We start from the raw sequence: 72089 nt of genomic DNA, 5'->3' as shown, positions 1-72089 counted from the left end.
TTTTAGCATTCATGTGGTTGACCAAGTACACTCCTTCATACCAACACTATTTCTTAATGGCAATAGCCTTCTTCAGCAGGATAATGCGCCCTTCCACAATGCAAAAATTGTTCAAGAATAGTTTGAGGGACGTAACAAAGACTTCAAGGTGTTGATTTGACTGCCAAATTCCATATATCTCAATCCGATCGAGCATGTGTGGGATGTGCTGGAAAAAAAGTTATATCAATGAAGGCCCCACCCCGCAATTTCCAGGACTTAACAATCTGCTGCGAACGTCTTGATGCCAGATACAACAGGACACCTTCAGAGATATTGTGGAGTCCATACCTCGAAGGGTCAGAGCTGTTTTGACCGCATGAGGGAGATCTGCACAATATTAGGCAGGTGGTTTTAATGTTATGGCTAAACGGTGTAGATGTCTCATTCAACTGCAAGTGCTATTATCTTAAAGTGGGAAGGAAACAAGAGCAGCTCAGCTGTGAAGCTATATAGGCCCTGTAGGAGAGGGTCTGCAGAGTTCTGTATAGTGCATAAAACTTATATTTCTATGGTTGAAATATGCACAACCAAGTAGCAGACTGCATCTAGAAGCTACACAGGAATGCTTCCTGCCAAAATGTGCAGTGCCAACTGTTAGGTTAAAGGCTATGTAAACTTTTGAAAGGGATTTATTTTTTATTATTTTTTTAATAAAAAAGGTCAATCAATGTGTGTAAAAATTAGTTTTACTTTTTGAAATACAGCTGCTCTGTATTCTCTGTATTCTCTATATTGTTCACTAAATCATGTTCCCGTCAGGTCCGCGGGACTGATGGGTTCAGTGAAAGCAGGTCCTGCGTGTCTCTTACACGAAGGATCCACCGGGTATCCATCACATCAAAGTTCATAACTTAGAAGTCAAAGATTACAGGTGGATCCTGTGTGTCAGAGACAAGCAGAACCAGCTGACACTGAACCCTTCTAAATCCTGTTCCCGTCAGGTCCGCGGGACTGATGGGTTCAGTGAAAGCGGGACCTGCGTGTCTCTGACACGAAGGATCCACCAGTTATCCATCACATCAAAGTTCATAACTGAGGCCCCATGCACACGAACGTAAAAACGCCCGTAATTACGGGCCGTAATTACAGAACGTTTTTACGGGCCCATGGACTTCTATTGGCCACAGGTACCTCCCTGTATGCTTACGGGAAGGTGCCCGTGCTGTTGAAAAATATAGAACATGTCCTATTTCAGGCCATAATTACGGCACGGGCAGGCCCATGGAAGTATATGGGGCTCCCGTAATTATGGGTGACTACGTGTGTGCACCCGTAATTACGGGAGCGTTGCTAGGCGACGTCAGTAAATAGTCACTGTCCAGGGTGCTGAAAGAGTTAAACGATCGGCAGTAACTCTTTCAGCACCCTGGACAGAAACTACCGATCACAATATAGATCAACCTGTAAAAAAAAAAAAGACGTTCATACTTACCGAGAACTCCCTGCTTCTTCCTCCAGTCCGGCCTCCCGGAATGACGTTGCAGCCCATGTGACCGCTGCAGCCAATCACAGGCCAATCACAGGCTGCAGCGGTCATATGGACTGCCGCGTCATCCAGGGAGGTCGGGCTGGATGTCAAGAGAGGGACGTGTCACCAAGGCAACGGCCGGGTAACTATGAATTTCTTTTACTTTTACCTCGGAAAGGGCTGCCCCTTCTCTCTATCCTGCAATGATAGAGAGAAGGGGCTGCCGATTAGCGCAGTGCAATTTTGCAGCAAAAACGTGCCCGTAAATACGGGTGGAATACTGGTAACACCGGACCCGTATTTACGGGCACGGGTCCGTAAATACTTGTGCAATACGGGTCGAATACGTGTGACCGAGGACCCGTATTTACGCCTGTATTTACGGGAGGACAAAAAATACGTTCGTGTGCATGAGGCCTTAGAAGTTAAAGATTACAGGTGGATCCTGTGTGTCGGAGACACGCAGAACCCGCTGTCACTCAACCCTTCTGGTACTGACGAATTCAAGTCAAGTCTTAGTGAACGATATAGAGAATACAGAGCAGCTCTATCTCAAAAAGTAAAACACATTTTTAGTAAAAACTAATTATAAAATTTCACAAAACACACTGACTGACCCATTTATTTAAATATAAAAATCACTTTCAAAGGTGTACATAGCCTTTAATTAAAAAAAAGGAAATGATGGTGTGCTGAGATTAGAGTGGAAGAACATTTTATTATTTTTTTTCTGTAAAGTGTCCCCCCAGCCTTGGTTTGCCTTCCCTAATACTCCCTATTAAACTTCTAACCAGTTTGTATTTGACCTCCATCGTCACTACTGCTCTTTCTGTTTGTTTACATAACTTGCTTCTGGTCCTGGCAGTTTCCTGTCTTGTAACCCACCATACCCATGATCCCCTGCTGCATCTGAGGAGACAGCTTGCACCACCCCTTCCTCCAAAGCATCTCAGCTATTTGCATACTGCCACGCCCCTCTATGTTCACAGGTCCTTCCCTGCTCTAATTCCAGGCAGCTCCCTCCCTGCACACTGTCCTAAACACTAATAATCATCATTATCCTTTGTGCCTCCATCTATCCCTGATCTAAGTACAGTCACCCATCTCCCTCCCCCACCACTTTCATAGCCTGATAAATGTAAGTCTGCCCACTCCACCTATGTCAGACATCTTGCTACACACAATCCAGTCAGCACATTTTCCTCACCTGCTGCTGGATCTGTTCCAAGAGATCCTGTATTAGGCCCTGTTCACACTGAGTTTTTTGCTGGCAGAAAATTCTGCCTCAAAATTCTGTCTTGAATTTTGAGGCAGATTTTGACCAGCCTGCACGCCGCTTGCCGCATTTTTTGTCCTCGGAAAAAACGCAGCGAAAAACGCTTTCTCTGCCTCCCATTGATGTCAACGGGAGGTCAGAGATGTAAACGCCCGAAGATGGGGCATGTCGCTTCTTTATCCCGTGAACCGGTTTTACTGCTCGCAGGAAAAAACCGCTTCCGCCTCCCATTGAAATCAATAGGAGGCGTTTTCGGACATTTTTTGGCACGGTTTCCACGTCAAAACGTGTAGAAAAACTGGCAAACATGCCTCCCATTTATTTCAATGGAAGGTGGAGGCGCTTTTTCCAGCGAGCGGTCAAACCGGCTCGTGGAAAAAAGAAGCGACATGCCCTATCTTCGGGCGTTTACTCCTCTGACCTCCCATTGACATCAATGGGAGGCAGAGAAAGCGTTTTTTGCTGCGTTTTTGCCCGCGGCGCTTAATGGCCGTGGGCAAAAAACGCTGTGAAAAACGTGGTAAACAGCGTGCAGGCAGATCAAAATCTGCCTCAAAATTCCAGATGGAATTCTGAGGCAGAATTTTCTGCCTGCAAAAAAACCTCAGTGTGAACAGGGTCTTACAGTGAAGCAATGCCACACAGCCCCCCTGTAAGCAATGCCACACAGCTCCCCTATAGGTAATGCCACACAGCCCCCCTGTAAGTAATGCCACACAGCCCCCCTGTAAACAATGCCACACAGCCTCCTTGTCGGTAATGCCACACGGACCCCTGTAAGTAATGCCACACGGCCCCCCTGTAGGTAATGCCACAAAGCCCCCCTGTAGGTAATGCCACACAGCCCACCCTGTAGGTAATGCCACAGCCCCCCCGTAGGTAATGCCACACAGACCCCTTGTAAATAGTCACCCCCCTTCCTGTAGGGGACGGCTCCAGAAGTCCCTCACTTCACTGTCCATATATGGACAGTGAAGTGAGGGACTTCTCCTGGATCGGAATCCCTGGCCACAGTGGTGGGGATTCCCTTCAGAAGTCCCTAACGTCACTGTGTCCATATATGGACAGTCAAGGCAGGGACTTCTCCTGGAGCGGAATCCCTGGCCACAGCGGTGGGGATTCCGCTTCAGAAGTCCCTGACCTCACTGTGTCCATATATGGACAGTGAAGTGAGGGACTTCTCCTGGATCGGAATCCCCGGCCACAGCGGTGGGGATTCTGCTTCAGAAGTCCCAAACGTCACTATGTCCATATATGGACAGTGAAGGCAAGGACTTCTCCTGGAGCGGAATCCCTGGCCACATCGTCGGCTGCTCTTGCCGGGGATTCCGCTTTAATAGCAGTCCCTGACTTCAATGTCCATATATGGACAGTGAAGTGAGGGACTTCTCCTGGAGCGTAATCCTCGGCCACAGCTTCGGCAACGCTGTGGCCAGGGATTAAGGATTCCGCACCTCCTTCTCACATGCACTTCAGTGCGAGAGCTCCAAGAGTGAAGAAGGAGGAGGAGGAGGCGTGGACAACGAGACAGGAGGAGGGGGTGTGTACTATGATTGATGACGCTCCGTGTCTTTGCTCAGCCTGCACTTCCTGCTGTGTAAAGATACGGCGCGTCATCAACTAGGTCTACAGGCGGCGGGACCAGAGGAGGCGGAGCTCTGAAGAGCTCATGAAACTTCCGCCCTGCCCACTACCTGTAAATGTAGTTGATGACGTGCCGTGCCTTTCTCAGCCGGAAGTGCTGGCTGAGAAAAGACACGGTACGTAACTGGAAATAAAAAATTTACCCTGGGTGCGGTCACGTGACCGCAGATCAGAACAGGGTAACGCTGGTACAGGTAAGTAGACACTATATTAGAAATGTTATTAAATATGTCTAATTAAGTTAAAATTGAAATAAAATGTATTCCTGAACAACCCTTTTAAGATAGTTTATGGATTGGCATATCATAACCAATCTTAATTTCAAACATTGCAGAGAAAAGTATAGTCTTGCCAAATATTGCCAAATACAATAATGGTGCGCATCTTTGATAGATACATCCCTTTTAACATTTTAAATGGTTGTCTGGGATTAGAAAAAATATATGTTGTGCAGAGTCTGTCAATGTACTTTTATTTGGGGAACTGCACCATTGGCAGATTATTTTAGATTTCTCCATCTAAGGGCGGATTTACACGAACGTATAATACGTCCGTGCAATGCGCGTGTTTTTCACGTGCATCGCACGAACCTATGCTAGTCTATGGGGCAGTGCAGACTGTCAGTGTTTTTTGCGCATCGTGAGTCCGCTGCGTAAAACTCACGACAGGTCCTATATTTCTGCGTTTTTCGCGCATCACGCACCCATTGAAGTCAATGGGTGCGTGAAAATCACGCGCACCACACGGAAGCACTGCTGTGGGACGCGCGTGATTCGTGCGACAGCAGTCAAAAGTATGTCAACATGCAAACAGAGTGTCATAATGATGGCGGCTGCGCGAAAATCACGCAGCCGCGCATCCTATGTGATGACTCACGGAGCTGTTAAGTGCCTTTTGCGCACGCAAAACGCCATGTTTTTTGCGTGCGCAAAAACGCACATGCTCGTGTAAATCCGCCTTAAGTGTAACTTTTTATCACATACATAAGTGTATACCTTCTTCCTCTGTGGATATGCCACTGACGACTTTGCACTTTATACATTTTAGGGTATGTTCACACGACTTATTTTCGGACGGTTTTTGGGCCTTAACCCCTTAAGGACGCAGCCTAGTTTGGGCCTTAAGGCTCAGAGCCCATTTTTCAAATCTGACATATTTCACTTTATGTGGTAATAACGTCGGAATGCTTAAACCTATCCAAGCGATTCTGAGATTGTTTTCTCGTGACACTTTGGGCTTCATGTTCGTGGTAAAATTTGGTCGATATATTCAGTCTTTATTTGTGAAAAATTGCAAAATTTAGAGAAAATTTACAAAAAATAGCATTTTTCAGAATTTAAATGCATCTGCTTGTAAAACAGACGGTTATACCACCCAAAATAGTTACTAGTTCACATTTCCCATATGTCTACTTTAGATTGGCATCGTTTTTTGAACATTATTTTATTTTTCTTGGACGTTACAAGGTTTAGAACATAAACAGCAATTTCTCATATTCTTAAGAAAATTTCAAAAGCCTTTTTTTGAAGGTGCCAGTTCAGTTCTGAAGTGGATTTGAGGGGCCTATGTATTAGAAACCCCCATAAAACACCCCATTTTAAAAACTAGACCCCTCAAAGTATTCAAAACAGCATATAGAAAGTTTTTTAACCCTTCAGGCATTTCACAGGAATTAAAGCAAAGTGGAAATGAAATTTGCAAATTTCATTTTTTCTGCTGAATTTCAATTTTATTCAATTTTTTTTAGTAACAGAGAAGGTTTTACCAGAGAAACACTACTAAATATGTATTGTCCAGATTCTGCAGTTTTTAGAAATGTCCCACATGTGTCTCTAGTGCGCTCGTGGACTAAAACACAAGCCCTAGAAGCAAAGAAGCACCTAGTGCATTTTGAGGCCTCTTTTTTATTAGAATATATTTTAGGCAGCATGCCAGGTTTGAAGAGGCGTTGAGGTATCAAAACAATGGAAACCCACCAGAAGTGACCCCATTTTGGAAATTACACCCCTCAAGGAATTCATTTATGGTTTTTGTTATCATTTTGACCGCACAGTTTTTTCACAGCACCTATTTGAATTGGGCTGTGAAATGAAAAAAATGATATTTTTTCCAATAAAATGTCATTTTTGATCAAATTTTCTTATTTTCACAGGGAACAACATACCCCATTTTGTTGCCCAATTTGTCCTTAGTGCGGCAATACCCCATTTGTGGTGATAAACTGCCGTTTGGGCCCATGGGAGGGCTCAGAAGGAAAGGAGCGCTATGTGTTTGTTGGAGTCCAGATTTTGCTGGATTGGTTTTCGGGTGCCATGTCGCATTTGCAGAGCCCCAGAGGTATCAAAGCAATGGAAACCCACCAGAAGTGACCCCATTTTGGAAACTACACCCCTCAAGGAATTCATTTATGGTTTTTGTTATCATTTTGACCGCACAGGTTTTTCACAGCACCTATTTGAATTGGGCTGTGAAATGAAAAAAATTATATTTTTTCCAATAAGATGTCATTTTTGATCAAAATTTCTTATTTTCACAAGGAACAACATACCCCATTTTGTTGCCCAATTTGTCCTTAGTGCGGCAATACCCCATTTGTGGTGATAAACTGCCGTTTGGGCCCATGGGAGGGCTCAGACGGAAAGGAGCGCTATGTGTTTGTTGGAGTCCAGATTTTGCTGGATTGGTTTTCGGGGGCCATGTTGCATTTGCAGAGCCCCAGAGGTATCAAAGCAATGGAAACCCACCAGAAGTGACCCCATTTTGGAAACTACACCCCTCAAGGAATTCATTTATGGTTTTTGTTATCATTTTGACCGCACAGTTTTTTCACAGCACCTATTTGAATTGGGCTGTGAAATGAAAAAAATGATATTTTTTCCAATAAGATGTCATTTTTGATCAAAATTTCTTATTTTCACAAGGAACAACATACCCCATTTTGTTGCCCAATTTGTCCTTAGTGCGGCAATACCCCACTTGTGGTGATAAACTGCCCTTTGGGCCCATGGGAGGGCTCAGAAGGAAAGGACCACCATTTGGCCTACTGGAGCTTTTCTGGTGCTAAGTCATGTGTGCAGAAGCCCCTGAGGTACCAGTACAGTTGAAACCCCCGAGAAGTGACCCCATTTTAAAAACTACACCCCTTAAGACATTCATCTAGAGGTGTAGTGAGCATTTTGACCCCACAGGTACTGTGTAAAAGATAATGCGCAGCAGATGGTGCAGTGTGAGATTTGCAATTTTATATATGTATATGCCATTTCAGTGTCCAATATAGTGTGCCCAGCATGCGCCACCGGAGATATACACCCCTTAAATTGTAATGTGGGTTCTCCTGGGTACGACAATACCCTACATGTGGCTGTTATCAGCTGCCTGGGCATACGGCAGGGCTCAGAAGGGAAAGATGAGGGGGGTAAGCTGTGCGGAGTGCATCACGGTAAATTAAAAATCAAGGGATGTATGATACATTTTAAAACAATCTTTTATACAGAGCCCTGGTTTTTCGGGACACGTGTCACATTGGTATATTGTGTTCTTCCTTATCCCCCTCTTATAGCAGACTCTGCACCTCTTTTGACTCTTTCCCTTTCCACCGGTTTGGGGACCTTCTCCTGGAAAGTGTTGCCCTGGTACGATGCGTGTGGCCTCGCTTCCAGAAGTACTGGGTGCCCCCCCTTCCTGGTCCCTAAAGATTAGATCTTGAAATTCCAGGAAAGTTCCCCTCTGGCCTGCACATCGAAGTAGCACATACGCATTGTACAAAGCCATCTGTATGATGTGCCCGGCCAGCTTCTTATACCACACCGCATGGCGCTGTAGGGCTTCAGGACTTGATTTGACAAGTCCATCCCTCCCATGTACCTATTGTAGTCCAGGATGCAGTCTGGTTTGGGGGTGGCCTTTCCTTCATATATCCTAAACCTGTAGGTATACCCTGATGCACTCTCGCACAGCTTATACATCTTCACGCCATACCTTGCCCTCTTACCTGGCAGGTACTGGCGGAATTGAACCCTCCCTTTAAAATGTACCAGGGACTCATCAATAGAAAAACACTTCTCGGGGGTGTATGCTTGGGAAAACCGGGCACTGGAACGGTCTAATAGGGGTCTCCGTTTATACAAACGGTCAAAACTGGGGTCATCTCGGAGTGGGCACGGCTCATTATCAGTATAATGTAAGAAGCGAAGTATTGCCTCATTTATTTATTTTTTTAGGTTCCAGTTCATTTCTGAAGTTGCTTTGAGGGGCCCATATATTAGAAACCCCTATCAAACACCCCATTTTAGAAACTAGACCCCTCAAAGTATTCACAACAGCATTTAGAAAGTTTATGAACCCTTTAGGTGTTTCACAGAAATTTAGAGCAAAGTAGAGGTGAAATTTACTCTTTTTATACCATTTTTTTTATAACACAAAAGGATTTATCAGAGAAACACAAATTAATACTTATTGCCCAGATTCTGCAGTTTAGAGAAATATCCCACATGTGGCCCTAGTGCGGTAATGGACTGAAGCACCGGCCTCCAAAGCAAAGGAGCACCTAGCGGATTTTGAGCCCTCTTTTTTATTAGGCACCATGTCCGGTTTGAAGAGGTCTTGTGGTGCCAAAACATTGGAAACCCCCCAAAAGTGACCCCAATTTGGAAACTAGACCCCTTGAGGAATCCATTGTAGTTTTCTTGGGGTGCATGCGGCTTTTTGATCAGTTTTTATTCCATTTTTAGGTGGCGTGGTGACTAATAAACAGCAATTCTACTATTGTTTTTGTATACTTTTTTTTTTACAGCGTTCACCGTGCGCTATAAATGATATATTAACTTTATTCTGCGGGGCGATACGATCACGGCGATACCAGATGTTTATAGTTTTTTTTTATGTCTTATGGCGTTTGCACAATAAAATACGTTTTGTAAACAATCATTCACTTTTTGTGTTACCTTATTCTAAGAGCCAGAACGTTTTTATTTTTCAATCAATAAAGCCGTGCGAGGACTTATTTTTTGCGTAACGAACTGTATTTTCCATCAGTACCATTTTTAGGTACATGCGACTTTTTGATCTCTTTTTATTCCATTTTTTGGGAGGTGAAGTGACCAAACAATTGTGATTGTGGTACGGTTTATTAATATTTTTTTTTACGGCGTTCACCGTGCGGGATAAATAACAAAATAATTTTGTAGTTCAGGCCGTTACGGACGCGGCGATACCAATTATGTATAGTTTATTTGTTTGTTTATATATTTTTATTAATAATAAAGGACTGATAAGGGAAAAAGTGGGACTTTTACTTTTATTACTTTTAAAACTTTTATTTTCTTATTTTTACACATCTTTTTTTAACTTTTTTTTTACTTTATTACTTTGTCCCACTAGGGGACTTGAGGGCAGGAGGCCCTGATCGCTATTCTAATACACTGCTCTACATGCGTAGTGCAGTGTATTAGAACTGTCAGCTACTCACTGACAGCAAGCATAGTGGGTCCTGACGTTGTCAGGACCCACTAGGCTTCCGTCTATGGCATAGCCGGACGCCATTGTTTGGTGTCCGGTTGCCATAGTCACCATCGCCGGCCGCTATCGCGTAGCAGGCCGGCGATGGCAGCTTAACCCCTAAAAAGCCGCGATCTCTATAGAACGCGGCTTTTAAGGGGTTAATCAGCGGGGACACAGCGATCGGTCCCCGCTGTAGGAGCTGTGACAGCTGCTGAACAAGACAGCAGCGTCACAGCTCCTGTATGTGTCGGGAGGACGGCCGAAACGGCCGTTACTCCCGTGACGTACTATTACGGCATGGAGCGCGAACGATACAGCTGCCATGACGTAATAGTACGTCAAGGAGCGGGAAGGGGTTAAACCGCAAAAAAAACGGGTGAAAAATCGGAAACAGAACGCATCCAAACATCTGTCCATTGATTTCAATGGGAAAAACGGCGTTCTGTATCGACGGGGCGTTTTTTCCGCGCCCGTTTTGAAAAATGGCCACGTAAAAAAACGCCATTTAAGAAAAAGAAGAGCATGTCACTTCTTGATCTGTTTTTGGAGCCGTTTTTCATTGACTTTACAGAAAAACAGCTCCAAAACAGCAGTAAAAAACGCTGCCAAAAACATTGGTTGCTAAAAAAACGGCTGAAAATCAGGAGCTGTTTTCTAGGGATTTTCAAAAGTTTTTAGTAAGAGTGTGAACATACCCTTATACTAGCACAGACAATAGTTCATATTAATGGTAATTATCACGCTATCCATTTGTCCCAAATAGGGTATCTTTCTACATACAGTGAAGGAAATAAGTATTTGATCCCTTGCTGATTTTGTAAGTTTGCCCACTGTCAAAGTCATGAACAGTCTAGAATTTTTAGGCTAGGTTAATTTTACCAGTGAGAGATAGATTATATATTTTAAAAAAAAAGAAAATCACATAGTCAAAATTCTATATATTTATTTGCATTGTGCACAGAGAAATAAGTATTTGATCCCCTACCAACCATTAAGAGTTCAGCCTCCTCCAGACCAGTTACACGCTCCAAATCAACATGGTGCCTGCATTAAAGACAGCTGTCTTAAATGGTCACCTGTATAAAAAACTCCTGTCCACAGACTCAATTAATCAGTCTGACTCTAACCTCTACAACATGGGCAAGACCAAAGAGCTTTCTAAGGATGTCAGGGACAAGATCATAGACCTGCACAAGGCTGGAATGGGCTACAAAACCATAAGTAAGACGCTGGGTGAGAAGGAGACAACTGTTGGTGCAATAGTAAGAAAATGGAAGACATACAAAATGACTGTCAATCGACATCGATCTGGGGCTCCATGCAAAATCTCACCTCGTGGGGTATCCTTGATCCTGAGGAAGGTGAGAGCTCAGCCGAAAACTAGACGGGGGGAACTTGTTAATGATCTCAAGGCAGCTGGGACCACAGTCACCAAGAAAACCATTGGTAACACATTACGCCGTAATGGATTAAAATCCTGCAGTGCCCGCAAGGTCCCCCTGCTCAAGAAGGCACATGTACAGGCCCGTCTGAAGTTTGAAAATGAACATCTGGATGATTCTGAGAGTGATTGGGAGAAGGTGCTGTGGTCAGATGAGACTAAAATTGAGCTCTTTGGCATTAACTCAACTCGCCGTATTTGGAGGAAGAGAAATACTGCCTATGACCCAAAGAACACTGTCCCCACTGTCAAGCATGGAGGTGGAAACATTATGTTTTGGGGGTGTTTCTCTGCTAAGGGCACAGGACTACTTCACCGTATCAATGGGAGAATGGATGGAGCCATGTACCGTCAAATCCTGAGTGACAACCTCCTTCCCTCCACCAGGACATTAAAAATGGCTCATGGCTGGGTCTTCCAGCACGACAATGACCCGAAACATACAGCCAAGGCAACAAAGGAATTGGCTCAAAAAGAAGCACATTAAGGTCATGGAGTGGCCTAGCCATTCTCCAGACCTTAATCCCATCGAAAACTTATGGAGGGAGCTGAAGATCTGAGTTGCCAAGCGACAGCCTCGAAATCTTCGTTTCAATAGTTTTTATTGAGAATTTTTTGAACATAAAAAAAACATATACACATTTCAAGTAATTCAAGTATACAGGAGATACAGAACGATAAGTCGAAGGCTTTGCCATGGAGCAGAGATAAAAACTATATCATTCAGTCCCGATGAAGTGACAGTAAAGAACATAACATAACAAAAATAACTAAACATAACAAAACCATTCATATAGTGCAATAAGATTATATTGTACAGTCAATATCTAAATATATTTGTACTCTTATGTTCATGGCCTCCTTTTGAGATGGGATTTGAATTTATTATGACCTCTCACAGCTTATAAGATATACCTACTTATAGAGATTTATAGAAGGTGCTGTTGCACCACGGGGTCCATAGAAGGTTGAATCTTGCGAACGTAGAGTTCCCTAAGGCCATTACTCTTTCATAGGTATATGTCATGTTAATTAATGCTAAGAGTTCCTCAACTATTGGGGTTTCTACTTTCTTCCAATATCTCGTGATGATTAGTTTTGCCATTACCAGAATCTTACAAATAAAGCATCTCTCCAGGGAAGGGAAGCCCTCTAATTCTAGGAATAATAACGCTACTTGAGGGGACATGACAACTGGTTTTTGCATAACGATCTCCAAAAGTTCAGACACTTGAGCCCAAAACCTGTCTAATTTGTGGCATTGCCATAGCATATGGAATAGGGAACCTGTATTTCCACACCCTCTCCAGCATAGCGGTGAGGACTCAGGATATATCCTATGTAGGCGGTCTGGGGTGTAGTACCATCTCAGGGATGTTTTTAGTGCTGCTTCGATATGTTGAATGCACGGGAGAGGTCTATGTATGAGCTTAAATGAGGCCAACCATGTGGTGTCATTAAATGATCTCCCCAAGTCTCTTTCCCATGACTTAACTAAGTGAGTTTTGGTAAAAGAATAATTATTTTTAATCGTGTTATATATGGGTTTTAAACCTCCTATGCGTCTGGAGAAATGGGCAAATAACTTAAAGTTACATAAAGCGTCGAGATTGTTGGTGGTCTCCATGCAATGTTTTATTTGGAGATATTTAAAAAAGTCAGAGTTGGGTAGAGAGAATTTTGACTTTAGCCGCTCAAAGGTCACCAAATGATGATTGTCAAGCAGTGCGGAAACATCAGTGATGCCACCAGCAATCCATGTCGTCAGCCTAAGGTTTGGAATTAGTAGCATAAAGAATTCTAAAGGAATATAATTTTTGAGTAACGGAATACGGTTAAGAGTGTTATTCTGGATGTAGGACCAGCATTCCAGAGTCGTCTTTGTCAGAGGGGACAATGGGCGCGAAGGTGCTAAATCCCAAAATGTCCAGAAAAGAGTGGTTTTTAAAGGTATAGGTGAAATATATGAAGTTTCAATTTGTAGCCACTGCTTTCCTGTGTCCATGGTCCACCAACTAGAAATTTGCGCTACTTGGGTGGCGATAAAGTAGCTATGGATGTCCGGTATGCCCAAGCCGCCAATTTTCCTATCTCTAACCAATAAATGCATGGCAATTCGAGGGTGCGTTTTTGACCAGACAAATTGGGAGAGATTCCTTTGTGCTATCTGAAAAAATCTTTTAGGGAGAGTAATAGGCAAGGTTCGGAATAGGTATAATAGTTTTGGCAGTAGAAGCATTTTATAGGCCGCAATCCGACCTAGCCATGAAGTTTCGAATTTAAGTAAGCGATCTGTATCTTTCTGAATAGCTTTTAATAGAGGTTCATAGTTAGCTGCGTATAGGTCCTTATATGAAGAAGTCAGAGTTATCCCCAGATACTGGATACCCTTCATTTGCCAATCAAAGGGGTATTTTGTTTTAAGTAAATGCAGTGTGGAGGGGTCTAAGTGAAAGGGAAGTATTTGCGATTTCTGCGCATTTCATTTATAGTACGATATGGTGCCAAAAGTCATAATAATGTCCATGGAAGCTTCTAATGATGATTCTTGGTTAGTTAAAGATAAAATGATTTCATCTGCGTATAATGAGATAGTGTGTGAAACCTCGCGACATTGAATTCCCTTAAAGAGGCTCTGTCACCAGATTTTGCAACCCCTATCTGCTATTGCAGCAGATCGGCGCTGCAATGTAGATTACAGTAACGTTTTTATTTTTTAAAAACGAGCATTTTTGGCCAAGTTATGACCATTTTCGTATTTATGCAAATGAGGCTTGCAAAAGTACAACTGGGCGTGTTGAAAAGTAAAAGTACAACTGGGCGTGTATTATGTGCGTACATCGGGGTGTGTTTACTACTTTTACTAGCTGGGTGTTGTGTATAGAAGTATCATCCACTTCTCTTCACAACGCCCAGCTTCTGGCAGTGCAGCACTGTGACGTCACTCACAGGTCCTGCATCGTGTCGGCACCAGAGGCTACACTTGATTCTGCAGCAGCATCAGCATTTGCAGGTAAGTAGCTACATCGACTTACCTGCAAACGCCGATGCTGCTGCAGAATCATCTGTAGCCTCTGGTGCCGACACGATGCAGGACCTGTGAGTGACGTCACAGTGCTGCACTGCCAGAAGCTGGGCGTTGTGAAGAGAAGTGGATGACACTTCTATACACAACGCCCAGCTAGTAAAAGAAGTAAAAACGCCCCGATGTACGCACATAATACACGCCCAGTTGTACTTTTACTTTTCAACACGCCCAGTTGTACTTTTGCAAGCCTCATTTGCATAAATACGAAAATGGTCATAACTTGGCCAAAAATGCTCGTTTTTTAAAAATAAAAACGTTACTGTAATCTACATTGCAGCGCCGATCTGCTGCAATAGCAGATAGGGGCTGCAAAATCTGGTGACAGAGCCTCTTTAATGTCCTCACAGCGTTTAATGTGTTGAGCTAAGGGTTCCATGGAGAGTATAAAAATTAATGGAGATAATGGGCATCCTTGTCTGGTACCATTCGTTATATGGAACTCGGTAGACAGTATACCATTAGTGTAGATTTTTGCTGTGGGTGCTGAGTAAAGTGCTCTAATGGCTGTCAGAATGTTGCCCTCGAGTCCCATTTCTCCCAGGGTCGCGAAGGCATATGCCCAATTAATTCGGTCGAACGCCTTTTCAGCATCCAGGGCCAGCATCAATGCTGGTGTGGCTCTTGTTTCAATGAGGTGAAGTATATTTACAATCCTTTTTGTGTTATCTGACGCCTGCCGCCCCTTAACAAAGCCCACCTGATCTGAGCTCACCAGGGTAGTTAGTAGAGGGGTGAGCCTTGCTACAAGAATCTTGGCATAAAGTTTGAGGTCTGAATTTAGTAGCGAAATGGGCCTGAAATTTTGGGGAGTATCGGGAGTCTTACCCGGTTTAGGGAGAGTGACAATAATAGCCGCTTGATTTTCCTTTGGAAAGGAGCCATGATCCATAGCCTGTTGGAAAAATTTAGTCAGATAAGGGGCCAGTACATTGGATAGGTTTTTATAATAAGAGTTGGAAAAACCGTCTGGACCTGGAGATTTACCCTGGAGAAGGGAACGTATGCTATTCAAAATTTCCAGCTCTGTCAATGGGGCATTTAAAGATCCTAATTGTTCTGCTGATAGTCTAGGGAGGGATGCTTTCCTAATGAAATCTATTATCTCATGGTGAGTGGGACAATTGGTAAAGGGGTCATCCTTTAGGTTGTAAAGAGAGGAATAGTATTTTCAAAATTGTTCTACTATATCTCTAGGATCCATGCGTTTATCTTGGGTGAGGGAGTCTTTCAGATATGGTATTCTGGTCTTCTGGTATTGAGCTTTAAGCCAAGCAGCTAGTAGTTTCCCTGCCTTATTGTTCTGGGAATAATAACGGGCTTTAGTTTTTCTTAAATTTTTCTCATATTCCGATACTAAGCAAAGACGTAGTCGTTGTCGAAGTATGAGTAATTGTGTAGCCCATTTTGAGGATGGAGATAATTTACTTTTCGTGTCTACAAGACGTATTTCGTTAGTTAACAGAGCTACTTCTTCTAGACGCTTTTTTCGGACCGTGTGCCCTAAACGTATAAAGGTACCTCTTATGTATGCCTTGTGAGCATTCCAGAGGGAGGAGATTCCAATATCTGGCGTATCATTGCACTGGAAATATTCATGAAGGTCTCTTTCTATATCCAATTTATAAGTAGGATGAGATAAAAGATATGAATTGCATCTCCAGAGATAATCTGGGCTGGTGTCGTATGTTTCCGCAATCGTCAAAGTGATCGGCGCGTGATCTGACCACTGTATGCTCCCAATTATCGTGGATTGGGATAAAAGGAGTGTCGCTTTATCTATAATGAACATATCAATTCTAGAGTAACTATTATGGATTTGAGAATGGAACGAGTAATCACGTTCTGATCCATGTTGCATGCGCCAGATATCGTACAGCTCCTCCCCCCAGAACCAATCCCCAAAAGCAGCCGGTGAATGTCTAGGCTGTGACGTAGTGTCCATCCCAGAATCCATAACAGAGTTAAAGTCCCCACACATAATCAGTTTTCCCTGTTTATGTTTAGCTATTAAACCACGGATTTTGTGAAGGAATCTCAATTGGTGGTTAATAGGCGCATACAATGTTAACAGAGAATATTTTACATTGTTAATAAAACAGATTAGTAATACATATCTCCCATTCGGATCTGCAAGCATCTCAATTAGCTGAAAAGCAACTGTATTTTTTACTGCTATCAAAACTCCTCTAGCCTTGGTAGAGTGATGTGACTGAAAAACATGGGGAAATTGGGGATGCTTAATGCGGTGGGCATCTTTTTCCAAGAGGTGAGTCTCTTGAATACACAGAACCTCACAGGCCAGCTGCTGTGCTTCTTTCCACATATGTGCCCTTTTATGTGGGCTGTTGAGGTCATTTACGTTTAGAGAACCAATTTTAAGAGCCATCGTATAAGGGAGTGTGCTTTCGAATACCTGACCATATCGCGTCAAGGTTTAGGCCGTACTTGGTATAATCTAAAGGAATGTATGTGAATTGACTGTTAAATGAGTACAAGTGTAACAAATTGATCTGCACTGAACAAGGAAAGAACTTAGAACGACAATACAAAAGCATTCAAATGCGTTTGAATAAAAAAGACTGAACAACAATGAGTTCAGACAAAATGAGGGGAGAAAACAGTCAACTTGTGGGCCGGACTTTTAGATCTCGAGAAAAACCCAGCTGGGCTACCGCCAAAAAGTGAGTATACCTCAGCGTCGCGGACGATGTCGAAGATTGGGCCCTTGCCAGTCATCTTTAACCGGTTGAGGTGAGGGTTTTTTCTTAGCTCCCAGGGAGGCGTCAGGAATGGAAATACCCTATTGATGTAGAAGAAGTGCACCATCTTGGACAATTCTGACCATGTGCATAGAGCCGTTTCGATGGATCAATAGCCGTACTGGAAAGCCCCATTTATATAAGATTTTGTTATTCCTCAAAGCGGTAGTGATGGGAGCAAGATCTCTCCTTAACTGCAGAGTGACAGCAGAAAGATCAGTGTAGACAGATATCATATTATATTGTGCCGGGAGTGTTTCTTTATTTCTGACGGCTGACATAAAGAGTTCCTTGATATGGAAGAAGTGAAACCGAGCCAGTACATCTCTGGCTATATCCGTTGACAGGTGTTTTGGTCTGGGGACCCTGTGTGCTCTATCTAAGATCAGATCTCTAGAAGTGCAATCAGGCAGTAGGGTGTTAACGAAGCTTTGGAGAAACTGGGTTAAATCTTTTGGGGCTATATCTTCAGGTATGCCCCGAAACTTGATGTTGTTCCGTCGGGAACGGTCTTCTAAGTCAGCAATTTTTGCTTTTACTTGTGAGAGATCAGCTTCTAGGTCAAAGTGAGCATCTATAAGCTCGTTATGGGAAACTGCAAAGTCCCCCATTTTAGATTCTACGTGTTGTACGCGATCCTCCACAGCATGTAATGCAGCAGACATTGGTTTGATTAATTGAGCGAACCCAGAATAAAGAGATTGTTGAAGCGCCTGTAGCATGGACTTGAGAGTGAGTTCTGTGACAGGGTTAGCTGTCGATGGCATATCGGCAAAAAGGTCTGAGGAGGCCCCTATATCTCCTTCAATGCACTCTATCTCCTGAGGAGTTGGGGCATTATGAAAGTCCCGTTTAGACCGATTAGCAGGGCTCCCATATCCTGGTGAAGGAGGTGAGGAAGGCGAGGGACCACGTGTGTGGTCTTTAAAATGGCGGCCTCTGGGTGCTGTCATCCCTTTTATCCCCCTCGTCGGCATTAGAGCTGCACTCTGTGAGTGTGGATAGTCTGTCTGCGTTCTAGGTGACAGCGCCGGGACAGAGCTACTTCGGCGAAGTGGAGATCTAATCTGCAGGGATCCCGGCATTGAGGTGAGTGCGCCTGTGTGAGCGTCGGGGTCGGCGCCATTTTGGGCCGCTTGGCGGTCGTGAGGAAAGTAGAAATCCAGCATTTTCGCTGGTCTACTCACCGACTTCTTTTGTCTGGGCATGCTTGGCAGGTGTCCCCCTCCGGTAGATCAACTGCGGATTGCAGGAGAGGTCGTAGTTGCTTGTACATCGCTTGTGAACGGTAAGGCAGCACGGAGCTAGGTCCTCACGCGACCATCCAGTCCGGCAGCCAAGCCACGCCCTCCAGCCTCGAAATCTTAATGATTTACAGATGATCTGCAAAGAGGAGTGGGCCAAAATTCCATCTAACATGTGTGCAAACCTCATCATCAACTACAAAAAACATCTGCCTGCTGTGCTTGCCAACAAGGGTTTTTCCACCAAGTATTAAGTCTTGTTTGCCAAAGGGATCAAATACTTATTTCTCTGTGCACAATGCAAATAAATATATATAATTTTGACAATGTGATTTTCTGTTTTTTTTTTAAATATAATCTATCTCTCACTGGTAAAATTAACCTAGCCTAAAAATTCTAGACTGTTCATTTCTTTGACAGTGGGCAAACTTACAAAATCAGCAAGGGATCAAATACTTATTTCCTTCACTGTATATTGACTGCATAATTTGAATATCTTATTTAACATTGTGTGATACCGATGTATTAGAATTGTTATTATCTGGTGACCTATACATTCTATAGTGGCTAATATACAGTTAAATCCTGTTTAGGATCCTCTGTATTTTTACATTGTTCATTTATATGTTATAATAAAACATTGCATTTTCTATTTTCCTACTATAAATTGTATATGACTCCTTGTTCTCTTTTTTGTATATGTGACATTTTGGAGTTTCTATTTTTGACTTTTGGAGGTGTTAGGTCGCACACGAGAAACACCTAGCCATTTGACCTATTTGCCTTGTGAGACTAATGTTTATTATAGACCGGAATGTAAAGTACACATGGCAATATTTAGTCTATCTCATGCATACAACTGAGCAAAAAAAGGTGTCTATGTATCTATCACATGTATCACTGGACACAATCAAAGGTATACATGAATAATAGGTACAAGTGAGATGAGGCATACAGACTACCACCTGCGCATATAAATGTATAATAGAATATGCTAATTAATTATCAATATAGGCTATGCTGAATAACCTTGAAAAAGTGCACTGTACGAGTAAGTATCACTACAAGTTATGCATAGTACCAAAAAAAAGTGCTTGGTACAATCAATAGTATAACTCATGCATAGACCTGGATGTTGTTACGATTAGCAGCGCGACTGCTGCTAATCAATGATTTCTGTTATCTCTGTGTTTGGGCGTTGCTAGGCAATGCCTTTGGTATGTTTCGGGATTGGTCATCATTTAGATTTGCCTGGGTAATTAGGGCGCAGTACTTTTCTTGGGCTTATAAATACTTCAGTCCTGAATTACTCAGGTGCTGGTTATACTGTTTCTGGCCTGTGATAAATTCTTTCCAGATTCTAGTTGGTGACTTTGTTCTTGTCTATGTGTTTGTTTGTACTGTGGGACCTCTTGCTCCTCTGGGAGATCTAGCTTTTGTATAGTGGTTTTATGTGTATCCGAGGATCAGTTGTTCCACTGGTTTGTTTGCCTTTCCTGTGCGTTTGGTCTGCTGCCAAGCTGTTGTCTGTCACAGCGCTGGGTGTGGACACACTGGGCAGTACCGCGTAGCGGGATAGCAGCTGGCCAAACAGGTACAATGCAATGTTTATAGTTCAGAAAGGGTACCTGGGGCAATGTAGACAGTAGCGGTGGATTCAGGCTAAGATGAGGCTCCAATAGTAGACAAACACCCGGTGGGGTGCGACACAATTGATGCAGCGGAGGGCACAACACGACTTCCACTCTAGAATGCACAGGGGCAGTAACTTTTGACCAACTGGGCGTTGTGAAGAGAAGTGTATGGCACTGACCAATCAGCTTCATACACTTCTCATTATTCCAGCCCATTGTTACAGTGTGATTGTGCAGTGAAAGAAGCTGGGCTGGAACAATGAGAAGTGTATGATGCTGATTGGTCACTGATTGGTCAGCATCATACACTCCTCTGTACAACGCCCAGTTGGTAAAAAGTAAAAACACGCCCAGTTGTCTATTAGGAAAGTTATTAGCATAAATCTAAAATTGCTCATAACTTTCTCAAAAATGATCATTTTTCAAAATAAAAACCACGGCTGTAATCTACATTACAGCGCCGATCACATTATATAGGAGATAGGGAATTTATAATCTGGTGACAGAGCCTCTTTAAGGTGTTGACCACCACCAGCGGTGTAACAGATGTAAAGTGCACAAAGCAATCATTAGTATAGCTGGTGCATAAAGCTGAGCAAAAATTTCCATGTTGCTATCACATGTATCAGTGGACACAATCAAAGGAATAAGTGCATAATAAGTACCATGTAAGATTATGCATACAGACTAAGATGACTACCACCTGCCCTATACTACACAACTGTAATGATGGGGGTAGGGAAACGGACAAGTGAGCCTTAATCTACCCGCCACTCTGTCCCTGCCTACTTGCAACGACCCGCCCTAGGCGACGGGGTACAACTGGGCGGCGGTCCCTACGCTCAGTAAGTGCACGAGACAAACAGATAAGGGTACACAAAGCTAGGGGAAATGGGGCAGTTGCCCACGGCAACACCGTGAGCAACAAGAGTGGTGAACGAGCCGAGTCAAACCAGGAGTGAACGAGGTACCAAACGCAGAGCAGGAGAGTAGTCAGAAAGCCAAGGTCAGTAAGGAGCAGGATCAAATAGTCAGAAGCTGTAGCTGGGCCAGGAAACCACACGAGAAGATGTGCCTGGCAGATCCTTTACAGTACCCCCCCTTTTATGAGGGGCCACCGGACCCTTTCTAAGTGGACCTGGTTTATTGGGGAAACGAAGGTGGAACTTCCTGACCAATACCCCAGCGTGAACATCCCGGGCGGGTACCCAAGTCCTCTCCTCAGGCCCGTATCCTCTCCAATGGACCAGGTACTGAAGGGAGCCTTGGACCATCTTGCTGTCCACAATCTTGGCCACCTCGAATTCCACCCCCTCAGGGGTGAGACGGGAACAGGAGGTTTCCTCGAGGGAGCCAAGGATGGGGAACAGCGTTTAAGGAGGGAGGCATGAAACACGTCGTGTATTCGAAAAGATGGGGGCAACTCCAGTCGGAAGGAGACAGGATTGAGTACTTCAATGACCTTATACGGCCCAATAAACCGGGGAGCAAACTTCTTGGACGGGACCTTAAGACGCAAGTTCCTAGACGATAACCACACCAGATCCCCGACCATAAACAAGGGGTTAGCAGAACGTCTTCTATCAGCCTGAGTTTTTTGTACGCTCTGGGACGCCTCTAGGTTCTTCTGAACCTGGGCCCAGACTGTGCACAGTTCCCGATGAACGACCTCTACCTCGGGATTGTTGGAACTACCAGGTGAAACGGAGGAGAACCGTGGATTAAACCCAAAATTACAGAAAAAGGGGGAGACCCCTGACGAGTTACTGACCCGGTTATTAAGGGAAAATTCGGCGAGGGGAATGAATAAGACCCAATCATATTGACAGTCAGAGATAAAACACCTTAAATATTGTTCTAGAGATTGATTAGTCCTCTCCGTTTTTCCATTAGTTTCAGGATGGAAGGCAGAGGAGAAGGACAGATCAATCTCCAACTTTTTACAGAAGGCTCTCCAAAACAATGAAACAAATTGTACCCCTCTGTCCGAAACAATATTGACAGGGGCCCCATGGAGACGCAGGATGTGTTTGACAAACAAGGTAGCTAATGTCTTGGCATTGGGTAGTTTCTTGAGGGGCACAAAGTGGCACATCTTACTGAAGCGGTCTACTACAACCCACACCACCGACTTGCCTTGAGATGGAGGCAAATCGGTGATAAAATCCATGGAGATATGGGTCCAAGGTCTCTGGGGAATGGGCAAAGAACGTAGTAAGCCCACTGGTCGGGACCTGGGAGTCTTGGACCTAGCACAAACCTCACAAGCTGCGACGTAAGCCTTAACGTCTTTAGGCAACCCAGGCCACCAATAGTTTCTGGCAATGAGGTGTTTGGTACCCAGGACGCCTGGATGACCCGATAGTGCGGAGTCATGATTCTCCCTAAGTACCCTTAGCCGGAATTGCAGGGGAACAAACAGCTTGTCCTCAGGAAGGTTCCCGGGAGCTGAACCTTGATCGGCCGCAATTTCAGAGACTAAATCAGAATCAATAGAATAAATGATTATACCAGGAGGCAAAATACAAGCAGGATCCTCCTCCGAAGGAGGGCTGGCCATGAAGCTACGCGACAGAGCATCGGCCTTAATATTTTTAGACCCAGCCCTATAGGTAACCAAAAAGTTGAATCTGGTAAAAAATAGCTTGTCTCGGGTTTAGCCTCCGGGCAGATTCTAGGAAAACCAGATTCTTGTGGTCGGTAAGGACCGTTACCTGGTGCCTAGCCCCCTCCAGGAAGTGGCGCCACTCTTCAAATGCCCATTTAATGGCTAAGAGTTTGCGGTTGCCAATATCATAGTTACTCTCAGTGGGCGAAAACTTCCTGGAGAAGTAGGCACAGGGACGGAGATGGGTGAGGGACCTGGTACCCTGGGACAAGACAGCCCCCACTCCCACCTCGGATGCGTCAACTTCCACGATAAATGGCTCCATTTGGTTGGGAGGCCAGTGGAGGAGATCAGCACCTTTTCGAGTGAGGTCCGTAAGAGGCTTAGCGATGACCGAGAAGTTAGCAATAAATCTCCTGTAATAATTAGCGAACCCCAAGAAACACTGTAACGCCTTCAGGGAGGCAGGTTGGACCCATTCCGCCACAGCCTGGACCTTGGCGGGGTCCATGCGGAATTCATGAGGAGTGAGGATTTGACCCAAAAATGGTATCTCCTGTACCCCAAACACACATTTTTCGGTTTTCGCAAACAGTTTGTTTTCCCGAAGGACCTGGAGCACCTTCCTGACATGCTCAATGTGGGAGGACAAGTCCTTGGAAAACACCAGTATGTCATCAAGGTACACTACAAGAAATACCCCCAGGTAATCTCTTAAAATCGAATTTAATGAAATTCTGGAAGACCGCAGGAGCATTACACAACCCAAAGGGCATGACGAGGTATTCGAAATGACCTTCGGGCGTGTTAAACGCAGTCTTCCACTCATCCCCCTCTTTGATGCGGATAAGGTTATACGCCCCCCGTAGATCAAACTTAGAGAACCATTGGGCCCCCTGAACCTGATTAAAGAGATTAGGAATCAAAGGAAGGGGATACTGGTTCCTTACAGTGACCTTATTCAAGTTACGGTAGTCAATGCATGGCCTAAGACCACCATCCTTCTTTCCTACGAAGAAGAAGCCAGCAACTACCGGGGAAGTAGAGGGGCGAATGTAACCCTTGGCCAGGCATTCCTGGATATACTCTCTCATGGCTTCATGTTCGGGACAAGAAAGATTAAATATCCTACCCTTAGGGAGCTTAGCTCCTGGTACCAATTCGATAGCGCAATCGTATTCTCTATGAAGAGGTAACACTTCGGAGGCCTCCTTAGAGAAAACATCAGCGAAGTCCTGAACAAACTCAGGTAGCGTGTTCACCTCCCCAGGGGGAGAAATAGAATTAACAGAAAAACATGACGTCAAGCATTCATTACCCCATTTGGTAAGCTCCCCAGTATTCCAGTCAAACGTGGGATTATGCAACTGCAACCAGGGAAGGCCTAAAACCAAATCGGACGATAATCCCTGCATCAACAGTACAGAGCACTGCTCCAAATGCATGGAGCCAACAAGGAGTTCAAAAACAGGGGTTTGCTGTGTAAAATAACCATTAGCAAGAGGAGTGGAGTCGATACCCACTACAGGGACAGGTTTAGGAAAATCAATCAAAGGCATAGCTAGAGACATAGCAAATTCCACAGACATGATATTAGCAGAAGACCCTGAATCCACGAAGGCACTGCCGGTAGCAGACCTACCACCAAAAGAGACCTGAAAGGGAAGCAAGATTTTATTACGTTTCATATTTACGGGAAATACCTGTGCGCCCAAGTGACCTCCCCGATGATCACTTAGGCGCGGACGTTTTCCGGCTGCTTATTCTTACGCCTAGGACAGGTGTTCACTTGATGCTTGTCATCCCCACAATAGAAGCAGAGACCATTCTTCCTGCGGAACTCTCTACGTTGTCGGGGGGACACGGAGGCCCCGAGTTGCATAGGTACCTCCGAGTCTTCCGTGGAAGAGCGAAGCAACGGGACCTCGGGAGGCATCATGGGGGAGTCAGAGGGGAAAACACAAAAACGTTCAAGTTGTCGTTCCCTGAGACGTCGGTCAAGTCGTACCGCTAAAGCCATAACCTGGTCAAGGGAGTCAGAAGAGGGATAGCTAACTAGCAGGTCCTTCAGGGTGTTCGACAGGCCCAACCTAAACTGGCACCTTAAGGCAGGGTCATTTCACCGAGACGCTACGCACCACTTCCTAAATTCAGCACAATACTCCTCAACAGGTCTCTTACCCTGACGTAAGGTCACCAGCTGACTCTCAGCAAAGGCAGTCCTGTCAGTCTCGTCATAAATGAGTCCGAGAGCAGAAAAGAAACGATCAACGGAGGAAAGTTCAGGGGCGTCAGGAGCCAAGGAGAAGGCCCACTCTTGGGGCCCTTCCTGGAGCCGGGACATAATTATACCCACCCGCTGGCTCTCAGAACCTGAGGAATGAGGCTTTAAGCGAAAGTAGAGCCTACAACTCTCCCGAAAGGAGAGAAAAGTCCTCCAGTCCCCTGAGAACCGGTCAGGCAACTTGAGGTGGGGTTCAAGAGGTGAGGTGAGGGGCACTACCATGGTAGCGTCAGGCTGGTTGACCCTCTGAGCCAGGGCCTGGACCTGTAGGGAGAGACCCTGCATTTGCTGGGCCAGGGTCTCAAGGGGGTCCATAGTAGTGTCAGGGACCAGGGTAGACTAGGTATCGGCTTGTGATTATGTAATGATGGGGGTAGGGAAACGGACAAGTGAGCCCTAATCTACCCGCCACTCTGTCCCTGCCTACTTGCAACGTCCCGCCCTAGGCGACGTGGTACAACTGGGCGGTGGTCCCTACGCTCAGTAAGTGCATGAGACAAACAGACAAGGGTACACAAAGCTAGGGGAAATGGGGCAGTTGCCCACGGCAACACCGTGAGCAACAAGAGTGGTGAACGAGCCGAGTCAAACCAGGAGTGAACGAGGTACCAAACGCAGAGCAGGAGAGTAGTCAGAAAGCCAAGGTCAGTATGGAGCAGGATCAAATAGTCAGAAGCTGTAGCTGGGCCAGGAAACCACACGAGAAGATGTGCCTGGCAGATCCTTTACAACAACATTAAAAGTGACAGGTCCTCTATACTACACCACACAGGAGACCTGACAGGTCCTCTATACTACACCACACAGGAGAGCTGACAGGTCCTATATACTAAACCACACAGGAGAGCTAACAGATCCTTTTTACTACACCACACAGGAGAGCTGACAGGTCCTCTTTACTACACCACACAGGAGAGCTGACAGGTCCTCTTTAATACACCATACAGGGGAACTGAAAGCTTCCCTATACTACACCACACAGGAGAGCTGATACGTCCTCTTTACTACACCACACAGGAGAACGGATGGACAGCTGACACAATCAAATACAGGTAAGATGATGCATACAGACCAAGATTACTACCACCAGGGCTGGCCTTAGGATAGATGGTGCCCTGTGCGAAATTATCTTTCAGCACCCCACCATAAAAAAAAATGTCCCATAAAAAAGTATAATGCCCCCGACATACAGTGTAATAATAATATTTAATAATATATTATAAACCCTTCAAGGACACAGTATTTTGTCCTCTAATTGTGCCCACACAGTATTATGCCCCCTAAGTGCCACACACAGTATATTGCCCCCTGTAGTGCCCCTTCACAGTATAATGTCCGCTTAGTGGCCTCCACAATGTATAATTCCCCCCTCCCCTGGCTGTCACACACAACCCCCCCTTGTAGATAGTGTCCCCCTGTAGATTGTGCCATACACCCTCCCTGTAGACAGTGTCATAATCCCCCACCTCCTCCCTGTAGACTGTGTCATAATCTTCCACCTCCCCCATGTAGACAGTGCAATACAGCTCCCCCCCTCCCCCATGTAGACAGTGCCATACAGCCCCCCACCTCCCCCTTGTAGACAGTGCCCCCAAACAAGAAAAATTGTACTCACCTCGGCCCCATTCCCACGAAGAACTGAGCTGCTCCACAACGCCGACGACGGGATCCTTGCGTCAGCCCCCTACTCACAGTAGAATGATCACCAGCTTCTCACTCACAGTAAAATGACCATCAGCCCCCACTCACAGTAAAATGACCATCAGCCCCCCAATAAAGTGACTATCAGTCCCTTACTCATAGTAAAATCACCATCAGCCCGCCACTCACCGTAAAATGACCATCAGCCCGCCACTCACAGATGCTCCCTGGAGATAGTGCCAAAAAGCCCTCTGTAGATAGTGCCACACAGCCCCCTTGTAGGTAGTGCCACACAGCCCCCTTGTAGGTAGTGCCACACACCCCCCTTGTAGGTAGTGCCACACAGCCCCCTGTAGGTACTGTCACATAACCCCCTTGTAGGTAGTGCCACACAGCCCCATTGTAGGTAGCGCCACACAGCCCCCTTGTAGGTAGTGCCACACAGACCCCTTGTAGGTAGTACCAGACGACACCCCTTTGTAGGTAGTACCACACAGCCCCCTTGTAGATAGCACCCCCCACCTTCCTGTAGATAGTGCCACTGTAGCTCCCTGAAGGAGCGGGATCCCCCTGTGGTGATTCCACTTCTGGACGGAGCGCTTGATGTCTCTGTCCATACATGGACAGTGACATCAGGGGCAACTCCTGAAGCAGGATCCCCGTCCATAGCATTGCCGACGCTGTGACCGGGGATTCCACTCCAGGAGAAGCCAGTGACGTCTCTGTCCATTTAGGGAGAGTGACGTCAGGGCCCAGGGCTTTTCCTGGAGTGGAATCCCTGGTCACAGCATCGGGGATTCCACTCCAGGAGAACAGGAGAAGCCCCTGTTGTCTCTGTCCATTTATGGACAGGGACGTTAGGGGCTTCTCCTGGAGTGGATTCCCTGGTCACAGCGTCGGCAATGCTGTGGACGGGGATTTAGCTTCAGGCGTTGCCCCTGATGTCACTGTCCATGTATGGACAGAGACATCAAGCGCTCTGACCAGGAGAGGAAACCCTGGCCACACGTGGATTCCACTCCTTCAGGGAGCTAGTTGCGCTAGTAGATAGCAGAGCTGGGAGATACTTCCCTGCTCTGCTATAGTGTTCAATAGTATTTGTGTCCTAAGGATGCAGACAGGGCCACCATCAGGGGGGTATTAGGGGTACTACTGTAGGGGGCCCGGCCAAACTTAATTGAAAGTGGGGCCCGGCAACTGCCGCGACTTGCCTTTGGTAGGAAAAAACAGGCCCCTGCAATGGGGCCTGTTCTTTTCACCAAAACAATGTCGTGAGCTACGGGCCCCCCTCTCGTCAAACACCGCCGTGAGCTGCGGGCCCCCCTCTCATCAAACACCGCCGTGAAACACCGCCTTAAAGAATTTTGAGGCACATTTTGACCTGCCCACACTATCTTGCCGCGTTTTTTGCTGCGTTTTTGGCCCGCGGCGATTGAGGACAGCATTTTCTGACTCCCATTGATTTCGATGGCAGGTCAGAGGCGGAACAACGGCAAGAAAGGACGTGCTGCTTTTTCTTTTTTCCCGCGACTGGCTCCCATTGATTTCAGATTAAATCAATGGGAGGCGGTTTTGGAAGTTGTTTGGTGCTGATTCTGACGCAGTGTCCGAGTCAATATCAAGGCCCAAAAACTCTGTGAACTGGGCCTTATTGTTAGGGCTTATTCAGACGAACGTGTAATACATTCGTGCAACGCACGTGATTTTCACGCGCCTTGCATGGACCTATGTTACTCTATGGGGCCATGCAGACTGTCAGTGATTTTCATGCAGCGTGTGTCCGCTGCGTAAAACTCACGACATGTCCTATATTTGTGCATTGTTCGCGCATCACGCACGCATTGAAGTCAATGGGTGCGTGAAAATCACGCCCAGCACTTCCGCAGCAGTATAAACTATGAATGAAAACAGAAAAGCACCACGTGCTACAAACATACAAACAGAGTGTCATAATGATGGCGGCTGCGCGAAAATCACGCAGCCATGCTGTAATGACGGGGGTGGGGAGACAGACAAGTGAGCCCTAATCTACCCGCCACTCAGTCCCTGCCTACTTGCAACGACTCGCCCTAGGCGACGGGGTACAACTGGGCGACGGTCCCTACGCTCAATAAGTGCACGACAGACAAACAGACAAGGGTACACAGAGCTAGGGGGAGAAAGGGGCAGTTGCCCACGGCAACACTGTGAGCAACAAGAGAAGTGAACAAGCCGAGTCAAACCAGGAGAGTACGAGGTGCCAAACGCAGAGCAGGAGAGTAGTGAACAAGCCGAGTCAAACCAGGAGTGTACGAGGTACCAAACGCAGAGCAGGAGAGTAGTCAGCAAGCCGGGGTCAATATGAAGCAAGGACAATAGTACAAGAAGCTGCAGCAGGGCCAGGAAACCAAACGAGAAGAATCACAAGCAAAGGAGGAACAGGAAAGGCAGGTATAAATAGACAGAGGGCGGGAGCTAGCTCCGTCTGGCCAGGCTGTGATAGGTTCTCCCACTCCTGAGCCTGCCACCCTGAGTGGTGGAAGATGGAGTCAGTCTCACAGACATAGAAGCAGGTGCAGACTGATTATCTATGGGCGTTAACCCCTAAGCTGTGCCTGGCAGATCCTTTACACACGCATCATACGCTGCTGACACACAGAGCTGTTATGGACTTTTTGCATGCGCAAAACGCCACATTTTTGCGCACGCAAAAAGCACACGCTCGTGTAAATCCGGCCTTAGGGTAGGAACACACTAGGCATGAACACTGCGGATTTTATGCAACACATTTTATTGTGGGAAATCCGCACCGTATCACAGTCGCAGCAGAGTGGATGAGATTTGAACAAATCTCACCCACACGCTGCAAAAAAAATTGACCTGCAGTGTGGCTTTTTAAGCCACAGCATGTCAATTTATTCTGTGGAATCGCTGGTCCTCTGTTGCGGAAATGCTGCGGTTCTGCCACAAAAATCACAAATGAGAAAAGAAAAGGCACTTTTTTAAACTTACCCCGGCCGTAGTAACTGTTGTTCAAATCTCATCCACTCTGCTGCCACTGTAATACACTGCGGATTTTCCACAATAAAATGTGTTGCATAAAATCTGCAATGTTCATGCCTAGTGTGTTCCTACCCTAAGGCTGGATTTACACGAGCGTGTGCTTTTTGCGCGCGCAAAAAACTGGTGTTTTGCGCACGCAAAAGGTCCATAACAGCTCTGTGTGTCAGCAGCGTATGATGCGTGGCTGCGTGATTTTCGCACAGCCGCCATCATTATGACACTCTGTTTGTATGTTTGTAAACAGGAAAGCACGTTTACAAACGTTTATACTGCTGCGGAAGTGCTGGGCGTGATTTTCACGCACCCATTGACTTCAATGGGTGCATGATGCGCGGAAGTGCTGGGCGTGATTTTCACGCACCCATTGACTTCAATGGGTGCATGATGCGCGAACAATGCACAAATATAGGACATGTCGTGAGTTTTACGCAGCGGACACACGCTGCATGAAAATCACTGACAGTCTGCATGGCCCCATAGAGTAACATAGGTCCGTGCGAGGCGCGTGAAAATCACGTGCGTTGCACGAATGTATTACACGTTCGTCTGAATAAGCCCTAACAATAAGGCCCAGTTCACAGAGTTTTTGGGCCTTGATATTGACTCGGACACTGCGTCAGAATCAGCACCAAACAACTTCCAAAACCGGCTCCCATTGATTTAATCTGAAATCAATGGGAGCCAGTCACGGAAAAAAGAAAAAGCAGCACGTCCTTTCTTGCCACGGTTCCGCCTCTGACCTCCCATCGAAATCAATGGGAGGCAGAAAATGCATTTTTCGGTGCGTTTTTTATCTGCTGTCCTCAATCGCCGCAGGCAAAAAACACAGCAAAAAACACGGCAAGATAGTGTGGGCAGATCAAAATCTGCCTCAAAATTCGGTGCGCGGTTCCGGGCGGTCGCGGGTGCGCGGGCGGTCGCTGGTGCGTGCGGTCGCGGGTTCGTGCTCGCCAGTGCGCATGGAGTTTGACGGCCCCCATGACGACCCCCATGCTACCCAGGGCCGCCATCAGGGGGGGTATTAGGGGTACTGATGTAAGAGGCCCGGCCAAACCTAATTGAAAGGGGGGCTCGCAGCTCACGACATTCTTTTGGTGAAAAAAACGGGCCCCATTGCAGGGGCCTGTTTTTTTTTCTACCAAAGGCAAGTCGCGGCAGTTGCCGGGGCCCCCCTTTCAATTAGGTTTGGCCGGGCCTCTCACATCAGTACCCCTAATACCCCCCCTGATGGCGGCCCTGCGTACCATGATATAGTGCTGGACGGAGTACCGTTAACAGGCGGTGCCACGGTAGGGGGCCCAGAAAATGTAGCTGTATGGGGCCCTGAAATTCCTGATGGCGGCCCTGGATGCAGATACTATTGAATGTGGCGTCGCTACAGCTGTAGCAGCCGCAGCGCCTGCTAACGGCCCCGCCAGTCACGGGCGGCACGGGCACCCTCATGCCCGGTGTCACCACTAGTAGCCGCTGCTACTGAGAGAAGAAGCGCCCGGGCGGAAAAGCAGTTGCTGAGTCGTCGGGCCCAGGCGCTTCTGGAACACAAGCAGTGGAAGGGAGCCATGCAGCACACCCTTCCACCTGCTGGAGTGATGCACCCTGTGCAATGGCACAGTTCGCACACCCCTAAGGCCGACCCTGACTACCACTTGCCATATACTACACTACACCAGCCCTATACTACACTACACTGCAGGAAAAGTGACAGGTCCTCTATACTACACCACAGAATTGGCACGTGCTCTACACACCCCACAGGAGAGCTGACGGCTCCTCTATACTACACCACACAGGAGAGCTGACAGATCCTCTATACTACCCCACACAGTAGAGCGGACAGGTCCTCTATACTGCACCACACAGGAGAGCTGACAGATCCTCTATACTGCACCATACAGGAAAGCTGACAGGTCCTCTATACTGCACCACACAGGAGAGTTGACAGGTCCTCTGTAATACACTCCTCAGGAGAGCTGACACATCGTCTTTACTACACCCCACAGGAGAGCTGATGGCTCCTCTATGCTACACCACACAGGAGAGCTAACAGATCCGCTATACTACACCACACAGGATAGCTGACAGATCCTCTATACCACACCACACAGGAGAGCTGACAGGTCTTCTTTACTGCACCACACAGGAGAGCTGACAGGTAATCTATACTACACCACACAGGACAGCTGATGGCTCCTCTATACTACACCACAAAGGAGAGCTGACAGCTTCTCTATACTACACCAGACAGGAGAGCTAACAGGCCCTCTATAATACACCCCACAGAAGAGCTGACACATCCTTTTCACTGCACCACCCAGGAGAGCTAATGGCTCCTCTAAACTACATCACATAGGAGAGCTGACAGGTGCTCTATACTACACCACACAGGAGAGCTGACAGGTTCTCTATAATACACTCCACAGGAGAGCTGAAACATCCTCTTTACTACACCACACAGGAGAGCTGATGGCTCCTCTATACTACGCCACACTGGAGAGCTGACAGATCCTCTATACTACCCCACACAGGAGAGCTGACAGGTCTTCTTTACTGCACCACACAGGATAGCTGACAGATCCTCTATACTGCAACACACAGGAGAGCTGACAGGTCTTCTTTACTGCACTACACAGGAGAGCTGACATCTCCTCTATACTACACCACACAGGAGAGCTGACACATCCTTTTTATTACACCACACAGGAGAGCTGACAGGTCCTCTTTACTGCACCACACAGGAGAGCTGACAGATCCTCTATACTACACCACACAGGAGAGCTGACAGATCCTCTATACTACACCACACAGGAGAGCTGGCAGATCCTCTATATTACACCACCCCACACAGGAGAGATGAAAGATCTTCTATATTACAACACAGGAGAGCTGACAAATCCTCTATACTACACTACACTGGAGAGCTGACAGGTCCTCTTTACTGCACAACACAGGAGAGTTGACTGATCCTCTACACAATATTTATACTGTGTTATCTTTGCTTTGGGTGCTTTTAATTGGTATGAACTTTTCATAAATCCCACATTGTTGAATACACTTATGGATATACTGTAAACTAATGCAATAACAGCTACAAGCAAAGTAATACCCCACTTATGTTGTGCTACCTTTTATTGTAAAAAGCAATAATGAACATTAACAGTGCACCCTTTGCACTTTACAAATTTGTCATTTATTATTTCACAGCTGGGGAATGAAGCTCACTTCTCATAAGTTAGATGGTACAAAGAGTTGATGAAGTCACAACAGACAAGCCTCCCTTAAGCTAGTTTTTGTCTTATATGAAAATGACCCCTTTAACCCATTGCTGATGCCACTCTCAGCAGGCAACATCGAATCTGGTGAAAACCCACATAGCAATAATAATAGGAGTGTCATATTATGCAGATTTATATGAGTGTATGTCATTATAGCCAGAAGGGACTTAGATTTATGACACCTTAATGTCTGCATCTATGTCCCAAATGTCTCACACGCATATACCAGCTGGGACAGTCTATCAAACCCAATCTGCAGCTGTGACAGACATTAACTGTTCCACTGCCTGAGGGAAGATGCTCAAACCAATTTCTTTATAGTATGATAATTAAAAGACTTAACCATTGCATTTCTATACCTGACAATATTGTACAATTGACAACTTAGAAATGTTAGAAGAGCATCTTTTTGTGTTTGAAGTTAACAAAGATTACTAAACACTAAGGCTGGGTTCACACGACCTATTTGCAGACGTAATGGAGGCATTTTACGCCTCGAATTACGTCTGAAAAAACGGCTCCAATACGTCGGCAAACTTCTGCCCATTACTTTCAATGGGCTTTACGATGTACTGTGCCGACGACCTGTCATTTTACGCGTCGCTGTCAAAAGACGGCTCGTAAAATTACAGCCTTGTCAAAAAAGTGCAGGACACTTCTTGGGACGTTTTTGGAGCCGTTTTCTCATAGACTCCAATGAAAACAGCTCCGAAAACGGGCGTAAAAAACGCAGCGAAATAGCCGCGAAAAACGCGAGTTGCTCAAAAAACGTCTGAAAATCAGGGTGTTTTCCCTTGAAAACAGCTCCGTATTTTGAGACGTTTTTGAATCTACGTGTGAACATACCCTTACAGTAAAATTCACATCTCATGCAAATGCTGGAGGCATATACATGTAAAGGTTTAGCAAGTACCAGTTTGTCATTTAGCACTCTGCGATATCATATTCTGTATTGTGGCTTAACTCAAATTGTGATGGTTTATCTCTGGTTTTAAATAGGACTGCAAATAAACCTAAAGCATTATCGTTATACACAGGCCTTATTCACACAGTGCAGTCTTAGTGCAGTTTTTTATGCCGTTTTTAAAACCATAACTACGAGTGTATTGTAAAGGGAGGGAAAGTACATAGGAAAGATTCTACTTGTACTCTCTTTATGAATCCACTCTTGGTTTTGGCTGCAAAAACTGCACCAAAACTACCACCTTATAAATTAAAGGGAACAACTAGCACACACGTTAGTTAGTCTGGATTTACACACAGGGTTTAGCTGCATTTTTCATGTGTTCTTAAGGCCTGATTCACACAAACGTGTTAAACGTCCGTGGGACGGCCGTTAAAACAGCGGCCGTCCCACGGACCTATGTAATTCAATGTGGCCGTTCACACAGCCGTTGTTTCAATGGACCGTGTGTAGGATCCGTGGGAAAATAGGACATGTCCTATCTTTTCACGCATCACGCATCCCTCCATAGACTCTCAAATATGGTGGATGAGTGACATCCCGTCCCGCAGCGCTGAGCACGGATGCATCTCATCCGAGATGCACAGCGTTCGTGTGAATCAGGCCTAAGTGTGAACAGATGTTACATTAAAGTCTATAGTAAAATATCAAATCCACTGCACACAACTGCGTATTTTTGTGTGGTGTTTTTGAGTCAAATCTGTGGTCAGTGGCATTTTTTTCTAAATGCAGCATGCTTTGGGTATAGCTTTTTTTTAGGAGTTTTTTTTCCATAGGATTCTCTATAGGACTTTAAAAACGCCAGAAAAAAAGAATGTACGAGATTAGAGATGAGCGAACCGGGACAACCGAACCCGGTTTCGGTCCGAACATCGGGAAAAGTTCGGTTCGCAGTGAATCCGAACTTCACCGGGTTCGGCCGAACACATTTTGACCGAACCCGGTCAAAAATATGATACAAATCGGCAGCCACTTGTCTCTATCAATCACTAATAGAGAAAAGAGGCTGCTGATTAAAAATAAAATAAAAAGCATTTCATACGTACCCGGTCGTTGTCTTGGTGACGAGTCCCTCTTCTTCCTCCAGTCCGACCTTCTTTCCTGACGCGGCAGCCTGTGATTGGCTGCAGAGGCCGCTGCAGCCTGTGATTGGCTGCAGAGGCCGCGGCAGCCTGTGATTGGCTGCAGCGGTCACATGGGCTGTAACGTCATCCAGGAATGTCGGGACGGATGTCGAGAGGGACGCGTCACCAAGGCAACGGCCGGGAGACCGGACTGGAGGAAGCAGAAAGTTCTCGTTTTTTTTACAGGTTACTCTATATTCTGATCGGAAATTCACTGTCCAGGGTGCTGAAACAGTTACTGCCAATCAGTTAACTCTTTCAGCACCCTGGACAGTGACTATTTACTGACGTCGCCTAGCAACGCTGCCGTAATGACGGGTGCACACATGTAGCCACCCGTCATTACGGGGCCTCATGCACACGACCGTAAAAACACCCGTTATTACGGGTCGTAATTATGACCCGAAATAGCGGGCCCATAGACTTCTGTTAGCCACGGGTACCTTCCCGTTTTCTCACGGGAAGGTGCCCGTGCCGTTAAAAAGATAGAACATGTTCTATTTTTTTATTTTACGGGCCGTGCTCCTATACTCTATAATGGGAGCACGGCTCGGAAAAACGACCGGCTGCCCGTGCCCGGCCGTGCTCATCTCCTGAAATACTCTGTGCTGCCTTAAACTCTGTGGACAGGTCAGGATCCTGTTTCTTTTAAATGCTGCTGGGGAACCCGCTCGATCCACTATGTAAGGCTGCGCTACAGTGCTTGGGAATAAGTGACTGGGGCAGAAGAGGATGGAGGCGCAGCCTTATATAGTGGATCGAGCGGGTTCCCCAGCAGCATTTAAAAGAAACAGGATCCTGACCTGTCCACAGAGTTTAAGGCAGCACAGAGTATTTCAGGAGATGAGCGTGCGGATCTTGTGCGGGGTGGTGACTTGCCAATCATGTGAAGGTGTTATTGAGGACAGGAGTGGAGGAGAGGTAACAGACTGAGAGCTACGTAATGGTAAGAGCAGAGTTCACAGCAGCACAGAATCTGCACGCTCCTCTCCTGAAATATTCTGTGCTGCTGTGAACTCTGCTCTTACCATTACGTAGCTCTCAGTCTGTTACCTCTCCTCCACTCCTGTCCTCAATAACACCTTCACATGATTGGCAAGTCACCACGTAATGGTAAGAGCAGAGTTCACAGCAGCACAGAGTATTTCAGGAGATGAGCGTGCGGATCTTGTGCGGGTTGGTGACTTGCCAATCATGTGAAGGTGTTATTGAGGACAGGAGTGGAGGAGAGGTAACAGACTGAGAGCTACGTAATGGTAAGAGCAGAGTTCACAGCAGCACAGAATATTTCAGGAGAGGAGCGTGTGATTGGCTGCAGAGGCCGCGGCAGCCTGTGATTGGCTGCAGAGGCCGCAACAGCCTGTGATTGGCTGCAGAGGCCGCGGCAGCCTGTGACTGGCTGCAGAGGCGGTCACGTGACGTGCGTGACCGCCACTACAGCCTGTGATTGGCTGCAGCGAGCGGCGACATGGATGAAACGTCATCGCTGGAGGCCGGACAGTAGGAATGTAAGTATGAACGTATTTTTTAATTTTTTTTATTACATTAAAATTGTATTTTCCGCGCGCTGAGCATGGTACGGTCAAGGTTGCTGAAAGAGTTAGTGCAGCCCATTAACTCTTTCAGCACCCTGGACAGTACTATGCTCGGCGCACGGAAATTACTGGTTCGGTCAGAACTAGTTCGGTCCGAATCGAACTTTTTCGTGAAATTCGGCAAACTAGCCGAACCGAACTTTTCATAAGTTCGCTCTTCTCTATACAAGATGACACCAAATGAAAAACGCCACCAAAAAAGCCTTAAAAAACAGATGTTACATTTTTAAAAGGCTGGCGTTTTTTGATACAGTTTAAATTGCCCGAAAAATTGTGTGTGTGAAGGAGGGCTTACTTTTCCTGCAGAAACGTCAGGCTTTATGTGGAAAATCAAAGCATTAGTTAAGGAACTATTGCTACAAACAAAAATCTAGATTTTTTTTAGTATATAAATGGAAGGTTACTTGAAGTAATCTTATTGACTAGGAATAATAAACTACTTTAGCTGTTCATCCATTAAGACCTTAGCACGGAAGTCGCAGTGGAGACGGAATCCTATACGTTATTTCTATATTATGGCTATGTCCTTGTAAGGTGCTTATATTTCTAATGAAAATCTGACATTTCAGAAGGGGGGCAGTGGAGAGGGCAGAAGGAGGGGCGCCCATTCTCTCCTTCATCACGATGACACACATGAGAGAATAAGACAGGACTCATTTAGACGTCTGGCTGGAATCAGAGCGTCCGCTTAGGGTGAACCTTTCTGAGTTCTTTCATTTGTACCCTGTTCACCACCAACGCCTGCGTGGAACTAGCACATACATCATGCCAGATTTTGCAGGAATTTGGAAAATGAAAAGCAGTGAGAATTTTGACGAACTTCTGAAAGCTCTTGGTAAGATTGCCAAATAATAATACAGCTTATCTGCATCCATGCCAGAATTTTACATTCTATAGGATTTTATATATTTCCACAGGGGTCCTTAACTTTTTCCTATATAAATCTACATTTGGCTTATTAAAAACAGGAAAGTATCATACTACTAACTTATTCATTAAGAAACCATTTTTTTTTATTATATCTTTTATACAATTATAATTTCACATTACATAGCACCAATTTATTAAGAAATTCAGTCAATATTGTGCTAAAAGAATAACATTTACTCTATTTTATCACAAGAATTGTTTAGATTTGCATTACCTCTCCTTTTTTCTTTATTTTTTTTTCTAAATACACTTACATGCACAGGTGTAGCAGAGCTAAGCTTGTCATTTTCAATGACTGGCATCGTAATCTTCTGTTTGTTTGTTTTTTTATAAGACTGCTGGTAAATCTACTGAGATAGTATTACTTACTATAAAACAAATTGAGCTCTGCTACCTTTGTATATGGGACATACATCATTTAATATCCCGCAAATGCATTTGTGAATTAGGGAAATTTATCAAAAAAATAATTAATTCCATGTGATTTGGCAATAAGGTAATATCCACAGGTAGATTACAAAATCGATGGACTAAACCCAGAAAGAAATAATTACAAATAGTGTATAAATATTGATTGGTTGTAATGAGAAATTATTATATGGCATTATAATGGGATGTGAACCTGGCATAGTATAACTATATATATGACTATAGAAAGCAACATCCTGCATTCACCATAGAAACTTTAGTGTAAAAGGGCCCAATTATCAAATAAGGAAAGTATTGGACCTTCCTGAAAATTATTTTTCATTGAATGTATTTTTAGGGCCGATTTGGCTGCAATTGTTTATTAATATCCTATTTTATTCAGATTAAACACAGTGTATACATTATTGACTGAGAAATTCAATGCAACTGACATCTTTTTCATATATTATATATACCCACAAGATTATGTCAGTAGCGAATGAAACTACCATTACAATTGGACACAACCCAAATAACTGAAATAAAATGATTAAAAAAAAAAAGAATTGTATATATAATATATTGGATATAGTAGGACGGAAACGTTGCAGTTGTGTGTTGACTGAACAAACCACTTTTTTTTTCTACATTGGAGTGCTGTGGGATTTTATATATATATATATATATATATATATATATATATATATATATATATACATATAGACAAAAAAGAAGAAAGTAGCAGCACTCACGCCAGGAAAAATATATATTTGGGTGCCCAGTAAGTAGTCCTGATCCCCTTAACTAAGTACAATTTTCAAAGAGAGATCTTGCAGCACTCCAGTAAGCAATAGAAGAGTGTAATTTATTCAGTCAACATCAAGAAAAATGCAACATTTCAGTCCTGCAATAGGACCTTTCTCAAGCCATATATATATAGACATACCAAAGAACAGGTGGGTGAGGCAGGACCCAAAGAATTCACATTATATTGATGCTGTTTAACATGCAAATTTTTTGGTCCTACCTCACCGACTTGTTTTTTGGTATGTCTATAATGTCTCTGTTTTAATAGTTTGTTTTTTTTTTAACTGATTTTGGATCAATTAATGCGGTTGGACCATTTATACATTTGGTGGGATTATTTCCTGTCTTGATTAGCTATTGTTACTGGTCAATGCGTAGGAACTTTCATCTCATAGAATGCATCGATTATAGCTACTAGTAGGAAAAAGAAAAACTCTAGAGCAGGGGTGGGGAACGTCCAGCCCGTATCAGGCCCGCAAATTCATTTGGTCTGGCCCTGCCGACATGCACCGACCTCACTCAGACCGCCGCATCAGTCACTACTTGGCTCCGTCCTCCTGCTCCTAAATGTGAGTGACACCACTCACATTTAGGAGCAGGGTGGACGGAGTCAAGTAGCTTCATTCATGTGACTCAGGTCATGTGACTGGACTGGTCCACTCCCGGGTCGGCATGTACCGACCTCACTCAGACAGCTGCCGTCTCATTCACTAGTAGTGAATGACACTACTTGGCTCCATCCGCCGACCTCCTGCTCCTAAAATGTAGAAATTTAGCTGAGGCCTCATGTAGAGTAAGGATCTAAATGCATTTTCCGCGAGCCACAGCCTACTCAGACTGCCACCAAGCAAAGCAAAATAATCGCGTCGCAGACACTGGGTAGACACTGGGTAGGTATTAAAGCTTAAGTGGTGTGACATCCTACAAAAGTATCGATCTTTCAAAGAGAAATACATAAGCGGTTAATTAATTAAATGTTTAACCAAATATAGCAAACTAATTTTTAAGTTGTTCATTTTGTATGGCCCGTGAATGATGTTATAAATATCCAAATGGCCCTTGGCAGAAAAAATGTTTCCCACCCTTGTCCTAGAGGGTTATAAAAAGTCATCCACTAAGAAATTATTTAATTTTTTGTTATAATAGTTCCCTGCAACAACCTGGACAATTTAGTGAATACTAGAGTACATATTCTAACAAGAGATCCCCAACAATTTTTCCAAGGACTAGAGAAGTTTTAAATGGTATTATACATGTTCTACATCTTTGAACCATTTTGAATCCAGCATGTGCTATAGGGGCCCATTCATGGTAATTATAGAAATCAATGAGGTGGATTCAGCAACCGAATAGTACTGATAATTATTACCACAATATATGCGTTCTTAGAATTTTTTTAACATTTCACGAAGAGTATTTTTAAGTTAATAATGTAAGACTTAAATGAACGATGTAAAAGGTTGTTTTCTAATGTGAATAAATGAGATAAGTTTAATGTTCACATGTGTAATTGCTGTTGTATAATGATATAGGTGTGAATGCAATGCTCAGGAAGGTAGCAGGGGCTGCAGCTTCAAAGCCTCACGTAGAAATCCGTCAGAATGGAGACAAGTTTTATATTAAGACATCTACTACAGTCAGAACAACAGAGATCCAATTCACAGTTGGAGAAGAATTTGATGAGGAGACTGTGGATGGCAGAAAATGCAAGGTAGAGTCTCCTTGTGTCAAATTATTAAGAAATATTGCGACATCTCTAAATACTATACATGCTCTAGATTATTAAAAGTTGTAAAATATATATTAGTAGAAGATGTTGAACAGTAAAACAGACTGGTGATCCCCATACTGGATGGAGGATCTGTAGACTGTAGACTTGAGTAACGATATATCAGAAATGATAGAGAAATAGTCATTAAGGTATTGAAGTAAATATGCTAGGCATTGATGACATTGGAGCCACCATAGTGATTTAATAGATCTTAGTGCCACACATGTGCTATTAACACAACTCTTCCCTATCCTGGAAATAGAAAAGAATTATGTTCATGCAGATTTCCAAGATATGCAATCATGAGCACTTCGGGTCTCTTTCTTCCCCATATTTGTTACTGGGGAAAGGGTCAGAATGGTGAGAGTATGCTGTATATTAAAGCATTCTATAAGTAAAAAAGGATTATCCAGTTTTGGCTGAAGATTCCCCCAACCCGCCAGGTCTCCCAGATATGTGCTGCACCGTATATTGGGAACTTGTTTTTCCGCATCAGATTACTGTACAGTGGTTCATGTAAAGACTTCAACAAATGCACAACATCAAATCAAGCTTTATAGAGTACATAAGAAAGTAATGCGCTGAGATTTCAGATACACTGCCTGCAATATTGGGTATGTAGCTGTGAATGTGACTGGACTACAAGGCCAACTTCACATGGGAGGTTGGCTATTCAAGGAGTTGGGACAGCCTGAGGGCTCAGGGCATAAGACTGGCCATAGTCAAAATGCACCATGTTTCTTTATAAATGTTGAAACTCAAATCCTTTGCTTTAACAGGGGAGCTCATGGCATATAGATTTTTACTGCTCCCATTGGGTTTAATATTGTATAAATGCATATGCAGAAATTGCAGTGTTGGCAACAAGCACTCAAAAAGCTATTATTTAAATCGGCTGTGTGATGCGAAGCAGGCTACTCAGACCTTTCTATGGGTATGAGAAAAATGGGGCTCCAACCTCTATAAAGATATATGGTGCAGTTTCTGGGAATACAAAAAACCTGCCAACTTACAAAAACTACAAATAATAAAGCCTTTAAATACTTACTGTCAAAATTCCTCGCCAGTTCCCTGTGCTCCAATGCGATGGCTACGCCACATTGATGTTGTATTTATAATAATATCATGTCACATGTCAATGCAATCCAGTGCCGTGGCGTAACTATGGACGTTGTCCATACTATCACTATCACTAGGTCATGTAACATGCTGAAAGCTCAGACGGAACGGAGCCCTAGCGCAGGTGTGAACGAAGCCTAAGAAAGTTTGACAGTAACCTTCCGGTAACCTTATTACAATTTATTTTTTGTTCCCACAGTAGATAACCCTTCTACTCATTGATAAAAAAAAAAAAACATACCAAGCATGCATGTTTATGGTGGAGTCGGGAGAAATAGCTGTCAGTCTAATGAGCGTTCGGCCAACAAGTTTATGGCTGGCTTTAAAGAGTGTAGAATTATAAGGAGGATTTTCACCCAATCTGGAAGAGATGCACGTTTGGACACAGGAGAGTATCAAACCATATGCACAAAGCAGATGTTCTGTTTGTATTAGTACCCCATCCACGTACAAACGCAGCTATTCTACTTTTCTCAGAAATCCCTGTAACATTGGACTCAGGATTGGACTGGCCCACCATAGGATTCTCCAGTGGGCACAGGCTCTAACACAATAATGGGCCTTAAAGGTCCAGCAGAAGACAACCCCATTTAGAGCTCTTTGGAGCCAATCACTTGCCACTAGGGTTGATTTCTTATGGGATGATTCACCCATTACCTACTTGACCTTACTGATGATATGTCCTTTGTGTATAATGATAACAACAAGGACTATTATAAAATTAAAAGTAGATATGCACATGTTCTTTATAGATGGAGGGTAGTCCCTTAAAATAATTTCCTCTGATGGGCCCAAGGGATCAAATTTTGACGCTTATTGGACACATAAGTTGTGCAAGCTGATTCCTGTAGAATTTAGGGATCACGTAACTGAACAAAAATAATATTCCTGTGGATGCAGGGTCTTCTATAAAATCCTTATGCTTTTCATTATTTTCGTGGATTTTGCTAGCTTACAGAACCTGACTGCTATAATATGAACAGTAACCACAGATCAGCATACAGTGATGCCACATTAAAGTCCACTAATGCACTATATAGGAGGTACACAAAGAACATGTATTCAGCTGAAATACTACTTGTGCAATTCAGCATTTTCAGATTGCCTATAAAATTCTGATAAAACTCAATTAGGTTATTTCTGAATAAAATGTATTTGCCATAAAAATAAATCAAAGAACATAAAACAATAGAAAATTCCTGCCAAATATCTACTCTGCCTATTAATGTTTTCCTTATTGTACATAGCTCTTTAATAAAAGCCTAATTTTAATTATCCTGATAGGTCCCATAAAAATAATCATAATATATTATTTACTTAAAGGGAGTCTGCACTTTGGACATTCCCTACTTGTTAGTAGGGTCCCTTGACAATAAGTAGATTATAAAGGTCTCTTTGTGTTCAGTTTCCCTGAAGCGCCACCACAGGGAAAATTGAGCATTACACAGTCACCATTCACATCAATAGGTTGTTTGTGTATTGCAGGACAGGACAGGTCCTAACTGCTCCACACTCTCCATGGTCGAGAGATCCTGGACATGGGACCCTCCCCCTTCTGTTAACTCAAATCAGATTACCCTAATTGGGTATTTGAGAGTGGATTTTCTAAACTAGACAACCCCTTTAATGTAAAACGGTAAGTAGTAGAATTAATATAACACACACAGAGTGGTAAAATGTGAGTGAATTAGCTAGGCATGATGCAGCTGTCAATGGAAGTGCATTAGTATAACAGATGATACACATAATGGGCTACCATAAGGTGTATATATCTTTGGCTGTCACATTGAACGTGAACTGGCTACATGATTACATCCCAGACATTACACAGTGTACAGTTTATTAAACCTGACCAGCAAGGCATGACACCATGATTTAGATGGCTGCCTCCCATCTGCCTCGTGCCTTGTGCTGTCGAGCCGAGAAGATGGGGTGGATTTATTAGATCCTCAAGCCTGCAAGAAGGGTTCAGTACTAATGATGCAATAGAGCAAGTTATTGATCAAGAACATTAGGATATTCGGTAATGAAATACTATTAGCTAAACTGTGGCTTACATTATAGTTGCATACATATAATTATTTTTTACCATTTGGCTGCTTGAAACTGAATAACTATGATGCGACTTTATCCACTGAAGAACTAGAAACAGAAAATATCCACATAAAAAATACATTAGACAAAACCAGTATTGAAAATTATTTAACATAAAATTAACCACAAAATTGGTAATAACTTTGTATAAATAAGCTAATAATGTATGAAGGTCAAAAAGTTAATTTGCAAACAAAATGTAAAAGCATGTGGGGTAATGTATGATGCCCTCTACACCAGTTTCCTGGCATAGAAAAGTAGCAATTCTAACAAATGTTTTGCTTCTTTTCTATTTTTACACCGTTTCCGCCACTTTTCAAAAAAGTTGGCAGGGATCAGCAAAAAGGGGTGGGTCACCGCAGCCCAATAAATTTCCTATAATTGACGCCAGGAAACTGGCATAAATTATAGCGCATATCTTTGATAGCTCCTAGCTGGTGTCAATTTCATTTTCTGGCACAAGGATGGGCAGAGATGTGCCTTACAGGGGCGGATTAAGGGTACCATGGGCCCCAGGCACTTTTTCAAGTCTGCCCCCCACCCCGAACTCTGAAGACAGAACTCTGAAGACGCTGTACCGTATATAGTTGCAGATTTCTGTTTAGTTGGCCACAGATCTGGCACAGTTTTGAATTAGCTGTAAAAGCAGAATGAGCCATACAGAAGAAAAAAGAGACACTAAAGTGGTCAGGAGCTTTATAACTTTTTTATTTTTACGTCAATGGAGTGGTGTGTGAAGGATTATTTGTTTGCGGGTGGAGTTGTAGTTTTTATTGGCACCATTTAAAGTACCATATAATGGGTGAATTGGAAAAAACTGAGATTCCTCCATGTTTTTTTGGGTTTAGTTTTTACTGTATATATTTACCTCGCCACGTATGCTTCCTCAGGGGGATGTCTGAGGAAGCATACGTGGCGAAACGCGCGTCGGGGTTCATGTAGCGGAGTTGACATTGCTAACCACTCTTTGTTGCTGTCTATGGGTGAGTTCATGATCTGACATATGACTCTTTGACAGCACTGTTACTTTGATTATACCTTCTCCTGTTCTTTACTAGTTATTAGATCTGTATTTTACAGCTATTTCTCCTAAGAGATTTTCTCCTTATGATGGAGGGTATACTGGTGATAATTTGTCTAGAGTTTTCATCTGTCTATTTATTTATATGTTCACCCATATACCAGAGTCAGCAATAATTATTGACACTGTCTCCGCAATTCACACTAGAGTTGTATCTTTTTGTATTTTAAATTGTCCGTGTTTTTTTTTTTTAAATAAAATTTACTATTTTATATATATATTGGCGTCAAAAGCTCTGGTTGTTTCTTCATAGTATCTTAAAACTAAGAAGTTGTCGGATAGATAACCTGATAGTAATTTGAAGTGAAAAATCTTTCAGCGTTCACTCAAATAATCTACAGGGCAAATTATGGTATTAAAATTGTGCAAAGGAAAGAAGGAGAGGATCCAGCGATGTATAATAGAAGTGGGGAAACTCGGTTTCCACTTTTATTGGATGTGAGCAATAAATAGCGAACACAAGAGGAGTAACAAGGTGGTTAGGATGGCAAATAGATAGAAGCCTACGCGTTTCGAGCACGATCCGTGCTCTTATTCATGGCTAATTCCCTATATTCAAATTGTGCTTTAGGCTGGGTGCCACTCCTTAGTAGCCCTTACCCACCGCTTCCTAGTGTAGTTAGACTCCTGCCAGTAGCATTACTGTAGTGGTGCAGAGGCTGCAGTCATAACTGGGAATCCAATTGTGAGGGGCTTGGAGGCCCACCTGCAGCATAAGATAATAGCAGTACCACACATATTGGAAACTGCATAATGATGTTATTGTGCTATGTGGAACTGTCACACTATACCACTGAAAGTTTCACTTTTGTACTGGCTATAGACCTATAAAATATGATGTTATAAGATATGGTGGACAGAAAAATCATTACTAGTTAGGAAGCTGTCTCAGGTCTAGCTTTTCTACTGGGCTCCAAGAGTCTTTGGACCCTGAGCATTTGGCAATTCTGAATTAAATGTTTCCTATATATACTGAACAACTAGTAATTTCTGAGATTTTTAGGTGCTGGATTAAAAAATATTTGTTGTAAAATAATGTTGTAACAATAATAATACAACAATTTATACATAACACACTTTTTTTTAATCTAAAAGAAAGTGATAAATAGACCACGCGCCCAAGGGAGCAAACAGAAAGGTGTCACATTTCTGGGGTATGTGGACCCACTAGGTCAGCGACCACGGGCACAACAGTACCCCCCCCCTTATGCCCCCTCTTGTTAGGGCCAGAGCGTAAGAGGAAATTTTTAATGAGAGCTTGGGCATCAATGTTCTCTTCAGGCTCGCAAGACCTCTCCTCAGGTTGAAAACCTTTGCAGTCCACCAGATAGAAAGTCTTTCCCCCTACACCCTTGAAGTCCAGAATTTCCTTCACTTCAAAGATGTCAGTAGAACCACTGGGAGCGACTGCAGAACCAGGGGATTTGCTGTAAGGGTTCAGGACCACAGGCTTTAGGAGAGATTTATGGTACGAGTTGGGGATTTTGAAAGTAGGAGGCAGCCGAAGCTTATAGGACACAGGGTTTATTTGTTGTAACACCTCAAAGTGGTCGGGGGAAACTGGGAGCGAAATTGTGGGAAGGGATATTCCGACGAATGTTCTTTGAAGAGAGCCAGACCTTGACACCGGGGAGGAACTGTGGAGGAACCCTTCTCTTCTTATCGGCATATGTTTTTATGCGATCCATTGCCTGAAGAATCGTGGATTTGGTCTGCTGCCAGATGTGAAGAAAAGTCCGGAATGAAGAATTGGCTGCAGGCACTTGAGACAAAGTTGGTACAGGAAGAGGAACTCCTGGGTACTGACTGTATACAATATAGAACAGAGAGGAAGCAGTAGACTTACTAGTATAGTTATTGTATGAGAATTCCACTCAAGGCAGAAGCTGTACCCAATGGTCATGTTGGACAGAGACATAATGACGGAGATAATTCTCTAGTATTTGGTTGATCTTTTCCACTTGACCGTTAGACTGTGGGTGATAGGCAGAAGAAAAGTCTAGCTTCACATCTAAAAGATTACACAAGGCTCTAAGGAATTTAGACGTGAACTGTACACCCCGGTCAGAAACAATATGAAGAGGTAGTCCATGTACACGAAAGATGTGTTGGGTGAACAGATCTGACAGACGAGGGGCTGAGGGAAGGCTAGTTAAAGGAACAAAATGTGCCAACTTGGAGAAACAGTCTACTACTACCCAGATCATAGTACATCCAGCAGAAGAGGGTAGGTTAGTGAAAGTCCATGGCAATGTGTTGCCAGGGAGCATCAGGCACTGGTAGAAGATGGAGCAGACCAGCAGGTTTAAAATTAGAAGAATTGTTTAGGGCACAATTAGCACAGGAGGAAACACAGTCCAAGAGATCTCTAGGCAGCGAGGGCCACCAATAATGACGAGAAATAAAGTCCCGAGCCTTGTGAGCACCAGAATGCCCGGCCAGTTTGGAATTATGCCCCCAGCAGAGGATTATTTTCCTGTCAGCAGGATGGACAAAAAGCTTTCCAGGAGGAATGTCCTTTATCTGCAGAGGATTCACAGCAATAATCCTAGAAGGATTAATAATGTGTTGAGGTTTTTATTCTGAGGCGTCAGTTGCAAATGACCGAGATAGGGCATCGGCTTTAATGTTTTTGTCTGCAGGGCGGAAGTGGAGAAGAAAACGAAATCCAGCGAAGAACAGCGACCATCTAGCTTGACGAGTATTTAGTCACTGTGCAGACTGCAGATATGTAAGATTTTTTGTAATGATGGGGGTAGGGAAACAGACAAGTGAGCCCTAATCTACCCGCCACTCAGTCCCTGCCTATTTGCAACGACCCGCCCTAGGCGACGGGGTACAACTGGGCGACGGTCCCTACGCTCAGTAAGTGCACGACAGACAAACAGACAAGGGTACACAAAGATAAGGGAAATGGGGCAGTTGCCCACGGCAACACCGTGAGCAACAAGAGTGGTGAACGAGCCGAGTCAAACCAGGAGTGTACGAGGTACCAAACGCTGAGCAGGAGAGTAGTCAGTAAGCCAGGGTCAGAATGAAGCAGGGTCAAATAGTTCAGAAGCTGCAGCAGGGCCAGGAAGCCACACGAGAAGAATCACAAGCAAGGAGGAACAGGAAAGGCAGGTATAAATAGACAGAGGGCGGGAGCTAGCTCCGTCTGGCCAGGCTGTGATAGGCTCTCCCACTCCTAAGCCTGCCATCCTGAGTGGTGGAAGATGGAGTCAGTCTCACAGACATAGAAGCAGGTGCAGACTAATTACCTATGGGCGTATACACAGAAGCTGTGCCTGGCAGATCCTTTACATTTTTGTGATTTTCCAAGGCCATCTTTACACGAGCAATTCTCGATCTCCAATGGAGTAGTTGCGCTCAGCAGGAGAGAAGAGTTTGGAGAAGGATACACAAGATATTGCCTTATTCCTAGAATCTTTTTGAAACATGAGTGCTTTAGCACCAATGGAAGAGGCATCAACCGCCAGGGAAAACTGTTGAGTAACATCAGGATGACGAAGAACCTAAGCAGATGTGAAGACACACTAGGAGTGTAGTCCTTAGCGTTCACTCCCTTTCTGGTAAGAGCTGAGATGAAAGAAGTAAGGGACGAGAAATTTGGGATGAACTGACGATAGAAATTAGCGAATCCATGAAATCTATGTGTAGCTTGGAGACCCTGAGGACGTAGCCACTCCAAGACGGAATTTACCTTTTCTGGGTCCACTTGAAGACCATGATCAGAGACAATATAACCCAGGAAGGGCAAGGACCTCTTTTCAAATACACACTACTCCAGTTTCGCGTATACTGTAATTTATCCCCCCTTAGCCGCAACAAGACTTGGCGTACATGCTTCTGATGCGTCGTCAAATCAGGTCAGTAGATCAATATGTCGTCCAGATATACTACCACACAGACATACAGAAGATCACGGAAGACGTCGTTCACAAACTCTTGGAACACTACTGGAGCGTTAAACAGTCCAAAGGGCACGACAAGATACTCGTAGGGACCGTCTCGGGTGTTAAATGCTGTGTTCCATTCGTCACCCTTGCTTATAAGAATCAAGTTATAGGCCCCGCGTAGAGCCAGCTTAGTGAACACCTTAGCTCCACGAATCGTGTTGAAAAGCTCAGAGATAAGCGGCAAGTACTTATTTTTTACCGTGACTTAGTTGAATCCATGGTAATCAATGCACAGTCGGAGTGACCCATCCTTTTTCTCCACAAAGAAGAATCCAGCTCCGGCTGGTGAAGTAGACTTCCGGATGAACCCCCTCACCAGGTTCTCGTTGGCATACTCTGACATGGCCTAGGTTTGAGGCCTACCACATGCACTATCATCACGGTCTGCAATGAGGGAATCCAGGACTGAACTAGCCTGGAGAGCTTCTCTGTGGATTGATGGGGTTATCTTCTTCTCCGTACTACATACGGTAACCTGGGTTGTAAGCACCTCAACCCATATGATACATTGGTTTTATTTGCTGTTGTACATTGCTGATAATCTTGAACCAGTAGGACTTTTTACATCCAGCTCTGTTGCCTTATGTCTTACAAGTATTGATTTCTGTTTTTTGACTATTTCTTTTTGACTACTAGTTTTGTTCCCTGATGAACCTGACAATTTTCAGGGGAAACGCGTTAAAACGCAGTTTATTGTGTCTATCATTTTAAGTCAATCAGAGCCACCTCTCTAGACATACTGATTTATTTTTCATCATTCACAACCTCCGTCTGGTGGTTGTGGTATGTTTTTGTATGAGTACATCTTTTTGTTGGGTAAATTTTTTATTTATTTTTTCTTCATTTGTGCCTACCCATTGTTGTGCACAGTTTGACGTTTTTGCACAGATTTGCTTTTTCTATTTGTGCACTTGCCTATCTAGGTCTCACCTCTGTACCTGATATTCACTATAAAGAATTGGCTAGGCCATTAATAGGGTATCTAGGGTACAGGTTGGAGTCGTCCATTGAGTAGGGGTGTTACTCCTACTAGGTGTAATGACGGGGGTGGGGAGACAGACAAGTGAGCCCTAATCTACCCACCACTCAGTCCCTGCCTACTTGCAACGACCCGCCCTAGGCGACGGGGTACAACTGGGCGACAGTCCCTACGCTCAATAAGTGCACGACAGACAAACAGACAAGGGAAAAAGAAAAAAAAAACTAGAAGAATCACAAGCAAAGGAGGAACAGGAAAGGCAGGTATAAATAGACAGAGGGCGGGAGCTAGCTCCGTCTGGCCAGGCTGTGATTGGTTCTCCCACTCCTAAGCCTGCCACCCTGAGTGGTGGAAGATGGAGTCAGTCTCACAGACATAGAAGCAGTTGCAGACTGATTATCTATGGGCATTAACCCCGAAGCTGTGCCTGGCAGATCCTTTACAGTACCCCCCTTTTATAAGGGGCCACCGGACCCTTTCTAAGTGGACCTGGTGTACTGGGGAAATGAAGGTGAAACCTCCTGACCAATATCCCAGCGTGAACATTCCGAGCGGGTACCCAAGTCCTCTCCTCAGGCCTGTATCCTCTCCAATGGACCATGTACTGGAGGGAGCCTTGGACCATCCTGCTGTCCACAATCTTGGCCACCTCGAATTCTGCCCCCTCAGGGGTGAGAACAGGGACCGGAGGTTTCCTCGAGGGAGCCGAGGACGGGGAGCAGCGTTTAAGGAGGGAGGCATGGAACACGTCGTGTACTCGAAAAGATGGGGGCAACTCCAGTCGGAAGGAGACAGGATTGAGGACTTCAATGACCTTGTACGGCCCTATAAACCGGGGAGCAAACTTCTTGGACGGGACCTTAAGGCGCAAATTTTCAGACGATAGCCACACCAGATCCCCGACCATAAACAAGGGGTTAGCAGAACGTTTTCTATCTGCCTGAGTTTTTTGTATGCTCTGGGACGCCTCTAGGTTCTTCTGAACCTGAGCCCAGACTGTGCACAATTCTCGATGAACGACCTCTACCTCGGGATTGTTGGAACTACCAGGTGAAACGGAAGAGAACCGTGAATTAAACCCAAAATTACAGAAAAAGGGGGAGACCCCTGACGAGTTACTGACCCGGTTATTAAGGGAAAATTCGGCGAGGGGAATGAATGAGACCCAATCATATTGACAGTCAGAGATAAAACACCTTAAATATTGTTCTAGAGACTAATTAGTCCTCTCGGTTTGGCCATTAGTTTCAGCATGGAAGGCAGAGGAGAAGGACAGATCAATCTCCAACTTTTTACAGAAGGCTCTCCAAAACAAAGAAACAAATTGTACCCCTCTGTCAGAAACAATATTGACAGGGAGCCCATGGAGACGCAGGATGTGTTTGACAAACAAGGTAGCTAACGTCTTAGCATTGGGTAGTTTTTTGAGGGGCACAAAGTGGCACATCTTACTGAAGCGGTCTACTACAACCCACACCACCGACTTGCCTTGAGATGGAGGCAAATCCGTGATAAAATACATGGAGATATGGGTCCAAGGTCTCTGGGGAATGGGCAAAGAATGTAGTAAGCCTGCTGGTCAGTACCTGGAGTCTTGGACCTAGCACAAACCTCAAAAGCGGCGACGTAGGCCTTAACGTCTTTAGGCAACCCAGGCCACCAATAGTTTCTGGCAATGAGGTGCTTGGTACCCAGGATGCCTGGATGGCCAGATAGTGCAGAGTCATGATTTTCCCTAAGTACCCTTAGCCGGAATTGCAGGGGAACAAACAGCTTGTTCTCAGGAAGGCTCCCGGGAGCTGAACCTTGATCAGCCGCAATTTCAGAGACTAAATCAGAATCAATAGCGGAAATGATTATACCTGGAGGCAAAATACAAGCAGGATCTTCCTCCGAAGGAGGGCTGGCCATGAAGCTACGTGACAGTACATCAGCCTTAACATTTTTAGACCAAGCCCTATAAGTAACCACAAAGTTGAATCTGGTAAAAAAATAACGCCCAACGAGCTTGTCTCGGGTTTAGCCTCCGGGCAGATTCTAGGAAAACCAGATTCTTGTGGTCGTTACCTGGTGCCTAGCCCCCTCCAGGAAGTGGCGCCACTCTTCAAATGCCCATTCAATGGCTAAGAGTTTGCGGTTGCCAATATCATAGTTACTCTCAGTGGGTGAAAACTTCCTGGAGAAGTAGGCACAGGGACGGAGATGGGTGAGGGACCTGGTACCCTGGGACAAGACAGCCCCCACTCCCACCTCGGACGCGTAAACCTCCACGATAAATGGCTCCATTTGGTTGGGCTGAACCAGCACCGGGGCCGAGATAAAGCACTTCTTAAGGACCTCAAAAGCCTGGACAGCCTCAGGAGGCCAGTGGAGGAGATCAGCACCTTTGCGAGTGAGATCCGTAAGAGGCTTAGCGATGACCGAGAAGTTAGCAATAAACCTCCTGTAATAATTAGCGAACCCCAGGAAGCACTGTAATGCCTTCAGGGAGGCAGGTTGGACCCATTCCGCCACAGCCTGGACCTTGGCGGGGTCCATGCGGAATTCATGAGGAGTGAGTATTTGGCCCAAAAATGGTATCTCCTGCACCTCAAACACACATTTTTCGGTCTTTGCAAACAGTTTGTTTTCTTGAAGGACCTGGAGCACCTTCCTGACATGCTCAATGTGGGAGGACCAGTCCTTGGAAAACACACGTATGTCATCAAGGTACACTACAAGAAATAACCCCAGGTAGTCTCTTAAAATCTCATTTATGAAATTCTGGAAGACCGCGGGAGCATTACACAACCCAAAGGGCATGACGAGGTATTCAAACTTAGAGAACCATTGGGCCCCCTGAACCTGATTAAAGAGATAAGGAATCAGTGGAAGGGGATACTGGTTCCTTACAGTGACCTTATTCAAGCTTCGGTAGTCAATGCATGGCCTAAGACCACCATCCTTCTTCCCTACGAAGAAGAAGCCAGCACCTACCGGAGAAGTAGAGGGGCGAATGTAACCCTTGGCCAGGCATTCCTGGATATACTCTCTCATGGCTTCACGTTCGGGACAAGAGAGATTAAATATCCTACCCTTAGGGAGCTTAGCTCCTGGTACCAAATTGATTGCGCAATCATATTCTCTATGAGGAGGTAACACTTCGGAGGCCTCCTTAGAGAAAACATCGGCGAAGTCCTGAACAAACTCAGGTAGCGTGTTCACCACCTCAGGGGGAGAAATAGAATTAACAGAAAAACATGACGTCAAGCATTCATTACCCCACTTGGTAAGGTCCCCAGAATTCCAGTCCAACGTGGGATTATGCAACTGCAACCAGGGAAGGCCTAAAATCAAATCGGGCGATAATCCCTGCATTAACAGTACAGAGCACTGCTCCAGATGCATGGAGCCAACAAGGAGTTCAAAAACAGGGGTATGCTGTGTAAAATAACCATTAGCAAGAGGAGTGGAGTCGATACCCAATACCGGGACAGGTTTAGGCAAATCAATCAAAGGCATAGCTAGAGACATAGCAAATTCCACAGACATGATATTAGCAGAAGACCCTGAATCCACGAAGGCGCTGCCGGTAGCAGACCTACCACCAAAAGAGACCTGAAAGGGAAGCAAGATTTTATTACGTTTCATATTTACGGGAAATACCTGTGCGCCCAAGTGACCTCCCCGATGATCACTTAGGCGCTGAAGTTCTCCGGCTGCATTCTTACGCTTAGGACAGTTGTTCACTTGATGCTTGTCATCCCCACAGTAGAAGCAGAGACGATTCTTCTTGCGGAAATCTCTACGTTGTTGGGGGGACACGGAGGCCCCGAGTTGCATAGGTACCTCTGAGTCTTCCGGGGAGGATCGAAGCAACGGAACCTCGGGAGGCATCATAGGGGAGTCAGAGGAGAAAACATCAAGACGTTCAAGTCGTCGTTCCCTGAGACGTCGGTCAAGTCGTACCGCTAAAGCCATAACCTGGTCTAGGGAGTCAGAAGAGGGATAACTAACTAGCAGATCTTTCAGGGCGTTCGACAGACCCAACCTAAACTGGCACCTTAAGGCAGGGTCATTCCACTGAGAAGCTACGCACCACTTCCTAAAGTCAGAGCAATACTCCTCAACAGGTCTCTTACCCTGACGTAAGGTCACCAGCTGACTCTCGGCAAACGCAGTCTTGTCAGTCTCGTCATAGATGAGTCCGAGAGCAGAAAAGAAAAGATCAACGGAGGAAAGTTCAGGGGCGTCAGGAGCCAAGGAGAAGGCCCATTCTTGGGGCCCTTCCTGGAGCCGGGACATAATTATACCCACCAGAGGAGTGGGGCTTTAAACGAAAATAGAGCCTACAACTCTCCCGAAAGGAGAGAAAAGTCTTCCGGTCCCCTGAGAACTGGTCGGGCAACTTGAGGTGGGACTACCATGGTAGCATCAGGCTGGTTGATCCTCTGAGCCAGGGCCTGGACCTGTAGGGAGAGACCCTGCATTTGCTGAGCCAGGGTCCCAAGGGGGTCCATAGTGGTGTCAGGGACCAGGGTAGACTAGGTATGGGCTTGTGATTATGTAATGACGGGGGTGGGGAGACAGACAAGTGAGCCCTAATCTACCCACCACTCAGTCCCTGCCTACTTGCAACGACCCACCCTAGGCGACGGGGTACAACTGGGTGACGGTCTCTACGCTCAATAAGTGCACGACAGACAAACAGACAAGGGAAAAAAACTAGAAGAATCACAAGCAAAGGAGGAACAGGAAAGGCAGGTATAAATAGACAGAGGGCGGGAGCTAGCTCCGTCTGGCCAGGCTGTGATAGGTTCTCCCAATCCTAAGCCTGCCACCCTGAGCGGTGGAAGATGGAGTCAGTCTCACAGACATAGAAACAGGTGCAGACTGATTATCTATGGGCGTTAACCCCGAAGCTGTGCCTGGCAGATCCTTTACACTAGGATGAGTTGTTACTATACTACGGTGAGTTGTTTTTCTTGTTCTGCCAACTCAATGAACATAAGAAAAAAAAAACTCTCCCCACACTCTGATTATTATTTTTTGCATCATTATTTGGAGAGATAATAATTTTCCTTTTTTATCCCAATATATTAATTAAATGTTCCGTTTTACTGTGTAATTTTTTTGATCAGCTGATTCTTATGTGGTTTCTTTTTTTGTTACATAATCACTGACTATACTTTTGGCCTGCTAAAGCCGCTATATTGTTTGGTTCTCTGAGTAGGCCTGGGTTTCAGGCAAGGAAATCGGGTAGACCCGTCCACGAGAGAGTGGGGTTTCAGGAAGCAACTCAATAGGACTGTCATATGGATGATGAGGAGGAAGGACCCCTGCCTCCTCCTTAAGACATCAATGTAGCTGCCATACTGTGGAGGAAATGCAGAGATTGACTGAGGTAGTGGAGAAAGAACGGGATGAACCTGAGGCAGGCAGCAGTGCAGACATCGGGGTCCCCACTGGCGGACTGCTCCGGAGTTCCAATCAAGGACCGGAGCATGTTGGTGAAGCCATGGCAATCCCAGCAGGAGCGGGTTGATAGCTTTGAATAGGACTTAGACAGCAATCAGCTCTGAATGAAGGACTATCTTTAGTCTCAGTGTTTTGGTGACAGACATGATAGGGTCAGGCAGAGTTTGTCCAACTACAGAGGGGACCGCCTGAGGTTTCACTAGAGGAACTGTGGTCAAGTGGAGACCATTAACTAAGTCCTGCTGGATAAAATTTGCAGCCGCTCCGGAATCCAAGTAAGCAGGCACACAGTGCGATTCTTCACTGGTGACAGTTGACATAGGAATAGACAGATTGGGAGAGAATTTTGTAGTAGAGGGAGATTCACCTAGGATTGTCTGTCCAATTAAACCTAGGTGCTGGAGTTTCCCAGCTTTTGAGGGCATTGGCGTACAAAATGTCCTTTGTGGCCACAGTACAGACAAAATCCAGTCGATCGTCTGCTTTGCCATTCCTGGTCGGACAATCGGAGTCTATCCACCTGCATAGGCTCCTCCGGAGGTGCAGTAGGACAGGGCAGTAGCGGCCTTCGAAATTTTGGTGCCAGTCGACAAGATCTACTCTCCCGATGGACTTCCAGTGTGCGCTCTTGGATCTGCATATCGATCCGGGTTGCCAGAAGTATTAAGGCATCCAAAGTAACAGGAAGTTCTCGAGCTGCCAATTCATCCTTAATATGAAAAGCAAGACTTTACCAAAAAGTCGCCACCAAGGCCTCATTATTCCAAGCCACCTCTGCCGCCAGCATACGGAAGGAGATGGACTACTGCCCTACAGTTGACTCCCCTTGTTTGAGGGTCAGCAGTGAGGCAGCTGCAGAGGATATTCGACCCGGTTCCTCAAACACTGTACGGAAAGTCTCTAGAAACAGGTAGATCAGAGAATTCTGGGCCTTCTCGTGCCAAGATGGGATTCGCCTATACCAGGGCTTTGCCAGCGAGGAGTTAAATAACAAATGCTACCTTGGCCTGATCAGAGGGAAAGAGATGGGCACATAACCTAAAGTGGATCGTACATTGATTGATGAAGCATCTACAGGCCCTAGGATCCCCGTCGTAGCGAGGCGGTAGAGGCAGCGAAATTTTAGACCCAGGATAGGCATGAGGGGTAACAGGTAGTGGAACAGCGGAAGCAGCCAGAGGAGATGCAGTAGGATGATCCAAAGGGGTGATTATTGAATTTACTGCCTGTAGGAGCTGATCCTGGCATGCCCAGAGGTCATGCATGTCCATTTGAATCAACTGGATTGCTGTCTTGGGTTGACCAGCAGGATCCATGGCCTGAGAGTACCGTCATGGTTCTGGGGCATGTGGACCCACTAGGCTGCTCCGCCGTAGCTGAGTGGCCAAACAACAGTCAATGAAAGTCCTAGCACAAGATTACCTGTGTGAGAGTCCAGACAGACACGAGATGTAGCAGATGCTTTGGCACAGATGATTCGTGGCAGATGAGACTGGACATGGCAAATGAAACTGGACATGGCAGATGGCACTTAGCATGACAGATGACACTGGACATGGCAGATAGAACAAACACAACTCCAACACTAAACTTCAGCTCAGGAATAAACACAGTTACAAGATACGGGAACACTGGGAACAGGATACAACTAAGGGACCATTTGCTAAAACTAACATGGAAAGACAACAATGCTCAGGCAAGGAGAGGAAGAGCAGAGCCCTTTTTATAGTCCAGGATGTATTAGGGATTGGCCAGAGAACTTTGAACTGGTGCGCGCATTGTCCCTTTAAGGCTGGGAACGAGCGCGTGCTTAACAGGCTTCAGTAAGGAGGTTGCATTCGTGTATGCTGGCATCTTTTGGAAAGGAGACAGCAGCATGAAGAGAGTAACCTATGGTCGCGGCTGCCAGTAGGTGTGATATGCTGGCAGTCAGCGACCGTGGGCACAACAAAAGGAAAGGAAGAGAACATAGAACAGTGCAGCTGCTGGGCTATAGATTTCATTTTGTAAAACCAAAAAAATATTCATTGGGAAAATCAAAACTTCTCCGATCAATAAACATATGTGACCTAACACAAAAACGTAACATTTCTATAGATGTTTTCCAACGGACAACGAAGGCTTCAATATGACAAATAATAGAATTGTGAATGTATCAGATAGGATAAATGGATTATGTGACTAGATTTTCAGGTATGTAATTAAATGGTGAGGTGTTGGAAACATGGCAAGTGTGACCCTTCATCTACAATTCCAGTAGCGTAATATATTCATTATTCTGCTTCCACAATTGTGTTTAGCAGATCTGTTTTCCCGTACAACATTATTTATCTAAATCTAAAGTTCCAGCAGAGTTATGTATTTATGTTATGATGTATGTTTTATGTATGTATGTTTTAGTTATGTATGTTAAGCCTTATGCACACGACCATATTACAGATTTATAATATGACCCCATAACCTACTATGTGCATCATTCATAGTAGCATACAGTACTTCATCACATGCTGTATTATGGAGCTTGTCCTCTCCAGAAGCTTTGCTTCCAGGGGAGAATAGGGTGCTTCACGGACACACCATATTGTGGCACACACAGTGTCTAAGAGAATGTAATATCGACATGCAAGAACTCTATGTACAGTACTTTGTGCTTTAATTCCTCCCCCTTTTCATAATATTTGTTTGCTATCAGTGAATGAGAACACTCTTGTTTACATTCAGAGGCAGGAAACCTATATATACACCTGACTGAGAAGTTGATACAATTGTACAGTTTAGCAATGCTATGTGAGCTAAATAGCTGTACAAATATCTCCAGTGTGGAACTGGGTTGCTTAAAGGATAGCTAAACGTTTGACAAACTTCTGACATCTCATAGTGACATGTCAGAAGTTTGGATTGGTGGGGGTCTGAGCACTGAGATCCCCACCAATCCGTAGAACGAAGCAGCTGAAGTGACTGTGTGAGCGCTCAGCCGCTTCGTGTCTGTTCGGCTTTTTCCGGAAATCCGATGTATCGGAGTACGGGCTCATAGACTTTCTATTGAGTCCGTACACCGATACATTTCATTCCGGAAAAAGACAAACAGACACGAAGCGGCTGAACGCACACACGAGCGCTTCAGACGCTACTTTCTAGCGATTGGTGGGGATCTCCGTGCTCGGACTACCACCAATCCAAACTTCTGACATGTCTCTATGACATGTCAGGAGTTTGTCAAACGTTTAGCTACACTTTAAGGCCAACCAGTGGAATTGTGGTCATGAGCAAAATTTAAAGTGGGGACCGCATGCAAATTTTCACTTCATTTGGTCATGCCCTTCGCCACTTCCTTAAGGGGAATGTGTCGCTAGAAATGTTTTTTTTTTTTTAGTTAGTTAAACAATTATTATTTAAGTGATTACACATTGTTTTAATTTTTTTAATTTTTTCACAAGTCAGGAAATATTATAAATTAGATTATAATTTATAACATTTCCATGTGCTGGCCACTAGAGGGAGCAGTTCCCAAAATTGCAGCATGGTCAATGTGGTAAAGCTTTATGCTGCAAATTTGGGGTAGACACACTCTCTCTAGTATCCTCAGACAATAACCCCTCCCTTATTCTGGCTAGTGCCAGGAGAAGGAGGGGTTTGAATCTTCAAACCTCCTACACTGTGTGCCGCCATTTTCTGAGCGAATGCACAGTGTAGGAGGATTAGATACAGTGCTCAGCACAGTATAACACGAACATACATGAACATAATACACACATCACATACACGAACATAAATTACCTGCTCCTGCCGCTGCTGCCGCCTCCGCTCCTATTCCTTGCGCCTTCGCTTCCTTGAACATATGGCCGGAAGCCGTCATCTACAGGCTTCCGGTCCACATGAAAATGGCGCCAGATTTCGCTGTGCGAACGCACTTCGTTTTGGTCTGTGTGGGATGCTATGGCAGCCCCCATAGAGAAGTAAAAGTAAGTACAAAGTAAAAAGTAGAACACAAGAACACAAATAAATAAAATTTATGTCAATATCATATTAAAAGCAACATGATAAAAAAAAAAAATTCATGACACCTTCCCTTTAAATATGTAAACCATAGCATCAACAAAAGGAAAATAAAAATGGAACATGGAAACACCTAATAACACGGTCAAGATCAGGCGTAACTTTCTCCTTTGGAGTCAACAGTACAACACTGATCAGATGCTATCAACTCTCCTGACATGTCTATTTTAGTAAATTCTTGTATTAACCATGAAATAACAATTCTGGAGCACCTTTTCTTAGAACGCTGCAGTGTGCCATTCCTCTGTTATTCCTCCTGGAAATGTATTAATAAATTGACAACTGGGTACATACTCTGACACTGCAATAAGCACTGACAGTATTAGCCTGTAGTGTAAAGATAGATTCTATTGACAAGTGGAATGTTAAGGCCCCATGCACCTGACCGTAATTTTGGTCCGCAATTACGGACCGTAATTGCGGATCAAAATAAAGTTCTATTACTTTCTATGGCGCACGGATGGAACGGTGTCCGGGCCGTAGGAAGCATCCATAAAAAATAGGACGTCCTATTTTTTGATTTCACGGACTGTGCTCACATACTTTATAATAAGCGCATGGCCCGCAAATGTGGGTGACGGTCCACATCCAGCTGTGCCTCTGTTCATGGACCTGTGCAGGGGGCCTGTCAGTTACGTAGGTAATTTAGGCTAGAGCTACACTGGCACTTTTTGTAGCTCTAGTCTAAAAGATTGCATGCAACTCAATGTATTGCTTTGCACTGCAGCCATAGCTCTTTAGTTAAAATTAATTAGTTGCGTTACAAAATGTCTCACTGCAGGCCAGGCCTTATTACATAACCGGGAGGGATAACAAATCAACATCTCAACACAGAGTTCTAAATAAAGATACTCGAGAATTGTTATCTTATGGGGAACACAAGGATTTACTATTAGGGCTAATTCACACGTCCATGTTCGTTCCGTGATATAGTGAATTAGCCCTAACAGACATGTCAAGGGAGCCAACAGATCCTCTTTAAATCTAGTGGCTCACAGCTGACGTAGAAAAGTCGCAAATGCATCGAAAGACGAAATTTGCACAAAGATTTAGAGTTTTGATGTATAAATACGCCGCCCACGGCACATTTCTAAATGTGGGTGGGGCTTAGCAAAAGTAGCGTGGCCTGCCACGGCCCAACAAATTTACTATCATTTATGTCAGACACCGGTGTAAAATATCGCGGAAATTTTCACCATGTCGTAGCTGGCGCAGATTTCCCTTAAGGTTGCACAGACAGGCAAAGATGTGCCTAATTTAATCAATTAGGAGCATCTTATTCCAGCTATCTCTATATTAAGGTTGGCGTATGAAGCACCATTCTTAATAATTATTTTCCATTCTCTTTCCTTTTTTCTCCATCCAGCCCAGAACGTTATGATGGCTTCTCCTGCTGCCCAGACATATTATTGACTATGCTTCTGCAGCAATCCCCAGTTTACATAGCAACAACAAAAAATTCAGACCCCAGATTAGACCTCTATATACAGAACCCAGACCAGACCCCGAAATTAATTCCGACCCTACACCAAATCCATTAAATAATCAGACCCCACACCAGACCCCTACATTTATCAGATCAGATCCCTTAGTTAATCAGACCCCAGACTAGACGCCAAATTAAATTACAACCCAGACTAGAGTACTTACATAATTAGACCCCAGACAAGACCCCTAAATGTATCAAACACCAGATCTGACTCTCTACATTTATCAGACCCGACCAGAACCCTAAATTTATTAGACCATAGACCTGACCCCCTAAATCTATCAGTCCCCAGATCAGACCTCTAAATTAATCAGACCTCAGACCAGATGCCAAATTAATTTAGAACCCAGACAAGACCAATTAAATAAGCAGACCCCAGACCAAACCCATCATTTATCAAAGCCCAGATCAGACTCTCTACATTTATCAGTCCCCAGATCAGACTCCTAAATTAATCAGACCCCAGACCAGACCGCCTAAATAATTTTGACCCCAGAAAAAAAACAGAATATTCAGACCCCATATCCTTATACTTACTGTTCCTCGCTCCATGGGCCTCCTCAGCTCCTGACCCTGGATGGCGCCAGGTCACAATGTGGCAGGCGGCCCCATCTTGGTTTAGGGGTCCACCAGGAGATTCACTGGCTCCCTGGTGGGTCAGTCCAAGCCTGCAACTCTCTGATAGTTTGTTACACTATATCAGTTTGGAGTCTAAGCGGTTTAGCTCACAGAGTTATATTGGAAAATTGTATAATTGTTTTTCATTTATACAGTAATTAAGAACTATTTAAAACCAGAAAACCCTTTAAGTATTTGTTTATGATAGTTCGATTTTAATTAGATACACTCAATGGATTTATATGAATTGTAAAGGGCTTACTAACATTTACATTTACAATGTTACTAATAATACTGTATTTTTTCTTTCTATATGCTCAACTTTTCAGAACATGTACTTTTTTCCCCATTTACCAGAGTTTTCCTGTTTGGGAAAAAAAAAATAAGATCTATTGTAAGCAGAATCTGGTAGAAGGGACAGGGCCCAAGACTTTCTGGACTCGAGAGCTTGTAGGAGATGAACTGATACTGGTGAGGCAATATAACAATATATATGTTTGTGTATTTCCTACGAGTTAACTGGAGAGCAATTTCCTGACCACCGGGGTCTCCCTCACGCACACTATTTTTTCAGTGTTTGAAAAAAATCTGCAATGAATTACACATTTTTCATAGTTACATAGTTACATAGTTTGTACGGTTGAAAAAAAGACACATGTCCATCAAGTTCAACCAAGGGATGGGAAAGGGGAAGTGGGATGGGAAAGGGGAAGTAAAAAAATTTCTACACATAGGAGCTAATATTTTTTTGTTCTAGGAAATTATCTAAGCCTTTTTTAAAGCCATCTACTGTCCCTGCTGTGACCAGCTCCTGCGGTAGACTATTCCATAGATTCACCGTTCTCACAGTAAAGAAGGCTTGTCGCCTCTGCAGGTTGAACCTTTCTTTTTCCAGACGGAGGGAGTGCCCCCTTGTTTTTTGAGGGGGTTTTACATGGAACAGGATTTCACCATATTTTTTGTATGTGCCATTCATATATTTATATAAGTTAATTATGTCCCCCCTTAGTCGTCTTTTCTCAAGGCTAAATAGGTTTAGTTCTTTTAATCTTTCCTCATAACTTAGATTCTCGATGCCCCTTATTAGCTTGTTGCTCTTCTTTGTATTTTTTCCAACTCCAGGGCATCCTTTCTATGAACTGGAGCCCAGAACTGGACTGCATATTCTAGATGATGCCTCACTAATGCTTTGTAAAGTGGTAATATTACATCCCTGTCTCGCGAGTCCATGCCTCTTTTGATACACGACAATATTTTGCTGGCCTTTGAAGCAGCTGATTGACACTGCATGCTGTTATTTAGTTTATGATTTACAAGTACACCCAGATCCTTCTCAACAAGTGAATCCGCCAGTGTAGCTCCCCCTAGGACATATGATGCATGCAGGTTGTTTGTACCCAGGTGCATAACTTTACATTTATCTACATTAAACTTCATTTGCCAAGTGGACACCCAAACACTTAGTTTGTTTAAATCTGGCTGCAATTCACAAACATCTTCCATAGTCTGAACTATATTGCATAGCTTGGTGTCATCTGCAAAAATAGAAATAGTGCTATTAATCCCATCCTCTATATCATTAATAAATAAGTTGAATAATAGTGGGCCCAGCACTGAACCCTGGGGGACACCACTTATAACTGGGGACCATTCAGAGTAGGAATCATTGACCACAACTCTCTGGATACGGTCCTTGAGCCAATTATCAATCCAATTACAAACTATACTTTCTAAACCTATAGTCCTTAATTTACCCATTAGACGTCTATGGGGGACAGTGTCAAATGACTTTGCAAAGTCCAAAAACACTATATCCACAGCGGCCCCTCTGTCTAGGCTTCTGCTTACCTCTTCATAAAAACAAATCAGGTTGGTTTGACAGCTTCTGTCCTTTGTAAAACCGTGCTGGCTGTCACTTATAATACTATTTATTGTCACATAATTCTGTATATAGTCCCTCAATAGCCCCTCAAACATTTTCCCCACAATTGATGTTAAGCTCACTGGTCTATAATTACCCGGCGAAGACCTAGAGCCCTTTTTGAAAATAGGCACCACATTTGCCCTGCGCCAGTCCCTTGGCACTATACCAGTCATGAGAGACTCTCTAAATATTAAGAAGAGGGGGACAGAAATAACTGAACTAAGCTTCTTAAGAACTCTAGGGTGTAACCCATCTGGTCCCGGGCCCTTGTGTACATTTATTTTATTTAATTTAGCTTGCACCATATCTACATTCATCCAATTCAGTATAACAACTGATATATTAACAGCACTGGCAGCGGCTACATCAGCTGCTCCTTCTTCTGTTGTATATACAGAGCGGAAGAACCCATTTAGTAACTCTGCCTTCTTTTGATCCCCTGTGATCAACTCCCCATTACCACTATCTAAGGGTCCTACATGTTCAGACCTTGGCTTTATTGCATTTATATGCTTGAAGAATTTTTTAGGATTTGTTTTACTATCCTTGGCCACCTGCCTTTCATTTTGTATTTTTGCTGATTTTATTATCTTTTTACAGATTTTATTAAGCTCTTTATATTTTACAAAGGCTACAGCTGTACCCTCAGATTTGTATTTTTTAAATGCCCTTTTTTTGTCATGTATTGCCCTTTTTACAGAAGGCGTGGGGTTTAATTTTTACAGAATGCGTGGGGTTTAATTTTTGTAGTTTATACTTGTTACCTGTAGGAATAAATTTTGCACTATAATTACCCAAAGTAGATTTGAAAATCTCCCATTTATCATTTGTCCCATTATTTAACATTAGTTCTTCCCAGTCTATATCCTGAATTTCAGCCCTCATCCTGGGGAAATTGGCCTTCTTAAAATTAAATGTTTTTGCCCTCCCAGCCTGCGTTTGTTTTTTACAGTATAGGTAAAATGTAACTATATTGTGATTACTGTTACCGAGGTTTTCACAAACATTGACGTTCCCAACAAGATCTGCATTATTAGAAATGACCAGATCCAACAGAGCTTCACCTGCAACAGGTTGAGGAAATGTCTCCCCTTTGCAGTTGAAGCCGGACTATGACACCAATTGCGGTTTTTTTACAAGCGTTTCTGTTGGCATATTTTATTTTGTAACATTTTGAACATGCATAAAGAAAAGCCATACCTAAAGCATGCTGCGTTTTGAAAAAATGTCACTGACCCCATAAACAGTACAAAAAGACCACTAATCAAAACGCTGTATATGTAGACTTTCTCATATTTTACTAGACTTTATGCATTCTCCACAGCAGCATCCAAGCTCAGAACGCGAGATCTCGCTGGTTATCGCGAGAGCTCACGTTCTGCCTCAAAGAACACTAACTGCTGCATTAATGTAGCAGTTACTGATTGGTAAGTGCTATATTAATACAGAAGCTAGCGTTCCCCGAGACAGAACGCAAGATCTCACATTCTGAACTTGGATGCTGCCATGGGTGATGCCGGGAGGATGCAGGGGATTCCGGGATACCCCTACCCAGAAGTTCAGGAGCCGACTCCTGCAAGGAGCAAACTCATTTGAATAGTGAATGTACACTTATATTGGAGGCAGGGACGGTGTTAGACAAAGTGTGGCAAAGTTAAGAGTGGCGCCCCAAATGCTGAATTATTGTATCAATAATTAATTCAGTTCTGACTGCCAAGTGCAGAGAACTGCATCATTGATTTCAAGCGCCGCCCAGGAGTGTTGCAAGTCCCAAAAGCATATGTCCCCCTCTCTCACAAAAAAATTATTTATATACATGTACAGTTATTAAATCATACCACTATACCAGATTACATATTTCCTGCATACTGTTACTGAACACAACTCACTATTATATGAACAATATTACCAATAAAAACAATATAAGGTCCAAATAATACCGCCACACCATAACCACATAGACTGAATAATACCCCCATACTGATACTGAATAAAAACCACTATACAAAAACCAATATTACCACCATGTAGTGACCATATAGTGGTAGATGCCAGTTAAACATTATCCACAGGGGCCCTGTAGACGATATAAGTGATTACAGCACATTAAATCCAGTGACTCACAGGTGATGTTTTGTCTGATTAGAGTAGTTTAAGTTCCATTTTTTTCTCCACCTGGCCCCGATTTATTCCAGGCACAACTCGTCTCTGCAGAATTTGACACACAGATATGCTGGTTTCTCGCTTTTCCAGCACCCTCCCCACCTTTACCTCAACCTCTAAAACTCATAATCCATGGTGCACCAGATGGTAATAATGATCCTTTAGTGCATCACACAATAAAAGTGCCCCATCAGTAAACGTGCCCCAACAATAATGCCCCTTTGTGCCCCCTGTAGAAAGTGGTGTGTCCCTTGTAGATAGTGCCACACGCAGCCCAAGTAGATAGTGCCACACACAGCCCCCTGTAGATAACGCCACACACATCCCCCTGTAGATAGTGCCACACATAGCCCCCTTGTAGATAGTGCCACATAGCCCCCCTTGTAAATAGTGCCACAAACCCCCTCTTGTAGATAGTTCCACAGAGACCCAGAAACGTAAAAAAAATAATTGTACTCACCTAGCCCCGTTCCAGTGACGGACGAAGCTGCTCCACAGTCTTGAGACACTGAGACGTGACCCATGCGTATGTCGACATGATCCAGTGACATCATCACGCCAGCTTGCGCAGGAATTCTGTCCCAGCATCTTATGGGTTGCAGGCCTAATGTGGACCTGCAGTCTAGTGAATGGCGGAGCAGGTAGCTGCTCTGCCATAGTATTCAATTGTATCTGCATCCTGAGGATGCAGATACAATTGAATCTGGCAGCCGCTAGCACCATGGCAACGCCCGGTGCTAGCGATGCCATCGGGCATGAGGGGGACCGTGCCGCCAGGCTCATAAATGTTATGTGCCGGGCCGCACAGGTCCCCAATGCTGCGGGCCCCGTAACAGCCACTACAGTTCTGCCACTGGGCAGGGGGCCCTGGGAGGATGGGGACCCTCTAAAATTGTCCAGTTTGCCCCCCCCCCCCTAATGCCGGCCCTGACTGGAGGTATGTTTGCATTTTTTTTTAATAACATATATTTATAAAATAATTAATTTTTTAAGGGGCTAATGGTTTATCAAATAAAACAGCTCCCCCTTTTCCAGTGAGAGGTTTTAATTTGTTGATAAGTATTTAGATTTCATACTTACAGCCAATAAGCCCAAGTATATTCATATAAATATAATGAGATAATAGATCCACTTTAAAAGGCCAGGCAAAAACCTTGTGTGAAGAAGGCCTTAGGACTGAATGCCATGCTTTTATTACATGCTGCTTATTTTTGCCTTATAGAGGATTGACTGCACTGATACATTGTAACAAGCCCACAGCTTTGAGCAGGACAGGTTTTAGACTCTCAATGTAAATAATGAAATGAATACAGTGTACAGTGTTAGCAAGGAGAGGCTCCAAAATGCTGAGGAATTAAAACAAAATTGTATACATTTTTATTATACAATTATAAACACTATTTTCTTAAATCTGGAGAACATTTATCAACTGTGGATAGGTGATAAATGTACTTGGTGGGAAAACCCCTGAGGGGTTTTCCCACTTTCGTTATGCCCTATCGGGTCATATGGACATAGGAAAGAACAGCTCTTGCTAGGCATGTATTAAACTGAAATGGGTGGCATGTATCACTACATTTCTCAGCGGTCACGGAACGAAACTGTTCAGCCGGCCACACATTCCCTGGTGATATTTGCATATTTGATGAGATTAATTTTAAAAGAAAGTAAGCATAAATATGTGTTAACATATTTCCTAGTGAAAGAGTGTACTTTATTCTACTAATGAGTCTATGTAGAAGTGGCAGAGTACAAAGTGCTATATCTGGCACCCATTGTTGTGTATGACAGAGGAATCATTAAATGACATTGTACACAGGCTGCATTTACACTCAGCGATACTAATGCACCTCATTAGTATATAGTGATGAGCAGGCCAGACACTGCGGTCAATAAGAACATCATATTAACACAAGTTCTTTGTTTCCTGACCAAACTCTCATTAACGTTATCCATATACAAAGAGGTCATTGTTCTTTCGCTCATTAAAACCCTGGTCTGAAATATTGTTTCATCTCCAAAATTGCCTTTATTATCTTTTTTTCCTAATTAAAAAATTCACTTTCACATCTTTCACTCATCACCAAACCTGACTGACTTGCACTTCTGCCAAAAGTCACCCACCAATTTGTTTCCAAAAAAGACTTCTGGAATTTAGCAAATTGTCAATGTGAAAATGACTGTCACCTTTACTGATGTGAAATGAAGTCGACATTGTATTTACATTAAGCTAATGCCGAAACTTTAAATGCTCTCTCCAGATCACACACACAAGGGGGCCAGGAAGCTGACATATGGGGAGGAGTTTTTGGCAGGGTTCTTACACCCAAGAGTTGGTGTTTCTTCTCTAACAAAATAGTGGCTCTTCTCTTTCACTCCTCAAAGCAAGTCTGTCATTGTAATATGTTCCCTGGTTGAGGGCAGCAAATTAATAGTACAGGTCTAAAGGTACTGTATAAGATTTGTATACAGAAGACACTCTCATAAAACAGTGAGGAGGGCAGGAGGAGGAATAGTGAGGCAGAGGCAGCACCCCTCATTAATATAGCAAACTCGTAAGCACAAATCCGATGTATCCTTTGTACAGGGTTATTATATAGACCGCACAAACTGGACTATGGCATCATATTATACTGCCAGTCATACAGTGGCAGTAATATAGTCATATTTCATAGTTTATAAATATGGCGCAGGTGCCATGCTCTATAAAATAACTCAATAAAAAATTGTACGTTTTATAATTGTTGTATAGTTGCAAATATTGAATTTACCACAACCAGACGGCAACTCTGTTTTGTTGAATGGAATTCTACATTAAAAAAAAAACATATTATAATAATTGAAAGTAACTGAAATGTTCACTGTTACAGGTCTTCGGAGCTGATGACGTGGTCTGCACAAGGCTATATGTGAGAGCTTGAGAAGCAAATTGTCTGGGCTCTCAGAATCTTCCTGTGTCCTTCAACATAGGGATCATCTTCTTGTCGCACCAATCACCCTTTGTATATTTTAAGGTTTTAATTAGTGTTGTCATCCACTAGTAAAATCAGATTGCGTTCTTACAAAATGCAGTTATCGATAGAAAGTATGAATCTCCAAAGATGTTAAGGTTAGCATAGCATACTGGTGCTATCTACTGCTACCACTATGTTCTAACAAGAGTCATGATGTAACAGCGACTCCGATTCTATACATCTCTAGATTGGATTTAGAGAGACAGACCCTTATGGAGAGCCCCACTGTTTGATATATTTGGGTTTTATGCTCCATAATTTTATACCCACTAGGCACTTGAATACCTTATAGCTCAGCAACTGACCCATCTTTAGTGCTCTAGGCAAAAAAAAACAAAGCATACCATTCTCTTTATTAGTAGCACCTTTAAGAATTAAATCTACAGTGCCATTTGTAAAATGCAGCCATTTATAATGGTGAAGAATGCCTTAAAGACACATCTCTATGTGACCAAACGTAAAGTTGTCAGACAGCATTCAGGAAATGTGACCCAGCCGCTCACAATGTTGTCAGTAGGGATACAGTGTGAAACCACACCATCGCCGCTGACCTTGCGCAGCTACTGTATAGCATAAGTGGTTTATTCATTATTATAGTGTTTACTATCTTGCTTTTTCCAACAATGTTTCTGTACCTGTGTCCACTATGTTTTAAGATTTGATCATTTTTTATTTAGATACACATATTTTCATATGATTAGACACATTTTATACACATTAGTTAATATTGATAATACAGTGTTTGCAGGTTGCCTTTTTTGCGTAAAACACTTGCCTTCGTTCACAAGAAGTAATTCTGAGCCACAAGCTAGGCAGCAGAATGAAGATACAGGAATCACATACACCGCTTATTTGACATTTCCTACCGAATTTATATGTTTGGCTTTAGCTTCTAATGTTAAATTATAGGTTTCCACTATTTCAAATGCTTAATATAGTCTATAAAGCTTTGAATTAAGGAAGAAATACCAAAAGTGTTTTATAAAAGTCACTTAAAAATGTAAATACACATTTTTAATTATTTACTTTTGTAAGTGCTTGAAATAACAAGCCTGAAATGTGCAGTAAGACTGGCTCCTGTGTCCCACTTCCTGTGACAACCCTTCTTTGTCTTTGTTTCGCCCTAATTCAGTCTTGTCATAGGGACATTGTACGAATCCAAGTTACCATCCACATCAATATTTACATCATATCTTACTTGAATAGGCCAGTTTTAAGTGTATACTGGTGCAAACGGATGTGGATGGTGATTTGGTTCAAAACATTTTGTGCATGATAACACTGAACGTACAAGAGCCCAGGCAGGGAGTGTTGTCATAGGGACACAGGAGCAGAGATCTTGAAATCTTCAGGCCTGCAAAATTCATGCATAACTTTCATAAGGTTCTGTTCACTAATTACATAAGCGCCATGTTTTACATTATTAACGTAGACCATGAGGGCTTTGACGGGTCTGTTTTAAAACAGATCATAATAAAGCCTGACTTATAATGAGTCTCTCAAGGTTTCTGTCGAGTTTCTGTTATTTTTTATGGCAAGAATAGCGTTGCAGACTATGCTATTCTAGCTCTCAAAAAGCAATGGAATCCTGATGAAAGGAGCCTTTTTTTTTCTTTTACAGTTTTCATGTGCACTAAATGGCCTTTATGTAACACTTCTGGTAAAATAATACTAAGAACAAATGTAATAAAAGCATACATTTCAAGTGGCAAACACTCAGGTATGTTAATTGTATATATAACAATATTAGCCTTCTTCTGAATCAATAAATAAAGCAATTTCTCCTTTGGCACGATGAAAGTTTAAACTACATTTATCTGTAGGTGGAACTTCTAATCATGAAATTCTGGTATAAATTGACTTTATGCATTGCCCTAAATGGAAGTAAATCTAAACATTTTCAAAACTTATTGAAAATTGTTGTGGAAAGTCATAATAAATAGGAACAATGCTTTACTTTTCTGTATGAATTATGTAATGTTCTTCTTAAAGGGGTTTTCCCACCAATACAGCTTATTGCCTATCCATAGGATAGCTGATAAGTGTTTGATCGCAGGGGTCCCTCCGATAGGACACCCTACAGCGCTTGGCTAGCTCAGGCAGTCCCATAGAAAATGAATGGAGTGACAACGCGCATGTGTGACTGCAGCTCTGTTCACTCAGGGGACGGGACCCCATGTTCTTGATCAGAGTGGATCCCAGCAAAGCGACCCTTAGCAATCAAACACTTATCACCTATCCTGTGGATAGGTGATAAGTTGTATTGGTGAGATAACACCCTTAATAATATACATTATGCAAGTTTCTTAGTGACCGTCGAAATGCTAAATATAACCAGCATAAGAGATACTTCATCAGATATAATGTTTAAAATGGTCTGAACATGTGAACCAAGGCTGCATTTCATAAGGACACAGTCTGGATTTAATCCTTTACTGCTGAAGGGGGCTGCAAGGCCATAGCGCCACCCCTTCAATGACCTTAATTTCTGCAATGTTTTTGTATTGTGTACTGTGCCTTTGATCGGTGTCTCATTCCATGTCATCTCTTGCTACTTTGTGATTTTAATAAAGTTATTTCAATTAAAAAAACAACTTGTGTTTAATGTTATTTGTTAGTACAAAAGAAAAAGTTATCAACCTACAAAGGTAAAAATAGTTGGTTAGCCTGGCTCACAGCTACACTGAATCACAGATATAGATGATGACCCTCATTTTGTCACTAGAGTACAATGTCTGCCGGATTCAGAACCCGGGGGAAACAGAAACATAAACAGAAATATAAAAATTCACACTATTCCCGGGAGCACCTATTGACTTTTGAAGAATGATGGCATAATGCCAGTTGTTGGTGGGGCACAGCTTGTAGACAGTTTTGACGTAAGTGATCATAAGCTGCACAGCTTTTTCTGGTTTAGCAACATAATTGACTCCTTTTATGCTTACTTTAATGTTTGGGTTAAGGAGACAAAGGAAAGATTACTTGAGATATATTTTTAGTTAAAGAGGCTCTGTCACCAGATTTTGCAACCCCTATCTGCTATTGCAGCAGATGGGCGCTGCAATGTAGATTATAGTAACGTTTTTATTTTTAAAAATCGAGCATTTTTGGCCAAGTTATGACCATTTTTATATTTATGTAAATGAGGCTTGCAAAAGTAAAAATGGGCGTGTTTACAGTAAAAGTACAACTGGGCGTGTATTATGTGTGTACATCGGGGCGTTTTTACTTCTTTTACTAGCTGGGCGTTAGGAATGGGAGTGTATGATGCTGACGAATCAGCATCATCCACTTCTGTTCGTTAACACCCAGCTTCTGGCAGTGCAGACACACAGCGTGTTCTCGAGAGATCACGCTGTGACGTCACTCACTTCCTGCCCCAGGTCCTGCATCGTGTCGGCCACATCGGCACCAGAGGCTACAGTTGATTCTGCAGCAGCATCAGCGTTTGCAGGTAAGTAGCTACATCGACTTACCTGCAAACGCCGATGCTGCTGCAGAATCAAATGTAGCCTCTGGTGCCGATGTGTCCTCGCTCGTCCGACACGATGCAGGACCTGGGGCAGGAAGTGAGTGACGTCACAGCGTGATCTCT

The 72089-nt window shown here is 43.9% G+C and overlaps 1 protein-coding gene across 1 annotated transcript; it reads left to right on the top strand.

The window, feature by feature from the left end:
• Positions 1-37287: 37287 nt before the first annotated feature.
• Positions 37288-71029, top strand: CRABP1 (cellular retinoic acid binding protein 1). The gene is made up of 4 exons (XM_075855143.1): positions 37288-37460; positions 40303-40481; positions 61751-61864; positions 68351-71029. Exons 1-4 carry the CDS (start codon positions 37391-37393, stop codon positions 68399-68401), a joined length of 414 nt encoding a protein of 137 aa, XP_075711258.1. The 5' UTR covers positions 37288-37390; the 3' UTR covers positions 68402-71029.
• The last annotated feature ends 1060 nt before the right edge of the window (positions 71030-72089 follow it).

This window comes from Rhinoderma darwinii, chromosome 3 (genome assembly GCF_050947455.1).
Source record: "Rhinoderma darwinii isolate aRhiDar2 chromosome 3, aRhiDar2.hap1, whole genome shotgun sequence".
Taxonomy (NCBI): Eukaryota; Metazoa; Chordata; class Amphibia; order Anura; family Rhinodermatidae; genus Rhinoderma; species Rhinoderma darwinii.
Note: the sequence above shows the minus strand (reverse complement) of the source record. Positions and strands in the feature narration are given on the sequence as shown.

What these genes read in the sequence shown, in the direction of transcription:
- CRABP1 (XM_075855143.1), top strand. Translation starts at nt 37,391, where the DNA reads ATGCCAGATTTTGCAGGAATTTGGAAAATGAAAAGCAGTGAGAATTTT. An exon ending in CGAACTTCTGAAAGCTCTTG is followed by an intron (nt 37,461 to 40,302) that starts GTAAGATTGCCA and finishes ATAATGATATAG; the next exon opens with GTGTGAATGCAATGCTCAGG. An exon ending in TGGATGGCAGAAAATGCAAG is followed by an intron (nt 40,482 to 61,750) that starts GTAGAGTCTCCT and finishes CCCATTTACCAG; the next exon opens with AGTTTTCCTGTTTGGGAAAA.